At 38.0% G+C, this 72089-nt stretch overlaps 2 protein-coding genes and 1 long non-coding RNA gene across 7 annotated transcripts; 2 read left to right on the top strand and 1 right to left on the bottom strand.

Moving 5' to 3' along the window:
* Positions 1 to 13965: 13965 nt before the first annotated feature.
* On the top strand, positions 13966 to 25469 carry LOC309862471 (uncharacterized protein). Its single transcript, XM_082726339.1, has 4 exons — positions 13966 to 14155; positions 17160 to 17229; positions 19355 to 24229; positions 25285 to 25469. The coding sequence occupies exons 2-3, from the start codon at positions 17176 to 17178 to the stop codon at positions 24185 to 24187; spliced, it is 4887 nt and encodes a 1628-aa protein (XP_082582465.1). The 5' UTR covers positions 13966 to 14155; positions 17160 to 17175; the 3' UTR covers positions 24188 to 24229; positions 25285 to 25469.
* An 8131-nt stretch (positions 25470 to 33600) lies between these two features.
* LOC309862479 lies at positions 33601 to 39593 on the bottom strand. Its single transcript, XR_014310545.1, has 2 exons — positions 39404 to 39593; positions 33601 to 34583 (listed from the first exon to the last, which is right to left on the bottom strand). It is a non-coding gene; the product is annotated as an uncharacterized lncRNA (long non-coding RNA).
* On the top strand, positions 34956 to 56447 carry CABS1 (calcium binding protein, spermatid associated 1). Of its 5 annotated transcripts, none has more exons than XM_082726335.1 (4): positions 34956 to 35215; positions 36006 to 36081; positions 52110 to 52203; positions 54402 to 56447. In XM_082726335.1, exons 2-4 carry the CDS (start codon positions 36028 to 36030, stop codon positions 55541 to 55543), a joined length of 1290 nt encoding a protein of 429 aa, XP_082582461.1. In that variant the 5' UTR covers positions 34956 to 35215; positions 36006 to 36027; the 3' UTR covers positions 55544 to 56447. The 5 variants fall into 5 exon arrangements, with proteins under 5 accessions (XP_082582461.1, XP_082582460.1, XP_082582464.1 ...); XM_082726336.1 differs by having other exon boundaries at positions 35062 to 35215; positions 54174 to 56447; XM_082726337.1 differs by having other exon boundaries at positions 35069 to 35215; positions 54159 to 56447.
* The last annotated feature ends 15642 nt before the right edge of the window (positions 56448 to 72089 follow it).

The following is a 72089-nucleotide window of genomic DNA, read 5'->3' as shown; positions in this document are numbered from 1 at the left end:
GGAGATCACGTAAAATGTTTGAAAAGGGAAGCAGAATTCCCTTAGATGTGATTTAGGCCTGGGGTGAGAGCTGCTAAAGGCCTAGTGGAGAAGCTGAAGGAACAATTTCGAGAGATAATAAGTAATAAATACCTGTAGAACTTGGTAATTGGTATATTTGGTAAGATAGTGGTGAAGAAGTAACTTATCATTTTTTGGCTTGGATGCCTAGTTGGACGGTAACACCACACACCAAAACTGGAAGAGTCAGTCTGCAGGGAAAAACTTACTCTGAAATAGACTCTACACATATCTCCTTTCTTCTAACTCTTTGAGCTAGATTGTACACCTTTGGGTCCTCAAAACTGAGAGCATGGCATTATTTCAAGTACCCACAGGGCACAGATTTGGCCGCAGATATAACTTCCCCACATGTTAAAAACAGAGAAATCTTACAAGAGGAGATCTCTTGGTAGAACACAACAAAACCAAAAATTAATTTTAAGTCTAGCCAAAAATGTCCAATTACTCTTCCAAGGGACAAAACTGTAATTAAGCAATATTAATAAGGAATTAAAAACAAAAATGAGATGAAATAATCAAGCTAATGGGATGTAATCAAAGTTATATGAAGAGGTAAAATGATGTATTAATTATTATGATTCGAAGATCAGATTTATCAAAAAGGTATACTTGTTATTTAGCAAATGAATTCCAAATAGGGTAGGGGGAATGTAAAAAGATCTTTATTCCAGTTTTACTGGGGTATAATAGACAAACACGATTGTATATATTTAAAATTTATGATGCGTTAATTTGATACATTCCTACATTGTGGCATAATTACCACAATCAAGTTAATTAACACATCCATTACCTCAGATAGTTACTTTAAAGAAAAATTTTTAATAAGTTCAGCACTAATGGTGATGATGATCATATAGATTTTCATATTTTCCTCAAAGCTGACAGCACTCTTGAAAAAGAAATAATCGCTGCATCTCCAAATAGTGATAACCCAGTGATGATTATATTTTAATATAATACATGCAGTGGATAATGCTATAATCACAGCTTGTAAAAAGGTGTGCTCAAGAGTATATATCAAGAACCAAGCTAGAGACCCAAATATGTAGCACTGTAACAGTTAATAAATTTTCATTTTAAACCCTTTATTGATTTGCTGACACACAAAATAATTTACTGTAATCTTCTACTACTATACAGAGCAATACTTGAAACCCCATTAAAAAAAGATACGTGACAGATGCATCACTTGGGAGATAATTATGGAAGACTATATGGAAGCATATGCTGATTTATAATATCTCATAAAATCTACTTTGCTTTCCAACCTCATCTGCCAATATACTTTTCAATTTTGAGGGCCATTATTCCAAAGTTCTGTTGTTCTCCAAACCCCAATTAATAGAACATATGAACATACGCTGCTGCTGCATTACTACCATGTTACTACTACTACTACTAATAATAATAATAGCTAACACCTCCACAGTGCTTACTATGGGCTAGGCACTATAGTAAGTATTTCATATATATATATAATCTTTTTAAAGATTTATTTATATAGTTGACAGAGAAAGACACAGTGAGAGAGGGAACACAAGCAGGGGGAGTGAGAGAGAGAGAAGCAGGCTTCCCACTGCACAGGGAGCCCAATGTGGGGCTCAATTCCAGAACCTGGGATCATGACCTGAACCAAAGGCAGACGCTTAACAACTGAGTCACCCAGACATCCCAGTATTTCACATATATTTATTCATTTAATCCTTACAACAACCCTATGGAATAAGAATTATCACTATGCCCATTTTACAGAAAAAACTAAGACATGGAGAAGGAAGCTGTTTTTGCAAGTTCACACTGCTACTAAGCAGGGCAGCTAGGATGGAACTCAAGTATGTCTGGCTCCACAGCGTGCCTGTCCACCGACCAGAAGAGCCAGTCAACCTGAATGTCCAATTTAAAATATTCATTCCTGGTGTCAGTTAAGATGCTCAATACTCTTTTCATTTTATAATCTGTAAATATTTTTTTTTTTACTTGAGTGAAATTTTATCATGAACTATCTTACTTGGCAAATAATTAATTGAGTTTTCCATGATTCTTTATGAAGCTCAGAGAATGCTTCTGAGAACTATGACACTGAATAATTAAACACAGTAGCTAATTTTGCCCAAACCTCCCACGCCCTTCCCTTCTGGTGTCCATCAGTTGTTGATTGTACTTTTTGTTTATTCCTTTTTCTTTGGTAGATTCCACTTATGGAGTAGATTCATATGGTATTCATCTTTCTCATTTTGACTTAGTTCACTTAGCATAATACTCTCTAGGTTCATCCATGGTGTCTCAAAAGGCACTATCTCTTTTTTATGACTGCATAATATTCCATTTGTGTGTTTGTATGTACACACCACATTTTCCTTACCCATTCATTTTTTTTCATTTTTTTAGTTTAAATTCAATATATAATGTATTACTAGTTTCTGAGTTAGAGGTCAGTGATCCATCAGTCTTGTGTAATACCCAGTGCTCATTGCATCGCATGCCCTCCTTAATGTCCATCAGCAGTTACCCCAGTCCCCCACTTCCCTCCCCTCCAGCAACCCTCAGTTTTTTTCCTATGATCAAGAGTCTCTTATGGTTTTTCTCCCTTTCTGATTTCATCTTGTTCTATTATTTCCTCTCTTCCCCTACGATCCTGTTTTTTTCTCAAATTCCATACATAAGGAGATCATGTGATGATTATCTTTCTCTGTTTGACTGGTTTTGCTTAGCAAAATGCCCTCTAGTTATATCCAGGTCATTACAAATGGCAAGATTTCATTGTTTCTGTCCATCCTTCTAATGATAGACACTTAGGTTACTTCCATTTCTTGACAGTTATAAATAATGTTGCAATAAACATAGGGTGCATATATCTTTAAAAAAAATAAAAACAGTAGCTAATACTGGAAATATAATGAAAGATGTGATACTGCATTAGAAAAATCTATTATCATTAGAAATTTGCAGTTATTCAATAAAACTGTAAAATGTTGAGGTAATATTAAAACACTGTAGTTTGAGACAGAAGAAGATACAGTAGTGAGGACGAAAAGATATAAAAAGAAATGCATACTCTAAATTGTTTAGTTTTCCAGGAGTGGAAGTTAAAAAATCTGTATTAATGTCAGATTAAGAAATATTACTAGTATCTTCTAATTTATAGACATACTATAATAACACATGCATTTAAAGATCTTGTCATTTTTATCTAAGTATCTTAATATTATATAACAAGAGGGGAGAAACAAAATATCATAATCAATATTGGAATCTTTAAAGAACCTACATAAGTAATAGAAAAGCATAAAGAAATAGTTCTAAGTTTATTGAAGCATGATTTTTTTTCTATATTTTCTTCCAAGTTTTCTTCAAGTTCAACCTAGCATTTTAGGTATTGATAAACGTTCTCAGTGATTCAGCAGCACTGGTCTTCAATTTAAATGTGATATATTTTTAGGACCATAAGACTTTTCCCTGCATTTTGTCAGTGTACTTTCAAGTTTCTCAAGAGTACTCATTACCTTCAATAAAACTTTCTGAAAGCAAGTTAATCTTCGAGTGAAGAAATTTTATCTATTTTTTAAAGTATTTATTTATTTATTCATCAGAGAGAGAGAGCAAAAGCAGGGGGAGTGGAAGGCAGCAGAAGGCAGCTCCCAGCTGAAGCAAGAGCCTAATGTGGAACTTGATCCCAGAAATCTGGGATCATGACCTGAGCCAAAGGCCGATGCTTAACTGACAACCACCCAGGAATCCCAGAGTAAAGGAATTTTAAATAACTGGATTAAACTAAAATTAGTATTTTATGTCATTTATATTTTAATTTTAAATATTATTTGAAGAGAAGTCATTTATTTTGAAATTCTAGGAAATAGGAAAAAACAAATAAAACACAATTACCCTTCCTCCCAGAGGGAGGAAAAATGGTCTTCTAATCCAAACGTGTATATCTCACACTGCTATAAAATATGGTCTCTACATATAAGGACAAGTTCTGTGTCATTAAACAACATCATATATAAAAGGCTTTATATTATTAGTGCATCATAATTTATGTAGCCAATTTTATTTTTAGGTAGATATATTTTCTCTTTTTTCTTTTACAAACAGCTGTATGACACACATTGCTGGGATCCAAATTCATTTCTATGGGATATATTCCTAGACATGAAATGAATGAAAGCAACACAGCATTATATAAAGACATTTGTCATAGATATTTTACAAACATCTTATATTCTGATTTTGGAATGCTATAAACAACTAGTGGCAAATATAAGCAGTGAAATGGTTTGACCTAAAACTATCACATCCTTGCTATGAGAACTTGGTCTGGCACAGACCAGTTAGAAGACCATTAGTATAAACCAGATTCTCCAAGCCAATGATGGTGGCTTGGATGAGGAAGGCAAAAAGAAGAAAGATCCTAGATACTCTTTAAAGGAATTCCTGATTGACTAGATATGAGGTATGAGGTAAAGAGAGAGTCACAATGACCCAAATTTTTGGTCTGAAAAGCTGAAAAGATGGTGAAAGCTAAAAATATAGCAGGTGTTGATTATAAGGAAGATTAAGAGTTCCATTTTGAAAGCATCAGACTTAGAGATGTTTCTCAGTGATCTAAATAGCATTATCAAGGACAGAGTTGGATATTTAAGTGTGGCGTATAGGAGGGAAGTCAGGAAGAGCAAGATTATATATTTAGAAGTTGATGCCATAGAAATGGCATTTACAACTGTGAGACTAGATGAGATTAGCAAGGTAGTTATTATAGATAGAAAACGGAAGCATCAAAACAACAAGCCCTGGGACACTTCAATATTAAGGAGTTTCTAAATAAACTCTAAGTTATTATTTTACTTATTTTTATTAATAAGAAATTGAATATGTTATCTTTGATTAAATATCTGAAAGTGTTAACATTAAGGAAGAAATAATAAAATATTTAAACAAAGATAAACATATAATGTTAACAAGGGATTTTTTCCCACTGCAAATATTGTTAGCCAAGTGGACCCCAAGTTAAAGAAAGCATGCTACACAGAGGAACAGCTAAAGCAAAGATCAAGAACCTTTTCTAGAAAGTTATTAAACAAAACAACTTGTGTTTCTGATGTCTGACAATCTTTTCACCCAACAATCCTTTTGGCTATGTCACAATATCTGAATAACAAAACTATAATTATGAACTTCATAAAGGGATATATAGTGACTAGTGTTCTAAAGAAAATGGAAAACTAATAAGCAAAAAAAAGCAAATCACATTACGGGTCAAATCAGTGTAACACTCTTAAGCGTCTGTGACCTTTCTAGTTTGAACTGATGATGTCAAGTCTCATGAAGAGAGAGTATTATGTATTGTTCTGTTACTAACATGTTTACTACATTGTTAATTATCCTGCAGACTTTCAAATCAAGAGGCTTTCTGAAGCAAAGGTGAATTAGAAGACATGTTCCTCTAACAGCAGAGGAATTGCCCAGTTGAAATATGCTGGGTCTACCAAAAGTGATCCCTTTGAAAAAAAGGAGACTATTCTCTTCCACTTGATCTTTCATTAGTGCCATAATCATGGCTTTGATGTACTCTCAGTACCAGTCACAGCATAAAAGAAAAATTATTCACTATTTTTGAATGAATGAATGGGATTTATTATAAAAAATGCTTTAAGTATGAGATTTAAAGTTATAATCAATATTTTTACCTTCAAGTCAATTAAGGTGAACAGCTACTAATTCAATTCAATATGTAAATGGATAGGGTTGTTAACCAGATTTACAAACAACTTTACAATGTATTTTATTCATTACTAAACATCCTCATTTAAATCTAAGAACACTTTGTAATGTGAATTAGGAAAATATCATCCTTTTTTAACAGATGGAGTTAAATGATCTCCCTATCATCAAATTGCTAAGTGGCAGCAAGATTAAAATACAGAATTCCTCCTTCCAAGGACAGCTTCATTTACCATCCAAGAACTACAAGTTATTTCTTCAATGAATTTTCAGATATACCCATTAATTCTCACACCTGCATTTCCTCAGGCACAGAATTTTTTACCATCTGTCCTGGCTTATGATTTTATATTTACATGTGAAAAAATGGTAAATGAGAATAAAATAACAAATATCTAGGCAAAGTAAACTTCGTAAAATTAAAAATACTTTCAAAAAACTCTAAAGTAGTTACTAATAAAATAATTCTGATATGCTCATCTTATCATGTTGATGACAAAGATGTTCTCTATATTTTTCCAAATAAAATTATTTAAGAAAATATTCCAACACATTTTAAGCAACTGGAAGAATTTTGATTGTAGTTTTCTCCTTGAATACTTTCATACATTGATTATTCAGCTTTACTAAAAATATATGGGAGTAAAATATGCAAAATTAGTTGATTGAAGTACTAAAACTGTAGGAATATGTATTAATTACTATATAATTAATACTATGTTACTAAATGTTTTTCTTTGATAAATTTTTTTTTTTAAAAAGAATGACAGTCTAGAAATTACAAGATAATATTATCACATTCTATACTAAACAAATGCAAGGATTCGTATGGTCTTGAGAAAGAATATGCAAAGAAAAAAATTCTCCTTTTTGGGAATTGCCTCCTTATATGGTTGCTGTAGAATTCTCTTTCTTAGAAACCTATATAGGCTAACAGGAGAAAATGACAGCTTTAACACTGATTAGGTTCATTCTGGCCACTTGTTTCTCTGTAAAGATTCTGTACACTGGACGTGAATAAACTTAGTTACTACCTGTTTGGATTAGAAGCGGGTGGAGGGGGGGAAGAGGACAGTAAGCAGAGAATTCAAAGGAAAAGCAGGACAGAAAGCACAGAAGGATTTGGGAAATTCTCTTAAGCAGGTTAGGAGGTTAAAGCAGGTTAAGCAGGTTAAGCAGGTTAAATCTGTGAGATTAATAAGGCCTGCACTTCCCTTCCATTTCCTTATCTTCCATCCAGAACACATGTACGGACATAGTGTCCTTGAAAGACTAAGTCAGGAGAGGGATTATATCTCAGACGTGTTTGCTTTCAGTGAATTGCTCCTATGATTCTCTCTTAAAAACCAAGACCAATAAAGACCTTCTACTCACACATCAAGTACCCAGTTTCCCAAACAAGACTATTCAGAAACACAGATTATATAACAATATTATTATTTGCTTTTCTGAGACTGGGTCCCTTCATTTAAAGCACTATTTTTTCTTTAATATCTCTTGGAAGACTCATCAAATGCCTTTCTTATGCTTTTCCAGCTTAATTATCATTATTTACTAGTTTCATATCTTTTTTTTGGTAAAATGACATTGTTTTCACAATTCCTATAGATTTCTCTTTTGACAACATGTGTAAATCCATTCAAACAACTCTCCATTTTTCCAAGGTTCTTCTCTTCTTTTCCTTCATTTCTTATCAATTTTTCCACAATATTTTAGGCCTCACACAGGCTTTGATTCACGATAGAAATGAATTCACAGTTTTAGAGTAATCTTTTAAAGATTTTATTTATTTATTTATTTTTTATTTTTTTTTTTAAAGATTTCATTTATTTTTATTTATTTGACAGAGAGAAATCACAAGAACAAAGAGGCAGGCAGAGAGAGAGAGAGAGAGAGAGAGAGAGGGAAGCAGGCTCCCTGCTGAGCAGAGAGCCCGATGCGGGACTTGATCCCAGGACCCTGAGATCATGACCTGAGCTGAAGGTAGCAGCTTAACCCAGTGAGCCACCCAGGTGCCCTTATTTATTTATTTGAGAGAAAGAGAGAGAGACAGCACAAGTGGTGAGGAGGGGCAGAGAAAGAGGGAGCACCAGACTCCCCACTTCGCCGGGAGCCTGATGCGGGGCTGAATCCCAGGACCCTGGGATCATGACCTGAGCCAAAGGCAGATGATTAACTAACTGAACCACCAAGGATCCCCACATTTTTAGACTATCATCTTCCAATTCATGAATATGGTTAGATTGCTTCATTTTATTAGGTTATTTTTAATTCTGTTTAATAACTATGATAGGCAGAATAATGGCCCCAAAGATGACTATCCCTTACTCCCTAGAACTCATGAATTACCCTCCACAGCAAAAGGGACTCTGCATATATGATTAAGGACTTTAAAATGGTGAGATTATCACAGATTATCCAGGTGAGCCCAATTTAATCACATAAAACTACAAGTAGAAAAGAAAGAACAGTGGGTAAGAGATACATGACACCAGAAGGACTGCATCGCTTTGAGGACAGAGGGAGGGGGTCATGAGCCAAGAAATGTATCAGACCAGAAAAGCTAGCAATGGTGCTCAGACACAGCCAAAAGAAAATGGTCCCCTAATCCTATAATTTCAAGGAACTAAATTCTGTCACAAACCAAAATGAGCAGGAAATGGATTTTCCCCTAGAATTTCAAAAAGGAATGTAGCCTACCAACATTGTGGTTGTAGTCTAGTGATACCTGTACCAGATTTCTGATTTTAAGAACTGTTATGTAAGAAATTACTGTTTTGGGGGGGGGTCCCTTTGTGGCTCAGTCAGTTAAGTGTCCAACTCTTGATTTCGGGAGGTCATTATTTTGGGAGGCCAAGGTTGTGAGGTCGAGCCCTGCAGAGGGCTCTGTCAGCACAGAGCCTATTTAAGATTCTCTCTCTCACTTTCCCTTGGCCCCTCATCCCCACCCCCAAAAAGGAAAACTAATAAAATAAGATTTTATGATTTTCAGTGTAGAACTTGAACATATCATTAGATTTAATATTTATTTCATTTCTTACATTATTGTAAATGGCAATCATTTTTAAATTTTATATTCTCTTTGTTGAGGATGTATAGAAATGCAACAATGTTCAAGTCCAAGGCATGGTCAGGAAAATACGGTTGTGAACCAAGGATGTAACTTTTTCAAAGTTTTATTAAAATTTCAGAAAGCAAAATGTACTTCCAAGTACTATTTGGTCACACAGAGAGACCTTTAAAAGATTAAGCGTTTGGTCACACAGAGAGACCTTTAAAAGATTAAGCGTGTGACATATTGCTGTTTGCACAACATGGGTAGACTTAGAGGGTATTATGCTAAGTGAAATATATCAGACTAAGAAAGCCAAACATATATGATTTCAATCATATGTGGAATCTAAAAAACAAAACAAACGAAGAAACAAAAACAATCAGACGTACAAATAGAGAGAACAAAGTGATGGTTGCCAGAGGGAAGGGGTGTGGGGAATGGACAAAGTGGGTGAAAGCAAGTGAGAGAAACAGGCTTCTAGCTAGGGAATGAGTAAGTCACAGGAATGAAATGCACAGCCTAATGAATGGTCTTATAGTAGCATTGTATGGTGACAGATGGTAGCTACACTTGTGAGCCCAGCATAACATACAGAGAAGTTGAATCACTATGTTGGACACCTGAAACTAATATAACATTGTGCGTCAACCATACTTAAATTAAAAAAAAAAAAAAAAGATTAGGTGTATGCCTCACAGATCTAATCAAGCCATCAAGCCATAAAGCCTCTAGAAAGCTTAAGGGTATTGTTCTTCAGCAGTCTTAGCAGGAGATCAAACTAGGGTCAGGTTATCTTAAAGAGATTTGTGGAAGATTCTGTTATATAAAAGTGAATTGATAGATTGATGAGAGACTCCAAGTTTTTAAGAATCGTAGCAAAACACTGCTAGCTTGGACCGAAGTATAGAACAATAGCTCAACTGAAAATGGACAATGCAGAGCAACTACCTTAACTAACCATTACTGTCTGCAGTTTAATTTTAAGTTCATAGTCCCAGAGAGGCGGGTGGGCAAGAAAGCCAGTTCATTAATGCCTGAGATGGGATAGAGAGATATGCCTAAATAATTATGAAATTTTACTTGACCTAACCATCCTTCCTCTATACATTTACAAAGTAGCACCTCTAGAAAACATCACTCCTTACAAAATTATTCTTTATGAAATGTGCCTGGGCCTATTTTTAGAAAACATCAAAACCAAATGCCTAATTTGTTTGTGATGTCAATTAGATGTGTCTTCTAATTCAAATTCATCTAGATATCAAGTTCCTCCTACTTTAAAATCAGCCATGTTCTTTTGTCTGCCTGAGCTGTGGATTGGCTGATTATTGGATACTCGAAGGATTTCCTGTTTGGGTTCTCCAAACAAGTGTTAAGAGCAAGGGCTGGTTCCCCTCAGCAACAAAGGACCATGGTCTCTTTGGCTCTTGGTAAACTGCTATTTATTCAAGTAAAAGGAGGAAAACCATTATTCTGTGTGACATGGAATGGTACGCATATCAGAATGACCTGGAAATTGCAGGGCCCGTGCATGACTCCATGACTGTGCTGAATCTCCTCCCGGTACTTCCAGCTCCACTCTCCACTTCCTCCTCTCTGCCCCAGGAGGCTCACCTGTGTGGAGTGACTCACCGAGCTCCTGACCTGCGTACTTCTTGCTAGATTCAGCTGACTAGCAAGTACTAGCATGCAACAAAGGGAGAAAGACATCCTCTGAGTCTCAAGATGAAATAAGAATGGAAGAACAGATGAATATTTAGGTATGAAGGGCATGATAAGAAAAGAGTGTGGATTGGAAAAACATATTAATATAGAACCAAGGGCAGCTACACAATTCTTCTGTCAAGGGAAATATGATATTGTAACTGTAATTACAAATTACCATATTAACACAAAAAATGAACTCTAAATTTCTCTTAAAAGAAAATAGCATAAAGCCATTATACATTATAAGGTCATAGGGATTGGGGGCAAGATAATGGATTTTTCTTATTTTACAACAAGTGAATTTTACTTTACTGTAAGTAAATTTTCTTCAACACTGTTGAATTAAGAGCCCAAATAGTTCCAAAACTCTAACTGAATTATGGTGTTTCAAATATGATTTTTCAACAGAACAAGTACCATATCAAGTGTTAAAATATTAAATTCTGACTTATTTATTCCTTCAACAAACATTTACTTCCTTAAATTATAAACTATGGCGTGAAATCATGCTTGAGCAATCCTTGAAAAGGTCATGTTTTGAGGTTGTTCACGGTAATAATGCTGAGTTGAATGATGATGACTGTGAGCGAAGAATGATGAGCATTATCAGATCATTACAAACACAAAACATAAACATTTCACACTGAAATTAACTGAAATAAAAATTCTTTTGTAGACTATGTATATGCACATATATCAGAATAAAGATACCTCTACTTATTAGACTTTAGTTCCTCAAATAACACTATACCTGCAAATTTCACCTATTTCTCAATGGCTATCCACTATTTGTAATTAATCTGACTATCGCTTCTATTTATCCAATCACTTTTATCCTTTCTTCAAAAACATGTATGTTTATTTTCCTTTCAAATTTTCTAAAAGGTGGGGCGCCTGGGTGGCTCAGTGGGTTGGGCCACTGCCTTCAGCTCAGGTCATGATCTCAGGGTCCTGGGATCGAGTCCCGCATCAGGCTCTCTGCTCAGCGAGGAGGCTGCTTCCTCCTCTCTCTCTGCCTGCCTCTCTGCCTACTTGTGATCTCTCTCTGTCAAATAAATAAAAATAAAATCTAAAAAAAAAAACCAAAAAAATTTCTAAAAGGTTACATTGTCTTGATCTTTTTTAAACATTATATTTTAGATCAGATGGGCAAGTTGATCTGAAACTCCCTTCTCTAATGACTGAATATGAACCACATGTAATTATTCTCCTACTTTTTCAAGACAATCTGATAGGAAAATGTCTAAGATCATGCTAATACCAAAGAACCTCATAAGAATATTTGCAGATACTTTATATTTATTTAATCTTGATTGGTGTTTAAATGTAAAATAATTAATAATCTTTTTCTTCTGTATCAATAACACGTTAATAACTGTGCAATTTATCTTATTCATGACTGGAAGAAGCTTGGTCTACTTTTCTAAAACTTCTTGAATATCTTTGAGTTCACCCTGAAGAAGGCATGAATAATTTTAAATAAACACAGAGTTTATGTTATTTGTTGCGATTTCCATATAAGAGCTGTCCTTACAAAATTAAGTATAAACTCAAATTTAGGGAATAGGCAGACCAAAGTTCTTAGCTTCCAATGTCCTTTCTACCATATTCCAATATTCAATCAAAATAATAACCATAAATTGGAACACCTATAATACTGACGTCATAAAGGAGAGTATTATGTTTAATGTTCCAAAGTAATGACAAACATAAGAGAGAAGGAAGCCAACCTTATTACGAGTCAAATCAGTGTATCAGTATTAAGTATATATAATTTTATTAACTGTAAAGTGATTACCTCAATTCTCAGAAAAGACAATATTGTGCATTGTTATTGCACAGCCCTTATTATGATATCAATTACCACGCAGGTGCCCAACTATTCAAGAGCAGCCAAACCCTGACTTCTGACCTTCCTAAGATTCTTGAAGAAAAGGTACTGAAAGAAGAAAATTTGTCCAAAAGAAATGGCTAAGTGGAAGTGTGCCTTCTCTATTAATCAGATATCAATGGATCAAAGTCACTCTTTTTTGTTTGTGTTAACATTTCTTTCCAGTAAGTCCCTAGCCCCTCAGGGCAGAAACTAGGTCTCTCTTCTTCCTATTGAATCCACAATGCCTTCTATAGACGGATGTCCAGTAAGTATCTGTTGAATGAACAAGTAATTAAAAATTGCCATCTCAAATCCAGTAATGCAGAGATTAAAAGTTATATTAAATACATCTATAAATAATAAGTTATAAAAATTCTATATACAAATAAGTTAGATTACAATCAATTTTGTCATAGAGTGCTATAGAACTTACAAAGTAAATGAATATTCTAATTTAATTGTAATAGCAACACATGCAGGTAAATAGAACGGGATCGATTCTCATCTTATAGATGTGAAAATGGCCTTTGCAAATAAATTTACCAGAGTTCCACAGAAATAAAATGACAGAAGTAGGAGTTAAACCTAAATCTCGAGATTCCAGGTTCAGTGCTCTCTTCACCATTCTAGGATTGCCTTTAAAACTTTTTTTTTGCATTTTTTTTCTCAAATATACTGGTGATTTCTCACAGCTACACTTCTTCAGAGCTAGTAGATTTGCCATTTGTTCTGGCATGTGGTGTAATAGAAATGAATACATAAAAGTGGTAAATAAACCAGTATAAAATTAATAAATACAAAAATATATAATATAAAACTACATACAATTAATAAAAGCAAGTATGCCTAATGGAAATTATCTATATTTCCTCACTGCATGGTCACCTGCAATTAAAAAAGTATTTAGAGGGACACCTAGGGGGTTCAGTAGGTTAAGCATCTGCCTTCAGCTCAGGTAATGATCCCAGAGTCCTGGGATCAAGTCCTGCATCAGGCTCCTTACTTAATGGGGAGCCTACTTCTCCCTCTGCCTGCCACTCGCTCTATTTGTGGTCTCCTGTGATCTCTCTCTCTCTCTCTCTGACAAATAATTTTTTTTTTAAAGAAAGCAGAGTAAACATAGTTCACAAATTTCCCTAACATGGGCACTTTGAGTTTACATGTTAAGTGAAAGTGTTTTAACGCAGTGAAGGAAAGATTATTTATATTCTCTTATTACATTCTCTCAGACATTCGCCTCTTCAATTCTATTACACTTTGAAATATTGAAACAAACTACAAAAATAAAGTCATTCTAATGCCAAAAATTGGGGAACATTTGACGATATGTAAATTATTTTATAACTGCAAATAAGAACGATTTCTTAAAATGAACGATATCCATATAAGCTATAGTGTTAATTTATGCATTTTTGTTAACTCATCAGATTTTATCATCATCTCTTCAAAGTAAAAGATAGAATTCTCAATGTTCCCAAGCAGAAAATCCAAAGGGCAAATATTTGAAGATTAGATTGAAATAATTCCTTATACACATTTCTTCCCTAGCTCCTACTCCATACCACAACCAATAGTCAGAAAGTAGGAGGTGCAAAGGGAAGGCGTGGTTGCCTTATTAGATGGAAGAACCATTCAATTAGTTCTCTTTATCCCTGCAGGTATCAAGTCTTAGAGGCACTGCTGAGTCAAGACGAAGCAAGTTCTCACGAAGATCCAAAGGAGATACCCCTCCCAAGGTAATGGTGTGGATAACGACACTGCTTCTAGGGTGTTCTTACTCCAAAATCTTTTCTCTGTTAACATCTGGTTTCTTAACCAAGAAGAGGCTAGCAGACACCAACGAATCAATTTCAGACAGGCTGGGTTAAATGTATAATGGTACAACAAAATGGAGGCGTCCATGAAAGAGTTTGATATATGAATTTTGATCAATAAACTTAGAAGTCAGCATACAGATAGATGCTGTTTCCAAGTAGAGGCAGGAGATCACACAGAGACGCTGCTAAGGAGGGAGAGAAAAATAAGACTGATGCCTGAATCATAATGTGGGTGAGTAGGGAAAAGAAAAAACCCACAAACCTTAAAAACAAAGCAAAACTTCAGAGAGGTAGGAAGAATAAGGTGGTTTCACAAAAGCCAAAAGAAGGGATGCCTGGGTGGCTCAGGTGGTTAAGCAGCTGCCTTCAGCTCAGCTCATGATCCCAGGGTCCTGGGGATGGAGCCCCGAATCAGGCTCCTTGCTCAGCAGGAAGCCTGCTTCTCCCTCTGCCTACTGCTCCCCCTGTTTGTGCTTGCTCTGACAAATAAATAAATGAAATCTTTAAAAAAAAAAAAAAGCCAAGAGAAGAGGGAAGGACCTTCAAACACTGGAGAGAAGTTCATTCTGTCCGATCAGAATAGACTGACAATAAACACATCACTGGCTAACTTGGACTGGAGTTGTTCCAGCAGGTGGAATAAAAAGCCTTTTACATCGAATTGTATAACAGAATATGTAAGGACCTTTGAGAAAGAGAAGAGTCTCTCTCTCTCTCTCTGTCTCACACACGCGCACACACACACACACAATGTAGGTGACACCTAGAGATGTGACTGAAGATCCGTGAGAGGTGCGGCTGCAAAAGGCCTAGAGAGCCACTTGAAGAATGTTTTTTCAGTGTAGGGGAGGCTTGAGGGTAACAGCAATGGGAAACCAGGGAAAGGTTTTAATGAGGGAGCTAAAATAATCAGATTTATATTTTAGAAAAATCACAGCGACTATAGTTAATTAAAAACAAAGCTGTGCAAACTATGGAAAGAGCCCAGAATTCCACCGACAGATGAATGGATAAAGAAGATGTCATACACACACACACACACACACACACACAGAGCAGAATACTATGTAGCCATTAAAAAACGAAATCTTGCCATTTGCAACAGCATGGATGGAACTAAAGAGTATTATGCTAAGCCAAATAAGTCAGAGAAAGACAATTATCATATGATCTCACTGATATGAGGAATTCTAGAAACAAGACAGAGGATCATAGGGAAAGGGAGGGAAAAATGAAACAAGATGAAACTAGAGAGGGAGACAAACCCTCAGACTCTTAATCTCAGGAAACAAACTGAGGGCTGCTGGGGTGGAGGTGGGTGGGGGAGGTTCTGTGCTTAATAAGTCAGGATCACTGAACTGAACTCCTCTCTCTCTCCATATTCTATAACACTGCCTACTATTTAATAGGTAATAATATTTGCTAAGCTAAGGAGTGGCTCAAGTGAGATCTGATGCTAACTTAGCTAGGATGCTGTTGGTGAAGATGAGGAGAAAAAAACGGATTCAAAACCCTGTCTAGAAAGTAAAATATAGAGAGGCTTCAGTGATGGATGGACTCAGGAGAATGAGAGGAAGAATCGAGACTGACTTGGGATTCTAGCTGAAGCTAACACAAGTGAATGCTGTGCCATTCACTAAAATAGGGACCCAGGGAAGAGACGGTTTTGTGGAGGAAGACGATGACAGAAACGGACTCAGTTCAGACTCCCGTCACACGCTCACAATCCATGAGCTACTAGAGACCAGCTCATGTATACTGAGCTTCCTAAGGTGATTCCTAAGGCAGGTACAGGCTGCCTTTATTTTCCATTTTCCTTTCACAAAATTCTGGAATCACAAGTCTTTTTTCCTGTATACTCATCCTAATAATACAACATCATGGAAATATTGTACATTCTCCACCCATAAAACTGTCTTCTTTTAGGAAGAACAACATGGTTTTTTTTTTTTCTTTTCTTTTTTTTAAGATTCTATTTATTTATTTGACAGACAGAGATCACAAGGAGGCAGAGAGGCAGGCAGAGGGCGTGGGGGGAAGCAGGTTCCTGCTGAGCAGAGAGCCCGATGTGGAGCTCAATCCCAGGACCCTGGAATCATGACCTGAGCCGAAGGCAGAGGCTTTAACCCACTGAGCCACCCAGGCGCCCCAACATCATGGGGTTCTTAAAAACTAGACTAACACAGGCCAGAAATAGACTTGATATATTCAACAACTTAAATTGTGATGTGCACATCATCTAAAAATGAATTATCAATAGGCAAGTATACAATAAGAGTTTCTAAAACATTTTCAGGTAAAGGATTCTAGACTAAAAAAATAAAAATGAGGAAGGGGAGAGCAAAAGTAAGTAACATCCTAGAATCTCAGGATTCCATGGAATCTGTCCAAGCGATAAAACGATACATAGTGCACATAGGAGATGAGCTCCAAAACTTGGCCGCTCAACCCAGCACATCATGTACCTTCCTAGAACTCTCTTTATGTCACGACTGCTGTGATTTTCCTAAATGATGGGATTTGGGGGAAGAGAACAAGTAGGGTGTGTGTGTGTGTGTGTGTGTGTAAATACACATGCAGTAGTGGATAATGGATGGGTGAGGGATTTCTTATTATAACTCCTGATAGAAGATGATGGTCTCCTTTCAAGTGAGAATTTAAAGAAAAATCATCATCTTATTAGCATACCAAATGGCAAGACCTGATGTTTACTGGTTTCAAATATTGACAGTGTTTTCAAAACATACACAGACATCTATTCATTTCACATCCACATTTTGAGCTTAATTTTAGAGAAAAAAAAACCTTCCTTACTCTTAAACTTGCTACTAAAATTTTCGTTTTGTATCATTAGACAGTTTGGTAAAATCTATTTTTCCATTGTTAAGCACATAAATCTTTTCTCTTGTGTCTTCACTTCTAGGGGTTAAAAGGACAGGATGAAGACTTCAGTCCTGACAGGGCTCATCCTGGTCTTTGCCATTTGTTTCCAGGTAAGATTCCGTACATTCGAATACAAGAAGAACTACCTAAAATTGAGAGCTGACACAGAGGTGGGGTTCAGAGTGAGATTATGGCATTGCATTTTTTTTAATTAAATTTATTTATTTTCAGCATAACAGTATTCATTATTTTTGCACCACACCCAGTGCTCCATGCAATCCGTGCCCTCTGTAATACCCACCACCTGGTACCCCAACCTCCCACCCCCCCACCACTTCAAACCCCTCAGATTGTTTTTCAGAGTCCATAGTCTCTCGTGATTCACCTCCCCTTCCAATTTACCCCAACCCCCTTCTCCTCTCTAACTCCCCATGTCCTCCATGCTATTTGTTATGCTCCACAAATAAGTGAAGCCATATGATAATTGACTCTCTCTGCTTGACTGATTTCACTCAGCATTGTATTTTTTTTTAAATATTTTATTTATTTATTTGACAGACAGAGATCACAAGTAGGCAGAGAGGCAGGCAGAGAGAGAGAGAGAGAGAGAGAGAGGGAAGCAGGCTTCCTGCGGAGCAGGGAGCCCGATGCGGGGCTCGATCCCAGGACCCTGAGATCATGACCCGAGCCGAAGGCAGCAGCCCAAACCACTGAGCCACCCAGGCGCCCCTCAGCATTGTATTTTTAAAAACAGGACAGAGTCACATGAGACGGGTAGGAACAGGAACTGTCTTGTACTTTTAATACCATAAAGATCACCTGAAATTTGAGGAGAAGAAACAAAGCTAAGGGAGAGGCAAAAGGGAAATTAAGAGGGAGAGAAGAGGTAAAGAATGACTCTAACTGAGGAGGATAAGGGAGGAGAAAATCTCCAGATAAATCTGGAGTACTGGAAGTAAACTTGTGAAGAAATGACCAAGATTTCCACTTCTCTCACCACCTCATCGTAAGGAGATTCCCCTGTGAAGGTGAAAAAGAGGGTGAGTTCTCCCAAGTCTCAAGTTTGTTTTTCATTCAATTTCTGGGTCTATTATTATGTTCTCATGATCGAAAACTACAACATGTTCTTCCACACAAGACTTAAACACAATTAAAAGAAGGTAGTCTCTTCTATTGATATATGAACTAGAAATTATACACATTTGACTCATCTGAAACATGGCTTGTGCAAGTAGGTTTTTATGTACATCTTTGAACGATCTTTGGTCTTTTGAATTTTGTGGCCTTTTGCTTTACCCTTTTATCTCTCCTGCAGAGTTTTGTGTATCTTTATTTGTTTAAAAAAACAAAAACAAAAACAAATCAGGGTGCCTCAGTGGCTCCGTGGGTTGTGTCTGACCCTTGATCTCATCTCGGGTCTTGATCTCAGAGTCATGAGCTCAAGCCCCACATTGTACTCCATGCTTGTAGAGGCGCCTACTTTAAAAACAAAACAAAACTACCCTTTTCTGCTCCTCTGACTTAATTATATACCACTTACTTAGTTCCTTACATCTCTCTTTAATCAGAGCATAGTATCCACTATTTTTAGAATTACAGATGGTCTTTAAGTGTCTGTTCCGTGATATTTTAACAACCATGCTCTGTTCAAGGATCCTTTCCTTTTCGGCCGTTATTATTGTATCTTTGTCATATTCTTCTCAGAGATTTAATTCCTCAGATAAAGCTTTTGCAAGCAAGAGAAGGTCATTTTTTGTTGCAGTTTTTAATATCCAACTTTCTGAATTCAACACCAAATACTTCTGTGTAATTCTAAAGTAGCATTTAGCTACAGTACTTTCACTGAGATTCGTGTAACATGATTGCCTTATTACTTGATTCTTTTCTTAATTCCTAAAGGAGATGAGAATGATTCCATCCTGTAATTTTTAAGCAAAAAACAAGTTTTCATATTTAACGGGGTATTTTATTAAACCAATGATTTCCCCAAATTAGATTTCTGTATATTATTGGATTTCCTTAGTAAATACTAAAAGCACTAAAAGTTAACACCAAGATATTTTCTCTAATTATCCACATATAGTGCCTTGTTCTTTTAAATTTATAGTGCAGTTTATTCTAAATTTATATTTCACTTAAAACCAAAGCACATTTTAAACTAAAGAGCAGAACAGCTTCTCTAATAATTGAATGAATACTTCATTTGGTAATATCTTCTATTCTCTCCTCCTACAGTTCAGCGAGAGTCAGCCGTCACAGCGCCGGCCAAGAACAAAGACAATCAATAGTCGACCAGTACAAAGTTCGCCTGCCAGGACCTCACAAAATAGATCTCCATCCACGCAAGTCAGTAGGAAACCTCAACCCCGTTCTCGTGCCTCTGCCTCTCCTGCCCTGCCACAGAAAGCAGCCAGCCAATTACCTTTAAATCCTAGGACATCAAGCAAAAAGAAAAAACCTGTCCTGACATCAAAAAGGCAAAGTCTACAAGTCAGGCCTAAGAAAAGTACATTGACCTCTGCCAAGAAAGGCCTGACCCCCCTTCCATCTGGTTTAACAAGACGAAATACTCCACGGAGCACAAGTAAAATTTTAAAACAGCCGAAAAAAAATCAGAAGACAACTGCCAAAAAACAGTCAAGATGGACAGCAGCAGCACCCAAACCATCTCTATCTGTAAAGAAAAGTCAAAATGCATCTAAAAAAATCCTGCCCACCTCTGCCAAGAAGCAGCTGAATCTCCCAAAAGTGGCTAAGGAGGCATCAAAACAAACTTCAACTTCAAAGAAAAGTTCACAGAAGTCCAAGAAAATCCAGGCTAGGCCTGCTAAGAAACGGGTAAAACAACGCACAACTAAATCAACTCCCAAAAGAAAAGTAACTAAGAAGAAATCTCAAAATACTTCTAAACTAACCGTGTCTATATCCAAAACACAATCTAAGTCCACGACAATAAAAAGTTCCCCCAAAACTTCTTCAGCTCCAAAGAAAAGACCAACTAAATCTCGTAAGACTCCGCCATCACCTGCCAAGAAAAAACAGAGTCGGGCAAAAGCAGTTAAAGCAGCCCCCAAAAAAAGTTCAGCCAAAAAGAAAAGTCTAAAGAAACAAAAAAATAAACAGTTAACGCCAGTCAGAAAAGGGCCAGCCACAGCAACAGCAACGAGAGCAGTATTAAAAGTCAAAAAGAAAAATCTAACCACACCTAAAAAGACAGCATCTACATCTGCCAAGAAAAAGCTCAATCAGCCAAAAAAAGTTGCAACAAAAAAGAAAATATCTAAGGCCAAAAATAAAGTGTCAAAGAAACCCAAAAACTTTACTTCACCTGCCAAGAAACAAGTGAATCAACCTAAAGCACTGAAATCAGTACTAAAAACAAAACCAGCCTCCAAGAAAAGACCAAATAAAGTGAAAAGCTCCTCGTCTAAAACTGCCAAGAGGCAGTCAAAACAAACAAAAGGCGGCAAATCTCCAGCTCTCAGAAAAACTCTGGCCAAAAAGAAAAGCCTAAAAAAATCTAAACCAGCTGCTGGAAAACTACTCAATGGGTCTAAATCTGCTCCAGCCGGACCAAAAAGATCTCCAGCCAAGAAGAAAATTCAAAAGAAATCTACACAGAAAAAGCCCACAGCAGGTAAAAGGACTGGGAAAGCAGTTCTTGCAAAGAGTAAATCCATAAAACCATCTAAAAAAAGGCAGCCCACCTCTCTAACAGCAAAGAAGAGGCTAAGTAAAGCCAAAAAAAGACTGCCTAAACCTCCTAAGAAAGGTGTAAATCAAGTTAAACCCCTCAAAGGAAAAAAAAGACCACCTTCTGTAGCAGGCAAAACTGTAAAACAACCAAAAAAAAGGAAATCTATACCTGCCAAAAAAACCTTGAAATCATCTAAATGCAAAGGATCTAAGTCTGTTCAAAGTCCACAGAAAAAGCTCCCACATAACAAAGTCACAAAACCATTTCCATTACATGTACCACCTAAATTCCATCCCTGTCTACAACCAAATCGACCACATAAGTGTCCACTAACGGCTCATCAAATCTATCCAATTCCACCAAAACCACGGCCAAGTGTCCAACATCCCCATGCAAACCAGCAGCAGCATCACCGACCTCATTTGTCTCATAAGCCACCCTGTCGGAAACCAAAACGTCCCACAAGGCCAACAGGAACAGAAGACATTACAACTGGTGGCCCAACCAATGCAATTACCACAACACCTGTAGCTATTACTAATTTAGCCACCATCACTAGCACTACAGCCAATAGCAAAATGTCTACTTCCATTGCCCCAACTAGTACATCTGCCACTGCAACTAAGGGATCAGATGCAACCACCAGAACACCTGAAACTCTGGCTGCCACCACAGTCCAAGTGACATCAACTACTACTTCAGCAACAGATGCTGCCTCCACAACTGCCCCAGCACCCGATTTTACCACGGAAAGCTCAGAAGCTGAAGCAAACACAGCAGAAGACGCCACTCTCCCAGCAACAGATGGTTCCACCACTCAAGTTGTCACTACAACTTTAGCAAACACACCCCCTGCTACTGTTGCCACCACGACTGCAACCACAACCCCCACACATGTTGGTACCACAAGTGCAACACCCCCCATAACTCTAGGGATTGGTGCCACTAGCACTGGTGCCACCGCATCATCACCCAGTGCTACCACAACTCTTGCTTCTGCTACCACAGCAATACTCGGAACTTCTACCACTGCTTCTAGTTCTGTCACAATGACAGCTTCACCTGGTGCCACAAACACAGCTGCACCAAGTTCTGCAACCACAGTTGCACCAAGTTCTACAACCACCAGTGCACCTGGTACTGCCACCGTAGCTGCCTCAAGTTCTGCCACCCCACCAGTGGCTGAGACGACCACTGAACAAGCCGATGACATAACCACTGAAGCTACTTCCCCAGTGAGTGAGGAAGTCACTGAAACAGCTGATGACACAACCACTGAAGCTGCCACCACAACTTCACCGAGCGGGATAACAACTGGGGCAACGGACTCCACAACCCCAGAAACAAACTTTTCACTCACTGCTACTACAACTGCTGGATCCTCAAACCCAACATCTGGGGGAACAATCACCACCACAACTGCAGCAGCCTCTTCAACCCCAGGACTGGCTGTGACCACCAATGGTCCAATCACAACCTCAGCCACCAGTGTTACAACTGCTGCTGCTGGCACAACCATAGCAGGTGCTACTACTTCCACCCCTGTGACTTCAGCCTCCACTGCTGAACCAGCTGTGCTGACCAGTGTGGGTGAAACAACCACTCAGGCTTCTGGAGCAACAACCCCAGAGGATGAGGCTACCACTGGAGCTACAACCCCAGAGGATGAGGCTACCACTGAACCAACAGAAGACACAACCACTGAAGCTGCCACAACTGTACCTGCTGATGCCACAACCCCAACAGCTAACCCGACATCCTCACCAGCAGAGTCCACATCTCCAGCTGTGAGTACAACTGCTTCAGCTACAACCACAATAACTGGAGAAGCAACCAGCACAACCATAGCAGCCTCCACAACTCCAGGAGTTGATGCCACCACAAGTGCCACCACCTCACCTTCAGTCACTGGTACCACATCTCCTTCTGGTGCTACCACAACTGTACCAAGTGCTCCTTCTACTACTGAATCTGGTGCCCTGACTAACAGTGAAGCCACCACCCAGACGCCTGATGCTACAACACCAGGGGAAGAAGCTACCACTGAACCATCAGAAGACACAACCACTGAAGCTGCCACAACTGCACCTGCTGATGCCACAACCCCAACAGCTAACCCTACATCCTCACCAGCGGAGTCCACATCTCCAGCTGTGAGTACAACTGCTTCAGCTACAACCACAATAACTGGAGAAGCAACCAGCACAACCATAGCAACCTCCACAACTCCAGGAGTTGATGCCACCACAAGTGCTACCACCTCACCTTCAGTCACTGGTACCACATCTCCTTCTGGTGCCACCACAACTGTACCAAGTGCTCCCTCTACTACTGAATCTGGTGCCCTGACTAACAGTGAAGCCACCACCCAGACGCCTGATGCTACAACACCAGGGGAAGAAGCTACCACTGAACCATCAGAAGACACAACCACTGAAGCTGCCACAACTGCACCTGCTGATGCCACAACCCCAACAGCTAACCCGACATCATCACCAGCGGAGTCCACATCTCCAGCTGTGAGTACAACTGCTTCAGCTACAACCACAATAACTGGAGAAGCAACAAGCACAACCATAGCAGCCTCCACAACTCCAGGCGTTGATGCCACCACAAGTGCCACCACCTCACCTTCAGTCACTGGTACCACATCTCCTTCTGGTGCCACCACAACTGTACCAAGTGCTCCTTCTACTACTGACTCTGGTGCCCTGACCAACAGTGAAGCCACCACCCAGACTCCTGATGCTACAACTCTGGGGGATAAGACCACCACTGAGTCAGCAGATAGAACCACTACAGCTACCACCGCTCCAGCTGAAGGTGCCACAACTGGTTCAGGTGACTCCACAACCTTAGAAGCCAGCACTACATCTGTTGCTACTACTGCAACAGTTACATCATCTGCAACCACAACTCCTATAGCAGCTTCAGATGCCACAGATGCCACAACTACTGCTAGTATGAGTGTAGCAGCCACCACTACCCCTGCTGAACCTACTTCTTCAACCACTGAAGCTGCATCTCCAGGGGAGGAGGGCACTACTGAATCTTTAGAGACAGCTGCCACTACAACTCCATTGGGTTCCACTTCCACCACTGTATCTGAAGATTTAACCACTGTACTGGACCCTACCACCCCAGAACCTGCAACAACTGCCCCCACTGAGGAGGTCACTGATACCACAGCAGATGATACTACTGATGCTGCCACGACTCCTTCTGCACAATCCACACAACCCCCTGAGGCTTCCACATTTGCAGCCTCAGCTGGAACCACCTCTGCTGTTGACAGCAGCACACAGCCACCATCTGCTACTATAACTACAGCCAGTATACCTACAACCAGCCTTACCAATCCTTCCCCATAATGAAAGCAATGCCGTGGTACATCTCAAGCATCTTGATAACAGGTAAATCATTGCAGGCAAAAATTCAATAGTGCTCTATATATCTTTAAACACCTTACTTAATAACTAGTTACTCTTGATATGCATAAGTTTTGAATTTTTGCAATTCTATGAAAGAGAGCAGACAGTCTCTCATTTTGCATACAGGATACAGAAGTATGAACTGGTTCAAATGCAGAACACATGGTGGCAAAACCAGGAATAGAATCCACATATCTTAATACTTAAACCAATAGTCAGAAAGCTTAGAACTCTAGAATTAATCCCAACAGACAGTTTAGTAGGCAGCTGAATCACAGTCACTTTGTTTCTTTTTCAAACTAAAAATTACTCAGTTCTAACATTCTAGAACTATACATTTTTAAATAAAATTCTTGGGGAGTGAAAGGGAGCCTGATGAGGTTATAATGTAAAAAGACCCAAACAGTATTTCAGGAAGGAAAACTGACAAGTATATAAGCTCAAACACAAGAATGAGTATCACAATCAATTTACTGTAAATACATGAACTTCGGTGTCACCTCAGTTAAGTTCAGATGGAAATGAGGAAATACTGCTATGATTAATAAGAAAAATCCATGGAGAAGAAAAAAATTAGAAAAATTTATAAAATAAACTTTTATCAAAATATAACAGTGAAACAACTAGTCTAGATTAGATGATCTAAAACTCTAAAATACAAGGGGCCTATCTAAGACTATCTCAGAGAAAGAATTGCTGAAACACATAATATCAAATTTTTGTATAATGGTTTTTGATTGGGGGGGTGTTTACAATTTTTTTAAAGGTGGATGAAAGCATTCTAGGTTGTTATAATGATGAAATAAGCTTTAAACATAGCAACTAGCTATGCTTTAAACAGACTATCTGACTAGTTACATTTTATTTTACAACAGAATCATGAGCTGTCATGAAAACAAGAGTAGTACTGGGGCAGGGAAGGGTATATAGACTAAATATATTTCATGTAATTAATGGAAAACAGCAGTTTTAAGCCAACTAGATAATGTTTATAGGATTACAGAAATTAATTTTATATTTCTCAACATTTTTTCTAGGTCGTAATTTCCCTAAATATTAAACTTCTCATCTTAATTTTTACCAATATCGCCTCAAGAATGGACTGCAGTCACACTTCAGAAATGAGACCATTCTAGAAATTCTGCTTGTTTCACTCTCTCACTTCTTCTGTGTGTTCATGTCTACTTCTCAGCTTTTGTTCAATAAATCATTTTGAAAATCATCTGTTCCCTGCACATATTTGTATCACTCTCACATGTTTGGAAATGAATGAAAACATTAATATGCCTGTCCTTCTAAGAAAGATTCCAATAACGAGCAATGATAAAATATAAGGTTGATCAAGACCTTAATGTTCCCCTCAGCTTGACTAAATTTTAGACAGGCTTCTTCCTGACTCCAGGCCCCTGGAGTCGAACATCTCTTTAGAAACCATGCAATTGTAAATTCTTTCTCTTTCTCTTTAAGATGTAAATGTTTTTAAAAGCCTCTTTCCAACCTTACAACCCAGAAATACCTTTCTTTAGGACCTAGGAGCCAAGGAAGATACTGCCTCTATCTCCCAGTCTCTGTGGGAGGCTAGGATCCTATTTCAATAAGCACCAACTAGCACATACATAGTGGCTAAATCACAGTAAACATGTGCAAACTCAAGAATTACATAATTTGCTCTACACATTCCATTTATCAACATCCTTATAACATCCACTAGCTCATCCCAGCCCTAAAAAACCGCTCACCTTTTGTTTCTGCAGAGTTCAATATTTAAATAGTATTGAATGAAGACTTCCTTGCCTGTTTGACATTGTCCTGCAGTTTTTGCTTTGACAAGGTAAAAGTGTAGAATGCAGAAACTATAAACATAGTTTGGGTTAAAACTTCCATCATTCAAACTCCACAAGACATAAAAGGAGTGAAAAACAGGGTCAGGCCCACTAACATAATCTGAAATGTCTTTTCACATTATGCCTACTTTTAAGACCATCAAAAATATATATTAAATTTTAGAGACCGAGAAATTCTGAATTTGTAAGTATAATAAATATACTTTTAAATGTGTAGCTGATTTTGAAAGAAAGTAATAATAAGGGAAACCCTTACAATACAAAAATAAAATGAAAATAAAATCCAGGGAGGAGATGTGCACAGACTCTGAAGATGCCCTCAAGGATGTGGCTGGTCTTGGTAACCCAAGGGCTTGAATTTTGAAAACTAGATGAAGACAAAAGAATGGGCATTGAGCCCACTCCAGACCAATAGTTGGAAATAAGTCTCTCCATGTAAACCTGGCACTCTCAGAAAGCCATGTCCTTTAAATGGATTCAAAACATTTTGATCAGTGGTAGAGGGAATTGAAAATCCGCTGTATCCGCCTGAGTCTAAAAGATTAGAGAGAATTTAAAGGACAGTGGACATAGTCTGAAATTACCTATTTCCCTTCCAATAACATACTAAAGACAAAGGAACAGAGGCAATATTCAAAGACACAAGGACTGAGAACCAGTCAGATCATTTGCAGTTTTATCAAAATAACAAACACGTAGATATTTTAATAAAACAAAGAACATGCATAAATCTGGAGCTACTCTTCCCCTTGAGCACCATCTAGTACAGATTTTCCTTGACTTAGGACAGGGTTATGTTCTGATAAAACCATCTTAAGTTGAAAATATCATTAAGTTGAAAAATCGTTTAATACACCAAACCCACCAGACATCAGAGCTTAGCCTAGATGACCTGAAAGGTGTGCACAGCTCCGACAGTAGCCCACTGCTGGGCAAAATCATCTAAACAAAGCCTAGCTGATAATAAAGTTGAACAGCTCACGTAATTTATTGAAAAGGAAAGTGAAACACAGAATGGGTTTAAGTGCATCCGTTGTTTACCCTTGTGATTGGACAGCTGACTCTGCGGCCCCCTGCTGCTGCCCCCTGCCGCTGCCCAGCATCGAGAGAGTATCGTGCTACATATTGCTAAACCAGGGAAAGATCAAAATTTAAGTACAGATTCAACTGAATATGTGTCAGTTTTGTACCACCATGAAATTGAACAACCATAAGTAGAACATCACAAGTCAAAGACCATGTATGCTAATGACTCTAGTGAATCCATTAAATTAGGCCTGACCGGGGGACATCCTCTTCACAAATAGACCAACAGCCCAGCAATGGCCATCCCGGAGGCTTTAGTATTGCCCATCGTGCCTATGTATGTAAAGTACCCTTGAGGTTATCATTTACATTCCAAAACAGTAACAACAAAAGCTGACAATTACTGAGCAAAAATAGGTCCTAAGCATTTTACATATTCATCAAATGAATATTGGATATTGGATGTAAGTGATGAATCACTAAATTCTGCTCCTGAAACTAATATTACACTGTATGTTAACTAACTGGAATTTAAATAAAAACTTGAAAAAGAAAAAAAAAAAACCCTTTCTGGAATTTAAATAAAAACTTGAAAAAGAAAAAAAAAAAAACCTTTCAGCAGATCTTAGTAACAATTCTGTGAGGTTGGTTGGTTCTATTGTTACATATAAGAGAATTTTTTTATATATAAGAAAATTGAAGCTTGGGGAGTTTAAGTGCTTGCTCAAGATCAAACAGCTTAGAAGTGGTGGATCTAGCATTTATAAAATTACATCTAGATTTAACATAAAATAAATGAAGATTGGGGCACCTGGGCAGCTCAGCTGGTTAAGTGTCTGACTCGTGGTTTCTCTCACTCTCACTCTTGCTCTTGCTGTCTGTGTAAAATAAATAAATAAATCTTTAAAAAATAAATAAATGAAGATTAACACAAAACTAATTTAATTGCAGATAACATCTTTGGCTGGCTCAAAGCATATGAAGAAGTTGGATTTCCCCCCCCCCCAAAAGAAATAAGCATATCGGGGCACCTGAGTGGCTTAGTCCTTAAGCATCTGCCTTCAGCTCAGGTCATGATTCCAGGGCCCTGGGATAGAGCTCCACATCAGGCCCTCTGCTCAGCAGGAATCTGCTTTTCTCTCTCCCTGCTGCTCCCCCTGCTTGTACTCTCTCTCTCTCTCTTTCTCTCTTTCTCTCTCTCTCTCTCTCTCATTCCGTCAAATAAATAAAATCTTTTAAAAAATAAAGAAGCATGGAAACTAAGGTTACTTCTACCACATGATCCATGGCTAGATGGCTCAGAAGATTATACTGGATACTCAGTATTTTCATTCCAAAAAAGGACCAAAAAAGACAGGTTAATGTAAAAGAAAGTACTTCAGAAAAAGAAATGACATTAGGAAAATACGACTTGGAATTTCCACTTCCTGAAACTCTGACAACTCAGATGATTATCTTTGGAATATCAATACTCCGGGCACTGAGAGATGCCCATCTGACCTCAGAACCTATTCAGTAAAACAGAAAGAACTGTTGGTTTTAAGTTTCATTTAATACACTGAACACACCAAAAATCAGAGCTTAGCCTAGATGACCTTAAACATAAGGAGAACAATTAAATTAACTTGAAGGGCACCTGGGTGGCTTAGTCAATTAAGTGTCAGACTCTTGATTTCAGTCATGATCTCAGGGGTCATGAGATTAAGCCCTACATCAGGCTGCATACTGGGCATGAAGACTGCTTAAGATTCTTCTCTCCCTTTCCCTCTGCCTCTACCCCTCACCCCTTTCAAAAATAAATAATAAAAAAAAATTTAAACATAAATAAAATTAGATAAAATAAATACACTTGAGGGGCACCTGGGTGGCTCAGTGGGTTACGCCTCTGCCTTCGGCTCAGGTCATGATCTCAGGGTCCTGGGATTGAGCCTGTATCGGGCTCTCTGCTTGGCAGGGAGCCTGCTTCCTCCTCTCTCTCTCTCTGTCTGTCTCTCTGCCTACTTGTGATCTCTCTCTGTCAAATAAATAAATAAAACCTTAAAAAATTAAAAAAAAAAAATACACTTGAAGTATAAGGGCCTATTTAGCCAGAGCGGCTCCATCTCAGTTGAACAGCCATTTTGTTGTTTATGCAGTAAAACTTAAACTGACCCTGTCCCCCCCACCCCCAGGGGACTTATTTAAAAGCAAGTCTGGGAAACTAGTAAAATATGGTCGACCAGTCCCAGGTAACAGAGCCCAAATACAAGAGCGGGTCAGGCCAGGTGGAGACATCCAATCAGTGGAGCACGCATACTGTCTCCCTAGCTACCAAGGAGTATGGGCACCGTCTTTGGGGCAGCTTTTGGGTGCCAATTCTGACCAAGGTGATAGGCTAGTTCAAATAGCTACTATGGGGTGAATTGTAATTCAATTGGCCACCCATGTGTGACCTAGCATGACTGCAGCTTTCTCTGTGTGCTGCAATCTCATTGGCCACCTGTGTGCGACCAGGCTCAACCACATGGCCTTTGCTCTATCTATAAAAGTTAGTCTGTGAGGCTGGGGGTGGTCGCCCTATGTAAGAGGCAGCCCCAAACGGCCGGTTTGATTCTCGATGCTTGGCGCGAAATAAAGCTCTGCTTGACCTTCGCTTTGTATCAGTCTCCCTCCTTCTATCACGGACCTATCAGAAGTATGTTGCAACATCTACTTCTAAATTACAGAAATTCACATCTAGCCCTTGTTGCCAGGGACATTTATAAAGGGGAGAGGCACAATCACAAGTCACAGTCCAGCTAATGTTTCAAAGGGAGCACACCCAGCCACTACTCACATAAAGAAACAGAACATGACAGGCACACCAAACACTCTCATATGCCTCCTGCCAGTCATTCCTCTTGACAAACAGCAACTGTCCTTCTAGCATTCATCTTTTCATCCTATTTTTTTTTAATCTGAAGCATAATTAACATATAGTGTTACATTAGTTTCAGTATACAATATAATGATTCAACAGTTCTATACATTTCTCAGTGCTCATCAAATCCCCTTTATCATTTCACTCTTGAGCTCCAAATCCCCACTTCTGATTGCTTTATGAACTGAAAGTATTTGTCTAGATACCATGGAAGCATCTCAAATATGACATGTTGGAAAAGAATGTGTTGTGTTTGCCTCCCACAGCCTTCTGTCCTATGGTCTCCATCTCTACTGTTATCTTTCATCCACCAGTTGCCCAAGCTACAAATATCAGTAGTATCCTCAACCGCTCTTAATCCTCACTATATTCTATTGATTCTCTCCCAATTATTTTGTTCTTTTTTTATAAGTGATATTTTCTTTCCTTGCCCTTCACAGAGACTTACGACCTCTACTCTAGACTGGGATTAATAGTCTGCAAATTAGTCTTCCTGCTTTTAATTACTCTCATTCATCTTCCTCACTATTAAGGCAAGAATGACTGAAATATTCTAGGTACCACGCCAACATATCATGGCTGGACACAGTGAGTTACAGGGAAAGCAGAAAATGAGTTCTGAAAGGTAATGGGGGATAATATTCTGTAGGACCTTTAAGAGTTTAGCTTTATTTTTAGTAAGGTGAATTATATTACTAGAAGCTTTGAACAGAAGAGTAGCATGATCTGACTGATATTTAAAAGAAACACTATAGCTGCCTATAATGATAACAGAAAGTGGAATCAGAAAACTAGTTAAAATACAAAAGTAATCAAAAGTAATCAAAAGTAATTACTTTTAATTACTTAAAATTAAAAGTAATCAAAGTGAGAACTGACTGAAACTTGACCGGTGGCAGTGGTGTTCCTGCTAGAAGTCATGAGGTTCTAGATATATTTTGAAGGCAGATCCATTAATATTTGCCTAAGAACCAGATGTTGGGTATAAAACAGAATGAACAGTCAAGGACGACTCTGACCTGAACAGTGGAATTAATGAGTTACTCTATTAGTTTGCACAGGCTGCCATAACAAAATACTATAGAGTAGGGTAGCTTAAACAACAGATATTTATGTTTTCACATTTCTAGAAGCTAGAATTCAAATTGATCATTCTGATTACCAATAAGCATTAACAAGCATCTGAACATTGTGATCAAATATGCTTTTCTCTGGGCATAAGAACAAAGAGGATGGAGAGTTATGTTTACTCTGAACTGATGTCTTCCAAACAAGTATGATAAAACAAGAGCAGGACAAAGGAGTTAAAAGTATGTGAAAGGGAGAGACTTCAGTAATTGTTTATAAAATGTGAACTGGGTAAGGAGAAAAAGTAAAGACTCGGAGCAAGGAAGAGTTAAAATTTGGGATGATTCACTGACTGAAGGAATTTAAGAGATTAAATAACTGATAGAATCATAGTAGCAGAGAGAGGTAAGAAAGTCAATCATTTTTAACAGGGATTATTAGAAATGGTGTGTTTTAGTTATGGCCATGAGAATGAGTGGTTAAGACAAAATAAACAATAAGTATATAGGAAAAAACAGTCAAGGAACTGAGAGTTCATTGAAAGGACTGTCTATATAAACACTGAATTCACCAAGAGTTGAGAAAGCAGTGGTATTTAAAAAAAAAAAGTAAGAGTATAAAAAAGTTACAGTGAGCCAAGAGATAAACCTGTGATAGTTCATTTTTTGTGTTAACTTGATGGGGCTAAGGGTTGACCAGATTAAATATTATTTCTTATTGTGTCTGTGAGATTGTTTCTGAATGAGAGTAGCATTTGAATCAGTAAACTAGTAAGGCAGATCATCCTACCCAATGTATCGATCATCCAATCCTCTGAAGGCCTAAATAGAAGAAAAAAGGTGGAGCAGAAGGAATTTTCCCCTTTATGCTTCCTGCCGCTGACTAGAGTTGGGACATTGATGTTCTCCTGCCCTTGGATGAGGTTATATACCATTAACTGTCCTGGTTTTCAGGCCTTGGTCTTGGAACGGAATTACATCTCCGGCTTTCCTGAATCACTAGCATGGAGATGGCAGATCATGAGACTTCTCAGCCTCCATGATCATGTGAACCAATTCCTCATAGTAAATCTCCCTGTATACAGGGAGATTCATTATATATATATATATGTATATATATATATAGGTTCTCTTTCTCTAGGGAACCAAGATGAATACAAAATCTTACAGGAAGAGGGAAAGTGAGTTCAGTGTCACTATATGACTAATTGCATAACGTATGAGAGGCATATACTGATGTAAGAATCTAGGCTGGTGAAAGTTTGAAAAGAGACACAAAATGTTTGGAGCATCAATAAGGAGCAAGGGAGATTCCTAATTCACCTCTGAGTTCAAAGGTACGAGGGATATGAAAAAGCAAAGAAGCCACACTTAAAATAATAATAAGTAAATCCATGTCTTCAGGTTGGGGAAGCTATGTTGAATACCATAAAGGATGAAGGGCACAGTAAGATTAGTCTTCATGATCTCAAGCCAGATGTGTTGAGTTTCAGACTAGAAAGGGGCTAAAGGCTTACAGCTTGAATTCACTCCTATATATTCAAATTTTAAGGCCTAAAAAGGGCCAGTCTTATGACACTTAACCTTGAGCCCCATAAATGTAGTGACATGAGGAAGGGAAGATTTCCTTACTTCCGAGTTCCTAGGAATTCCTCTAGATCTCTGCTGATTCTATTCTTATCTCAGGCCATAGATGCCAAGGAGAAGTACGGAAACCAGATATTCTCTTTTCTTAACCCCAATCACTCCTGAGAATTCTCATTTCTATTGTTCATAATTTTTCGTACACCTAATAAGTACCCCCCAACCCAACTCTAGTCTCCAAACACCCACACTTTCAAGCAAAAAACTTTTCAAAAATTCATTTCTTCTCTACTAAAACCCCAAAATTATAGTGCTTTGATTATGTAACTCATAGGCCAGATTTTGCTTCCCATTATGTTACTCAGGGCCTGAAGCTAAAGTTAACAAGCACTCAATTAACACTTGAATGAACAAATAAATGGCACTAAATATGATTATGCTATACATTCTTTTCCTCCTAGAATAGATTATAATTTCTTTGAGAATCAGTGTTATATCTTCTACTTCTGTTTTTCCACCGGTGCCTTTCACACTCAGTAATACTAGCTGAATTGATACGCGTCCTCATCCATTAAAGACATGGTGCTGATAAGCTTGTGAGTCAGTAAAGTAAAACAAGTATTCTGTGAAAATTAATTAGAGCTATGCCTGTAAGCTTCACTTTTGCCATGTAAGAAACATAACTACATGTGGACACCAATAACCTGTTGTCTAATCTGTAGCTCCTCCTTCAATATAATTACTATAGCCTATGGAAAAGTGCTGGTGTTAGCTCACTTATGCATTACAGAGGACAACCTCCAGAAACAGTGAGTAGATCATAAACAGGAAGGTTAAGTGGAAAAATAAATGATCTACTCACCTCCATGAAGAGAACAAAGAATTAGAACTTCTTAGACCACAAAAAAAAAAAAAAAATTTCAAAGATGAAGTTTCTTAACAAAGACTTTATTTTATTGTCCCAGGTTCAACTCTGGAAACCATGAGGCAGAAGTCTTCGTTATCTCAGATATTATAAAGTTGAATTAGTGCCAGCCAGGAATTCTGAGTCTGAGTCCGGCAGCCTACTTGAAATGAAAAGATCTTCAAATATTATCTTTAGTTCAATGAACATTCCATCCTTAAGTATGTATTACTGCATCAGCTTTCCAACAATTACTTCAAGAGCCATGAAGAGCAATATTTAATGTCATGGGAATGGTGTTTCTAAGCTACTAAAGTGATAACATTATCATTGTTCAACTCATGACACACTGCTTTTTATCTGAAGGTAATTATCATGTACACAAGACATTTTATACATCAACACTCTGCTTGATTAAAAGAACAATCCAGTGACAGTCTGGGATATAACTTGGGGATTCAGTATTTGTTCCAATGCATAATAAAAGATTGTTAACTATAGAAAAGTATTAGGATGAGCCAGAGGATAGGGAAAACTGAAGAAGCCAAAACAGAAAAACAAGTACAAAACATCTGACTCTGTCTTTCTACTTAGTAACGCCCATATATCACAACCATTATTGAATTTTAGGGTTACATGATATGAAAGTGGTATGCAGGGTAAAAGAAAAATTGTAATTGTTAGTAAGTAAATCTTGAGATATCTTCAAATGAAAAGAAATAGCAAGCCAATTAAGTTCAAACTGAGTCTCCATATTTTGTCTGATAAAAGTACTATTATATGATGCCTTGCATAACATAAACTGAAAGTCAAAAACAACCTCAGTTCAGAATTTTAGGCAGGTTTTAGAATATATACCAATGAATCACTTCAGCAAGTCACACAAAAGGGATGATATACATTGGTGGATTCCATGTAAATGGATAGTTAGTCTCAGAAACTGAAGTTAACAGCTTATCAGCCAGTGCTGAGCTGACCAAGAAAGGAGAGGCCTGAGACATCAGCGTGGTTTCTAAACAAATGATGTAGAAAAGAAAAAACAAAAGATTATTGTAAGCATGTTACTTTTTTAAAATTTCTTCTCCTATATTATAAACACATTTTTCAGACACTCAACCAAACACAATTTTGTCCTTACAAAAACCACAGCCTCGAAGTTGAATCCCAATGTAAGCTAATTAATGGAAATACATGTTAAATGCTATTATACTGAACCAAATTTTGCTATGTAAGAAGAAACAAAGGTTAAAAAAAAAAAGCAGGAAAAAAGAAGGAAAGGGCACTAGAACCTAGAGAGTTAATTTTTAAAAGACTTCATTATAATTAAAATATGAGCCTTGCCCCTTTCAATTTGAAGATAAGCTAATAGGTTCACTTTGTTCCTGAGAAATTCATGCACAAAAGCCAATAGACATTTTCTCTCTTTTCTTTTGTTTTGGGATTAGCGCAGAAGCCAACCTTTATATGAGAAGCTTTCTCTCTTCCCCACTGAAATAAAGGAGGAGGAAGAACAAGCAGCTTGCGTTTCTTTCTAAGATTCAGACTTCGTCAGCATGGATTTCATCTTCGTGCCTTGCTGAACCAGGCTGATTTGGTCAAGAGTTAAAGCTAGAAGACAGCAGAAAGGAAAGATCCCCTTGCAAGGTAAATGCCTGAATAAATCAGGTTTGGAGCCATTCTTTCTTCAAATGCCTACCCTTTCTTATAACCCTTTTGTCTAAGGGATCTACTTGGATAAATTTTAACTCTGGCTGAATAAAGATTCAACGAATTAACTTTTGTCTAAAGAGTCCTGAAAAAATGCAACAAATCGATATCAATGTGAGAATAGGGGGGAATTTATACGATGAAGTCCATTGAAGCACTCTGTCCAAAGTGTACTTGCTAAATATTTACTCCTTGATTCTCTGTAAGTTATAAAGAATAGTCAAAATTCTTCCCATTCTCACTGATTGGTTAAATGGATCTTAACAAAACAGTATTCTATGCCTCATATTATCATTTTCTTTTCTTTTTTTTTTTAAGATTTTATTTATTTATTTGAGAGAGTGATCAAGAGAGATCAAGAGAGTGATCAAGCTCAAGAGAGAACACAAGTGGAGTGGGGGTGGGCAGAGGGAGCGCCTCTCCCAGCTGGGACCTTTGAGCAGGGAGCCTGCTGTGGGGCTCCATCCCAGGACCCTGGGATCATGATCTGAGCCAAAGGCAGCTACTTAACCAACTGAGCCACTCAGGCACCCCTGGCATATTTTCATTTCTAATAATGCATTAGAATTACTTGGGTACTTACTTACTTAATAGCAAGCCATCATTTTAGTTAATTTTTAGTTAATTAATAATATTAAAATATAATAGAAATTATTTCTGATGTTTTTTCAAATTGTCATTTAAATTGTCAGTGAGTTAATATAACATAGTACAATCTTGCATTTAGTTGCAGGGAACAGCAAGACAAGATGAAGATTCTAGTCTTCACTGCGACCATCCTGAGTTTTGTGGCTTGCTTCCCGGTAAGTTTCAGTATTTTGGATATAAGTATCTTTATGACACTAAAAATTAGATGGAGGAAAAATATGGATTTAGATCATTATGTTTAATGCAGAAAGAATATTTTGCTAAAAAAATCATTGTATTTTAATGATCTATTTTCTCTTTATAAATTTCCTCCCCTTAACATTAATCCTATACATAATGAAGTAAAGATAACAGAAGCTATCGTGTATGATGTACAGAATTTAAAGGGCTTCTCTATACTTCTTATACTGTAAGAAATTCCATACTGAAAGTTTGCTATGGGACACCTGGATTTGTATTTGCAGAGGCTACTTAATGCTAATATATTAACTGTTCCTTCTTACATTGATACTGTGTATTTCTGACTCGATTAACCTAACAACTACTGGATAAAAAAGAAAGCACAGATCTTCAGAACGTTGCTTTATTTGATCAAGATAGCACTGTGACTACTTATTTCAAGTTTTTAGTTAAATAGAATCACCAAAAGGAACCTCACAAAAATGTTGTACTTCTTTCCCTTTAGTATAATGGGAATCAGGAAACACACAATCAGACAAATTATTTGTCTGCCAATCCACCTTTGTCTGCATCAGAGAGCCACACAGCAAGTCAACTCTCATCCACCCTAAGAACAAAAAATAATTCTGCACCTACAGACGATTCAAATAGTTACTCTGAGTCTGCTGATACAGTGACAAGGCACTCTGGATCTCTTTCAAAGAGAAACCACTCAGAGACTCTTCGAGCTAGCATATATAACTTTTCCCCATTTGGGAATGATCTACCAAGAAACCCTTCAGCTACCCAGACTTCAGCTAGCTTTGCTTATGTTGAGGGTATAGAAGGCAACTATACTCAGGCAGAGTCTCCAATGAGCAATGTTTCACCTTCATCTGCTGCTATGCAGGATACTTCTGCTGTCAGTACCACAATTTCCAGATTTGTACCCGATTCTGCAGTAACACAGAGCAGGATGGCTGTTTCTGGGGAAAACAGCACCTCAGTACCTGCATCCGTAACCACCCACCAGTATAAATCTGATTCCATTGCTATTCCTCACTATCAGAGAAACTCCAAAGCAACCCAGAGTCTTGAACGCTTCTTCCCATCCACTGGAAGATCTAAACGATTCTTTGCCTCTAATCCTGCTGCATATAGACGAAACACTAAAAATGAGTTTAGTGCCTCTGCAGATGAAAGCAACACTGCCGTATCAAATACAAACAACCTCCTTGGAACTTATAGCTCTACTCGTGAGGAAGAAGCAAGACCAGAGAGTATCTCCTTTATTGGTACTACCACCCTTACAAAGGAAGACAATACAGCTACAGTTGATGCCTCAGACATTCTAGAAGATTACACAACTCTGTTTGATGTTCCTGACATGAAGGACGAAACCATAATTATAACTGATACTACTTACCTGGAAAGATATGGCAAAACTATGAGCAATGCTCCAGATGTTCCACAGAAAGACAATTCTATTGCAACTGATGCCATAGACAAGAAGAATCACCACAGAACTACAGTTCATGCTCAAACACCTAGCATTTTCTTTGCAAAAAATACCAATGACTTTGAACCTTTTCCTATTCTGAGTACTTACAACAAGGCTGACAGCAAATCTAGCACGACTGACACTGACACTGACACTGATGAAGCTACTTCCAGGATCAATCCCACTACAAATTCTTTTCTTAATTATAGAATGTATAAGAAAAGAAATAATGCTATTCTTAATTTTAATGATACCAAGACAATGTTAGATGTAGCTAAAAATACGAAGGATCCAGGGAACGTGATTATTTCCAAAATAAACGGGATCACTTCTACAAAGCATTATGCTAACCCTAAGGCCATAGCACCAACAACTGACACTAACTCTAAGATAACTTGGCCTTTAAAGGCAAACACAATAGTAGAAGGCAGACATCCTGTACAGACGGAAAACACCAAGACACATGACAATAACAATATTGCTGAAGCAACTGTACTTAAACTCAATGATTCAATAACTGAGCTCCATTCTAATATTCCTGCCAGTGTACATCTTCAACATGGTATGAATTATTTTAAGTATCTGAGCAATGATGAAATTGAGGAAGTCATTTCCGTGGTCCAACAAATTGCAAATATGGACCAAAATGATATAGTTATAGAAGAAGTCATCATTCTTCATCCAGACACTTCCACAACAGACAATAGAAGAAAAATTTACTCTCTTAACCCTGATGCAGATTATACCCAAACAGCTGAAAACAAAATCAACCTCCTTTCTGAAATCCCTGATATGTTCAATCCCCTACTCAAAAACAAAATAATGCCCTTTATAATAGACGGTACAAACCTCATTAAAAACAGAGGTGACCATAGAACCCCCAGCACAATTACTGCAAATGACGCCAAAGCCAAAATAAATGTTGAAAGAACCAATGTATTGAAAACAGACAGTCTCCAGAACAATATCACTCCGATCATCACTCACCCTGGAACTGCTGGGACTATCTATTTTTGGGAAGACAGTGTGGCTGACATGCCCCCACCTTCAAAGCTCAGGATGACTCCTTCAGATAAACCAACTGACTATGTGGATGAAACCATCAGCCTCTCTACTAATAGTAACTATGCCAGTAGTGGTACAGGTCCGAACCCTGAAAGAAGCTTTCCTTTGAACAAAGGATACACTCTTCTGTCAGTAGCTGAATCATCTACCCTAATGCCCAAAGCCCAAAATAATCAAGCTAAAAACTCCCTGCTAATTAAAGATGATTCCTTGACTGATGCTTGGATATCAGATCCTGTGGCTAAAAATCCTCTCATTAATGATGCCATTATACAAAAATGGAAAATTAATAAAGTATCAGTAGATCCTTCAAATATTCCATTGGAGTTTACTTTCCTTACACCTGATTTTGCCTCTCCCACTGATGAATACAGTACAGGTAAGGGGACTAGAAATATGATTGCCAACTCTGAACTGATGATTAATAAGGCCACCATACCAGAAGGAAGGCCCACTATAGCCCTCAACTCCTTGCCTGCAAAAACAGCTGATATTCTTGCACAAAAACAAAGACTTGGAAGTTTGATAGACAAAGAAAGGACTAATGAAGAAGAATCAACTCCCTATATGGAAGTAAAACCTGCAGTGGGAGAAGATGGTATTTTTCAGATAAAAGAAGACCTTCTACCTGCACAACTAAGCAGTGGCTTTGAAAGGAATGGATTTGCAGCTGTGGATAGCACAAAATCCCCTTCCAAATTAAGTAGTAATATACCTACTACTGAAGTAACAGTAAGCGACAGCGTCCTTACCATTGCTGGGGAAGAAAATGTTGATGTTCTATATGATGTCAGTAAACCTTCAAATGGCAAAATACATTTTAAGACTATAGTCACCAAAGCAACAGTTAATGATCTGGGCAAAAGTGCAGCTGTGAAACAGAATGTGGAAGCAGCAGATGGCACCGAATTCCTTCCAACTAGCAATTCTGTCCTCCGAAGTAGAAAGGATCACCCTATTCTCTCTAATTTATACTATCGTGTAATCACCGATGATCCACTTACTACCACCAGAGAGAATCCAAATGTTGCTCAGAACACTGTGCAACGGACACTCTTCGCAATGGACAACGCAGACCTCACTGATTACGGAGACGACTCTCAAACCCTTGCTGCCATCACATCAAGCAATGCTAAGAGACTGATCAATAAAGGCAAAATGGCTGGGACGGAAACAACAAACATCCCTCCTGGCAGTCTGGCTACAGTTAATGATATTTCCAATGAGGATAAAAATACTGACACTGTAACAGACTTGGCTTCAACAGCTTCCACCTCGCCAATGATGAAAGGCATTCTGACTAAGAATGAGGTTAATACTCTAAATAATAAACCTAACAAACTAAGAGATGACTTTACCATTTCCAGAGGAGATCCCAGTGTGTCTACAGAAAATGACATGCTACTAGTAGCGGGTTCCTCTGCTTTTATGCAGGCTCTTGACCCTTTCAATCATCCTCATGCAACAAACCCTGTAAAAAAGATATCCTTGGCAGGTATTATAATACCAAAAACTTCTCATAGTAAGTCTACCCCAACAGCTGTGACAGGAGCTGCCACGGCCACTTCTCAAGGAGATGCTGACACCATGCTTTACGGCACAGATCAGGAATCTAAGCGCCCTTTCAAGGAAGATGTAACAGTGAACTCTGAAGCATATCCTCAAAATGACATGGGCATTATGGCAAAGGAATATGGACTTAAAGTAGAAAATGTGATGGATAGTATTTATGTTACACCTACTGCAGGTGGTAATGTCCCTAAAGGCAACAACTCTACAGCTAACCATTATTTTCACTCTGATGTATATAATTCCACCAAAGGAACAACCAAAACCATAGCTGGCCAACTTGAATTTGAGAATCCTGCATCATCCTATATGACTGAAGTCTCAAAGCCTCTACTTAGAAAATTGACTCCAGAGTTACAAGGAAAAGTGATTGTGAGAAACAGTAATAGTGATGCTGAACATGACCCATTCTTTGGTGGTGATATTCTTTATCCAATGATGAAAGAAAATGTCCCAAAGGGTTCTACCTTTTCCCCTGAAAGAAGGTCCACCTTTATAACACCAGATTTTAGAATTCCAGTGAAAGATAATACAAACTCTGCTCCAGAAGGCACTGTTTTGTTAGGTAAAAGAACTTCCCACACAAATTATGCATCCTATACTGCTGAGCAAAGTGATCCAGGAACAGAAAAAGATCAAACTGATACAGAGAGCATAACAAATTCTCACACAGGCATTATACCTGTGACCTTATCCATTCCTATCCCCTCTGAAGACACAAATGTGAAAAATTATTACCATATATCTAGAACAGGTACTCCTCTATCATTAGGATATACAAATACATTAAGAGATGATTCCTATATTCTTAGGCCTGAGATGACTCTGGCAAAGGAAAATAATCTGGATGATATAGACCTCATCATCACTGAACCTGATAAAAGTGATTCTGAATATATTTCAAATAAGCATTCCTTTGAACTAGAGAAGGAAGAAACCAGCTCTATTAAAAAACCTATTCCATTTATACATGGACCAAATGGACTTGTATCTCATTCAACCTCCCCCAGAGGTGGGGCTTCAAAGAGTCTACTGTATAGAATAACTCACCCTGAGTTTGAAACTAAAGAAAAATATCAAGCTATTGTTCTCAAAGAAAAAAATCCTGACTCTGATATTGTTGCCACTTCTTTCAAAGATAATACCAAAAACTTTAATACTCAACATCTGAAAACCATGGCACCCTCCCTAATGGATGCTACAGAGACTTTTCCCTCTGAGTTTCTAGAAAGATCATCTGTGGGAGAGGAAACTCTAAGTGAAGATGATGCCATCATCATTCTTCCGGAAATTACTGATTTGGGAAGTAAAACAATCAAGTATCTATTTGTACCATACACAGAAACAATTGTTACCATGGAAGGGAACACATTCCACACTGTGCCCACTGATCATGCTGAGATCACTATCCCCATAGAGAGTCAAGGTCATCCCTATAGGAAAGGCATTTCATCCAACGTTGGTAACACAAATGCCCCAGAGTTGGCAGATACCATCAACGCAAAAAAATCAAAAGTCAATGAAAATAAATTGGACTTAGCTGAAGTGATGCCTTCACGGGATCACATGCACCTCTTGGCTCAGGATATTGCCTCCCAAGCTAAGAATATCTCCTCTGTTGGTGAAGTTACTAAAGGTATAATCAAAAATGCCTCACTAGCTTCTCTTAATCCTGTTAGTGCCACCAACATGCCAACCTATGTTACCACCATTTCACCTAATGCCCCTGCCTTTGACTCTAAGGAGAGCAATAAAAATGGTGACTCTGCCATGCCTGAGATAGATGATGCCTTATTTGTAAAATTAAAATCTCTATTAATTCCTAATCATAAAAAACTTAGAATTGCAGATGCTTTTAGTCAAAATGATGATTCTTTATCTAATAAATTGATGGCCTTAGAACCACAAGGTGAACACTCTACTATCACTGACCAAAACTGGGAAATCACCAAGGTGCAAAGTAACCCTCAGCCATTCTCTGTGGTCTCCTCTGTTCCTTTGGAAGATCCTACTATTTTTTCAGATAACCCTATAAATGTAGCCACTGACACACCTGAAAATGGGCGCATTTATGATAAAACTGGCACCATGGCCTTTGCACCTAATACAGTTTTTCAACCTGCAATCCACAGAAAAGAGCAAATAAGCAAAAGTTCTGACTACGCTATAAATCACCATGTAAATACAGGGGTTATCAGTCCACGGGCTAAAGAAATCACTACCATGGGAAGTGGAACAAATGCTTTCCTGGGTAAAGATAACACTATTGTAGAGGATGAACCCTATATTTCTGAAGCCAAAATTCCAGTAATCTTAAGAGAAGTAAATTCAATGAGCATTAATCCTTTCATTCTTAAGCCTTCTATTGCTTCTGTTGAACAGAAAGCACCTGGAACTTTAAAAGAAACATTATACCCTGATTCCACAATGAGCACTACAAAGCTGAGAAAGGCCAGTGCAGAGGGCTTTAATAACTTAAAGAGGTCTATCACAAACTCTGATAATAAATCATATTCATCAGTGAAATCAATTCTTCCTCCTACTGATTTTCTTGATGATTTCAACATCAATAATCCTGAATTTGACCCAGTGTTTGCCGTCATAGAGAAAAACGTAAAAATGAATGATGAGTCTCTTATAGCTAGAGATATCACTGTTCTACCTGACAGAGATATCATTTCACCTGAGAATATTATCTTTATTGATGACATAAGAAACATTATACATCGAAAAAGGCAAATGGATTCTACAGAAAATGATAATGCCGCTCAATATGAAGTAATTCCTTTCACAAAGGACTTTTCAGCAGAGTCGGATGTGGTTTTTCTGGCAGAGGAGAACAATCCAAATGATATGAATCTAATGACCACTGGGTTTGATGACAATACTTTTAAATATGCATCAGAGAAAAATATCTTTTATGTTGGAGAAAAAGGAAAGAGCCCCACAACAAAAACATATCCTACTGTGCAAGGGCTCCATAGAGATGGACCTCCTGCTCCCTTCCCCACTGCACAAGTCACTGAGAGTCTCCAAAATGAAAATCCTGTAGAACCCAAAACTAAACAAGAATACCAAATGTTGATCTCCAGAAAAGGACACCCTGATTCTGACAAAGATGGCACCTTTCTCAAAGATTATACTGCCAAGTTCAAAAGCAAGTCACTTAGAACCATGGCTTACTTACCCACAAATGGAAACAGAAAAGTCTCCCCCGAGTTTCCAGATGACTTTTCTCTGGAAAAGGACTCCCTAAGTGGTAATGACATCATCATCACTCTTCCAGAAGGCAAATGGATTGAGCATATCAATGCTCCAGACACAGAGTCAATGGAAACTATGGAAGAAAGCAGGATGTTCCCAGAAGAAATCACTGATCTCACCCTGAGCACAACTCCCATCACAAACAAAGGCCAGCTCTACAGGAAACACACATTCACTGCTCCTTACTACCAAAGGGAACCTGAGATGTCAACCAAATCAGAATATAATCAAGATAAACATCTCAAGGCAGAGAACTATCATTCATGGAATGCCACTGTTCCTTCAACTACATTCAATGTCAGCCTTGATAATAATGAACTTCCCTTTGTTGATGAAAACTCTGGAAATAAAAAATATAGGGCTTCAGTGTCTTCTTCACCAATGAGGACAACTCACACTGTTGCTGATACCACTGCTCTTTCCCTTCAGAACATTTATAAAGGAGGAGATTCTATGCAACTGGATGAAGATAATGTTATGTCTAACAAACTCCCATCTCTACTAACATCTGAAAGGTTCATTCGTATGCCTAAAGTTTTAATGAAGGATTTTGTTCCAATAAGTAATAACTCTTCGACTGACCCCTCAAAGTCAGTATCGGTAGCATCTGAGACAGGGATTAAATACCTTGACTTCATTCATGGAAATGATATTTCAGAAAATCAGGACATTAAAATTCAAAGAGATCTTCAGCTCCACCTCTTAGACTCAAATATTCCTTCTACTGATTCAGTAGCTCTTACCAGGAATTCCACAGAGGATGAGGCTGAATCTGTACCCACTGCAGAGAGAGACACTGTTAACATTTCTGAAATCAACACAGATGCTCAACCTCTGGGTACTATGATGAAAGTGCTTTTGCCCTTAGAAATAAGCCCCTTCCCTTCTGAAATTAAAAAAATGGCTGAACTCTCTGCTGAAGAACACAAAGCTGCTAAATTTGATCTAAATCACATTACAAATGCAACAGTTCTCATTCCGGTTTTGGAAAACACACTTCCCTCAATCCCTGAGCTCAATGCTCTCTCCAAGACCAGTAACAAGGAGAAGAAACACATTATTTCCAAAGCAGGCAATTTTGTTTCAGGAGATTCAAGGACGTTGAAAGATAATCCTTTCCTTGGTAAATTTAATATTTCTGCTAGACCTCAAGCTCCTCCCAATTTAAAAAGAATCCTTTCAGCTGATTCTACTGTCTCTCTGGAAAAGACTTTAAAGCCTAAATATAAAAACTCTGGTCCTCCTGAAGAAGATGCAGGCACAGAAGGTTTGCTTTCTAATGCTCCCACTGGATCTGACATGTTACTACAGAAATCAGTTCTTTCTCCTGACTTCACAATGCCTGTGAGTTCATCTAACTATTCTGAACTTGACCCAGTTGTCAAAATGAAGAAAGATACCACAACAAACACTTTTAATAATATTCCATTTGAGGAAAGAAATACTCCATCACACAAAACCATCATTTCACCTAGTAACAATACTTCAACAAAAGGCATGGTGAACACTATTTTTAATAAAAGATTTGCTCACAGAAATTCTCTTAGGAAAGATATAATCACTGAATATGAAATAGTTCCAATTACAGAAAACACTTCAGACGTTATGTTAGATGCTGAAAATATTTCATATATTGAGGATGTAATAAGCACTGTGTCTGACAACAGAGCTCTTGAGTATGCCACAAATGAGTATGTCCTAGAACCACAAGAAGAAAAAGACAATACTATTATTAACAAAACTACTCTCATTTATGACCCCAAAATAGTTGGGTCTCATCAATTCTACTCCAGCGCTGATACCTCTGAACATTTATCTCGAAGAGGCCCAACTGAGATTAAAACTGAAGAAATACTGCAAAATTTGGTACCTAAAAAGGAGCATGCCAATTCTGACCTTGATGCTACTATTCTCAGAAGTTCCACTGACAATTCCAATTCTCGGGCTCCCAGACCTGTGACTCATCCCCTAACTCAAAGAAGTGAGAGTATTCACAAGTTCCTAGGTAAAGAAACCTTGAAAGGGGATAATTTACAAGGAGATGACACCATCAATATTTCCCCTGATGACAAAATTATGGAATACACCCTTGTTCCAGACCCAGAAATAACAATACCTACAGCAGACGGAAGGATTTCCCCAGATGAGCCCACGCGTCCTGTTGTTACCACCTCCCCATTAAAAAATAAGAATCAATTCTTCAAAGAAGTCATTTCATCTGGAATATATAACAGTGATGCCCAAGGTAAAGCAGAAAATATTTTATTATCCCAAGCAGACAATATTAAAGGTAAAACTAATATTGCAGAGATGCAACATTCACAGGAAAGCATTAATCCTTTGGCTGAGTTCACTGTCATTCCTATGGACAAACTTTCTTTCATCAGTGAAGATACTGAAATTTTAAACAAAAGGGCTTCAATCTCTTCCTTACCTATGAATTCAGTCGACTCTCAGGATGAAACTACCACTCCCTCCACTGAGAGTAGTTATGAAAGAGATGATTCTATGCTTCCAGAAGACAGTATTAGGTCCAAGGAATTTCTACTTCTACAAATCCCAAAAAAGGCCATTTTCATTCCTAATGTCTCAGCTGAAAATCTTGAAATCTCTGACCTAGTGACAAATAGCTCCTTGGTTAATTCTTCAACTGCTTTGTCGAACACGTTTAAGACAATGATAGAATATCCTAATTCTATTAATGATACTGATAGCCCCGTTAAAAATAAAACGTACCTCAAGCCTTACTCCTTGATCTCAACAAAACTTCCCATTGTTTCTACTACTTTTTCAGACAATCCCACAAATAATGAGTTTGAGTCACTGTCCTCAGCAAATAGAGAAACTACTGATGGCTCTAAAACGGAGACAGGTAAAATATATTCTAAACATCAGAGAAAAATCATGAAAGCCTTTTTTCCTATAAAGGTCTCTCGACAGAGGGTCCCTGAGACAGAAAGAAAAATAGCTAACTTTTCTGATCAAGAAGATCCAGCTGCTAAATCTGATTTAAGTCACACTACAAATGCAACCATTCTCAGAAATGCACACATTCTCAATCCAGCTACAAAGAAAATCCTTCCCTCAATAACTGAGCTTAATACTCTGTACAAGACTGACAACAGTGTGGAAGGGGAAGTACACATTTCTAAAGCAGACCATTTTTTCCTAAAAGATGCAAGAGCATTGAAAGATAATTCTTTCACTGTTAAATTTGATGCTGCTTCTACTAAACCTCAAGTGCTCCCCAATTTAAAAGGAGTCTTCTCAGTTGGTCCTACTTTAACACTTCCAGAAGCATCTAGGGATAATGATCAAAGCTCTTCTGTTTTTGCTGCTGGGGAAAGGATTATCACAAACACTCCCACTGAGACATATGGCCTGCCACCATCGAAATCCACTCTTCCCCCTTCTGAGTCCACAACATTCATGAGTTCATCCAAGTATTCTGAACTTGATCCTGGTATCAAAAAGAAAAAAGACACCACAACAAAGACTAATAATAATAATCTACCTGGAGAAAGGAATACTCCATCTGACAATACCATTATTTCACCTACTATCATTCTTTCAAAAAAAGGCATGAAAAACCCTCTTAATACTACTACTACTAATCAATTTGGAGATGAAACTTTTATAGGAAAAGATATATCCACTGAAATAGTTCCTTTTACAGAAGACATTTCAGAAGAGGCACATGACACCCTTTTGGCAGGGGAAAATATTCCAAACGATGAGAATATAGTAACTATTATACCTGATAACAGTGCCCTTGACTATGTTGCAGATAACTATGTTTTTGAACTAGTGAGGGAAAGAAATGGTGCCCTGAGGAGAAAGAGCACACTCAGCAATGACTCTAAAGTATTTAAGTCTCGTTCACTCCATTCCAGCACTGCAGTGTCTGAATATGCATCCCCAGGATCTCCAACTGATACCAAAACAACCAAAAAACACCAGAGCTTTTTTCCCAAAGACAAAAATCTTGATCCTGATGATGATGATACTGTTCTCAAAAGTTCTTCTGTCAATTTTAATACTAAGGTTCCCAGATCCATGGTTTATTCTCTAACTGATTCAAGTTGGATTTATTTACCTGAATTTCTAGACGAAACAACTGTAGAAAATAGCTCTCCAGTTGGTGATAAGACCATCATTATACTCCCTGAAGGCCAAAGAATGGAGTCGCTGTTTGTTCCAGACCCAGAACTAATGATGAGAATGGGAGAGAGCAATATATTCACAACTGAGTCCATCGATTCTGCTGTGACCACATACCCTATAGAATATAAAGACCAATTCAACAGGAAGGGTGTCTCATTTGCTTTATATAATCATGATGCCCCAAATGAATCAAAAACTACCATCTCAGCCAAATTCAATCCAAATAAACATAAACCAAACTTGACAGATAGGCCCCATTCACAGAACAACATTATTCCTTTGTCTGAGTTCAATGTCGTTCCTGATGATGATCTTCCCTTCATTGGTAAAAACACTGGGAAAACAAACAGAGTTCCAATCTTTTCTTCATCTATGAATAAGGCAGCCAGCACTGTGGCTGATTCCATTGTTCTTTCCACTGATGGTAGTTATGAAGGAGGTGATTCAATGTTACCTAGAGAAGATGTTAAATCTAGGAGATTCTCATCTCTATTAACATCTGCCACACTTATTCCTAATTCCTTGCCTGAAAATCCTGAAACCTCTGACCTAATAATAGATAAATCCTTACCTGAATCTGTAAAAAGTAAATCAGAAATGTTAGAAAGAACAACTGAATATGCTGATGCCAGTAATGGAGGTGATGTTTCAGAGAGATGGGTCACAATAAGTCAAGCTGACATCACCTCCTATCCATTGGCCCCAAATATTTCTCCAACTGGATTGACCCCTTTTTCAGATAGAACCACACATGGTGAAGTTGACTCATTTTTCTCTCTGAATAGAGATACCCCTGAGAATTATAAAACTAAGACTGACAAAATATATTTCAATTCTCAAAGAACAATGATGAAAGACTTATCCCTTAGAGAAGACTCTCAAGAGAGTGTCTATGAAAGAAGGAAAATAGCTAATCTTTTTGATCAAGAAGATCCAGCTGCTCAATTGGAATTACATAATTTTACAAATACAACAGTTTTCATCCCAGCTATGAGGAAAATCCTTCCATCAGGAACTCCCTTCTCTAAGGGAGGCAGCAATATGGAAAATTCTTTCACTGTTAACCTTAATGCTACTTCTTACAAACCTCAAATACCTCCCAATTTAAAAGGAATCTTTTTAGCTGATTCCACATTAACTCTTGCAGAAGATGTTAGGCCTACCTCTCATGATAAAGTCACTACTAACACAGGAGGATCCATCCCAAATACTCCAACTAGACTACACAGTCTACAATGGAGGTCAACGCTTTCTCCTTCTGATTTCACAACATCCACAGGGACTTCCAAATATTCTGAACTTGTTCCAGTTACTAGTATGGGAAAATATGTGACCAAAGAGATTGATTATAACATTCTACATGAGAAAATAATTATTCCATCTGATAAAGCTATCATTTCACCTATTACTACATCTGAAAAAGATATGACCAGTACTTTACAAGGGAAAGGCCTTATGAAGAGTGGGACAGCAGGTGAATATAGAATCACTAATTTTATAGAAGACATTTCAGGAAGGGTGGATGACATTTCTTCTGCAGGCAAAATCACTCCAGCGTATTTGGACCATACAACCATGACCTCTGATGACAGTGGTTCTGAATATGTCTCAGATATGCATGCCTTTGAACTAGAAGATAGAGCAAATAATTCCCCAATAAAAATTGGTACACTCATATATGCCCCTAAGACACATGTGTCTCATGTACCATATACCACAGTTGCTGCTTCTGACAGTCTATCTAAAACAGTATCTCCAGTGTTCAAAGCTAAAGAAAATTACCACCCTATGATTCCTAGACAGGAAAACAGCACTAACACTGAAGTGACTGCTCTCAAGAATTCCAATCCCAATGTGAATACCAAAGCTCACAGACCAATAATTGTTCTAATTAATGCAAGTAAAAATTTTCCTTCTAGTTTTTCTGACAAAAAATCTGCAGGAAAAAGCACCATAAATGGTGATCATGACACCATAATTCCTTCTGACTTTGACTTAGAAAATAAAGTAACTGAGTATTCTCTTTCTCCAGACATAAAACCTGTAGTTGACAGCAAGACATTCACAACTGATACTGCTAGCCATGCTTTTAAAAATAGTGATAATTTTCTCAGGAGAAACACTTCACCTACCATTTATAAGACATTTACACTCAGGAGACCAGATGCTACCACATCCAGTATATCTGATGTTACTGAAGATCAAACAGGTATAGCTACAGTATCTGCTTCAAGGTTTAGTAGTTTTCCTTTAGCTCAGCTTTCCAGTGAAGACATCTCCAATGGGAAAGAAAACACGGACGATGCAATGAACACAGATCTTACTTTCTTTCATCCTTTGAAAAAGATGTCTACCAACATGCCATATGCTCCTGCTATTACTACTAACAACAAAAATAGCATTGGTCATTACAGTCTTCCATCGTCAGATAGTGTCAGGTCTCTAAGATTTGCATCTGTGGAACTACCTGAAATTCTCATCCTAACCTCTAAAGATCCTACTAAAGAAACTGCAGCCCCCAAACTTATAAAAGGCACAAACATATATTACCCAATAGTTTTACTATCAGCAGCATCAGAACCTGTGTCTATACAGTCATCTTACTTCAATAAAGGCATTGCCTTAGAAGGACAAAACACTAGAAGTCAAAGAGTCCCAAAGGCTTTCCCTTTGGTTTATACTGCTCTCCAAGCCCATTCCACGGGTTCTTCAGATAATATGGCTGGTATCAATGTGAACCCAACCACTACTACTGTCACCAAGAGCAAAATTTTTGATATTGATGTCTTTGATGATCAAAATTCAGAACCCAAGAAAACCACCACCAAGTTTTCTACTGTTTTTCCTAATGAATACAGTAAACCAAATTTCTATTACACAAGGGAAATAACTAAAGCTTCTGCAGTGAAAGACACAGCTGAAGCAAATCACCTTACAGATGTAAATAGAGTAATAGGAAATGATGCAGTTATTCAGGTGGAAATGAACTCTCTAAAAGATGCTGACCTAAAACCTTATCTTATGAATAAAAATGTCATTGCTGATAATAAATCGGGGAATAAGGATGATGACATTGTCCCTGTAGCAGCTTACTCAAGCTTTCACAAGCTAAAGAACTCCCTCCCAGATGGGTATGTTCCTCAGGAAACTTACTTCACTACCAGGAACTCAAACTTGCTCACAGAAGTTATTGACATTATTCCCACTGATGAAAAGTCTTTATCTTACACCGAGATCATTTCCATGGTAGAGGAAAATTCTTAATTGGAATTTAATTAGCCAATATCAGAGCAACAAATACTGAAATTCAAACTTCAGAAAGCACAAATGATACACAAGAATCCACTGTCAAGATATAAAAAAATATATATTATCTAGGTCTCAAGAAATTTTCTGTTGTGCCACAAGCTAAAAAGAAACACTTTCTATTGTGCCACCAACTAACAGGAAACACTTTCTGTTGTACCACAAGCTAAGGGAAACACTTCCTTAGGGCTGATATTCTTCAGTCACATATAGAAACAATTATTCTAAAGGATATCCCTGAGAAGACTACAAACCACAAAGCAAACATGAGTGTCATAAATGAGCCTGCTATATGCCATCTTCCTTGGAAACAAAAAAGTAGTGACACTACAGGCCAATGCATCTTTCAATTACAATTTCCTTACCGTAGACCCAACATTCCAATCACTGGTGAGGAAGAGGACAAAAATTTGGATGTTGCTATAATCAGATCTCAAGATGTACCTGCTCTCTCACCTCCCTCCCTAAAGATGTACCTCTCCCTCTCACCTCCCTGAAGCTGGGAATTCTCTCATGAATGAAGATATTGAACCTGAAACTTCCTTAGTGACTACATTCCAATAGTGATTATAATCACTGCATCTAGGATTAATAACTCTATTTTCTCCAGTAAATAAATAAATATAATTTGAAGATATATAGAGTCTAAAGGAGGAATTCTCGTGTCCATAGGAGACACCACTTATCTTAATTGATTCTTTTAAAATTGCACATGACATTTCATCTGATAAATTTCAAGATACTCTCCAAACACAGTCTTAAGGGTGGGCATCATTATGACATCAGCATTTTCAAAGCCTGTATCTGAGGACTCTTCTAGTCAAGTATCCCTGAAAATAATAAGTCATCAAATCACATTCTGAGGCCTTATTGAGAAGTCTCCTTTTGTAAATAGCTTCCCCTTTTTCACTTAAAAAAAAAAACAAAAATACTTTTTTTTCATCATGGACCTGAAGAAATTGCTACTTAAACATGAACTTGATGCCTGAGAAAAAACAGTTTCCATTAGTGTAACAGAAACTACAACAATAAAATAAAGAACTATTTACATAAAATGAAACTCACCTATAGAAGCTGATCCTGTCCTTAAGTCAGCTAATATCTCAGGTGGTAATGATCTGTTGGTCAAGTAAGACTCTCCTATGTTCTCTACAGCAAACGACTCATTTCATCCTCAAAATTCCAGCAGTCCCCCTAGGATTTTCACCATATTTTTCCTGTTCTTTGATGGATAATATACACTCTCAAGGTGAGGTGTTCTTTTTAAGGTCAATGGTTTTAAGAAAAAAAAAAAAAAATAATGGTAATATTCTCCTCTATAGGAAAGAAAAGACTTAACTATGCTATAATCAATGTGATCCCACCTCAAAGCTATCTTAGTAGAAACAGGGTTTGGTGCGAGCACAACAGTAATCCTTGAAATTAAAGACTATTTGACAAATTATTATCTATGAAGATGGTATCGTATCACCTAACATTTCTTTTTTTTTTAAATTTTTTTTATTCAGTATTTTTTATTTATTCATTTGAGAAAGACAGAGAGAGAGGGGAGCATGAGCTGGACAGGGACAGAGGGAGAGGGAGAAGCAGGCTCCCTGCTGAGCAGGGAGCCCAATGTGGGCTTCGATCTCAGGGTCCTGGGATCACGACCTGGGCCAAGGGCAGACAGCTAACTGACTGAGCTACCCAGGCACCCCTCACCTGACATTTCTAACCAGGAGTTAAATGTACATAAAAATGAATATTTTGCTCCTTATTATAATTCTATTCAATATAACATACACCAAGTACTCCAAGCTGACTTCTAGCAATTAATATAGCTAACACTTCCAAATTTTTTTCCCTTTTTGTACACAAAAAGAATTCCCCCCACCAAATGACACCAAGTCTGAATTTAAGGCTCACAAACTCTAGATAATGAGAAAAAAAGCAGAGGTTAAAAAACCTCCTCTTGAGTTAGGGAACCCAGAGAATGGCTTTACCTTGTGATTTCCTTTATTGCCACTGGAATTCATTTATTATGAATAATGTAATTATTCATAATAATTATGAATAATATAATTATATTCATATTTGTCACTAATTTAAGGCTTTCCTCCCTGTCCCTGATAACTGACAGCATTTCCATGTCAATAATGACTTTGGGACCCACATAATGACATTTCCTTGAAGCAAAAACATTTCTGGAGAAGCTGTCTGTATCTTTAAAATAAAAAATGCCCATCTTAAGCCTATCATAATTCTACAGAGAATGGTGATTTAGCTATACCAGGTCAATCAGTTAAGAAAAGACACTAAACTTGGAGGTTGAGTCCATATCCAATGAAGAAAAGCATTTGCCCTTGGGATGGAAACTACTGCTCTGGCTGATTCTTCTGCCCATTGTCAGATATAGTTGGGTCTAAGTATGAAAATTCTCTTCCTTCTATTGACACTGGGCAAACATTAACACCAGGTTATAATCTCCTTTCATCTAAGTAGCTAAACATTAAGGATGATAACAAAATTATGATGGCTGGTATAACTAATATCATTACAGAAAACAAAACCTCTGAAACTGAGGATACAATTCTTATGGCTAATACAGTTATTCCATACTTCAATTTTGTTTCTGGGTGAATTCTGACATACAATGCCAACTCCCTGGCATTAGGTTAAACTAACATTCTCTACAGAAAAATATTCCTAAAGAAATTAAATCTACAAAACCTGACACTCTCATTGTTAAGCATGTTAACTCAAGAAAAAGTAAGAATTGCAATGAAGAGGAAAACTACAAAAACCCTAAATGGCCAGTAACTTATTTATTATCCTTACTGAAAAAGTGAGAATTCACTCTCTGAAGAAGAGAACTAACTGAAATCCCTGCTACCTAATTACCTTCTGCAGCTACCTTCACTGCCCAAGCTGCCATTGTTTTTTAGCCATTTAAATCCCATAAATCTCAAGAGAACACACTTCACCTCAAAAAGACGTTGTTAATTTGAAAGACAGACAGGTTGAAGCTAATGCTGATAATGCTGGAGTTTTCCCCACTGACCCTAAACCCACGAAGTACCTGGCTGACTCTGCTATGTCTATTTCAAATGACACAAGCCCCATAAGGGAAGGTAGCTCCGTTATAAAGAAAAATATGATAAATCCAGCTGTGAGTGTTGATTTCATAATCAGAGGGGATTCTATTCTCTTTTCATCTAATATCAGTACTCTTGAAACTAGATGCCCAATCAGAGCACAGAAACAACCTCCAAGGAGAGCCACTGCCATTGGCCCTATGGTTGATGCAACAATCACCATGATGACCAATGCTTCAATCACTATAATGAACATCACTCTCCTGCCTAGGGATACCACTGGGCCCAGGGAAAGACCTGTGAGTGTGCATGGTGCCATTTTGCCCCATGGCTGAAGATGGTTTGCCAAAAATTTATTCTCATCCACCAACAGAAAGCAGTAAAACAACAACTGAAGCAACCATTTTCTTTGGGGCTGACAACACTATTCCTAAATCAGAAACAACTATTACTTCAGAAGGAGACCACATCACTTCAGTAAATGACTATACACTAGAAAGTGATCTTTCAACAACAGACAACAAGCTTACGTCTCCAAAGGAAAAAGCAAAATCAGAAGATGATGTTGAGTCCCATATTATTAAGTCATCAGCCGATCTCGAGAAAGAAATTACTACTATGACAGGCACGACAAACTCCATAGCTAATGACTCGATAACTGAAAATTTAATCCTAGTGAAAACTGGTAATCTTTCACCACCAGGTGCTACTGTTTCTTTAATAGATTTTTCCACCAACACAGCAAAAGAAGATATTCTCTTGGATACCACTGACCCAGGGAATGAAGATGTCTCAATAACTTCTGAAGTCTCTGGCACATTAAAGGAAGGTACCACCAGCACTGCAGACACTCCTACCCTTCTAGTTAAGAAAGATGAACCTGATGTTAACAATTATAATTCCTCGGTTAAATACAATGTCACTTCTGATGAGGCCATCCAGATCACCAACTCATCTATCCCTGAGGTTGAACTCTCTCCTGTTACTGAAAAAAACTTCACTATTCCAGACATAATTGCCCTTACAGAAGAGAAAATAACTGAAATTGACTTAAGTCTTCCGGTGGATGACCCCAGTGCTGTGCCCAAACTAACAGACTCCGATGAGGAGAAGTTCATCACTGTGTTTGAACTCACTACCACTGTGGAAAGAGACAAAGATAACCCAGAAGATATTCTGCTGACCGATGAAGAGTCTATGGATGAAGTCAATGTTTGGATGGAGAAAGATAGCACAAATGAAGCAGACAACCATCAGGTTTTGCTCACTGCTGTTGAATCCAGATATGACTTTGTAGTCCCGACATCTGTAGCTACACACCTCAGAGAAAATCCATCTACTATGCCAAAAGATCTGTCTGAAAATAATACAATGGAATCTGTAACTAAGGACAGTGAGCCACTTTCAGAAACTACCCCTGATTCAGATACCCGAAACAATGAGGAAGATGCTTTTACAAATGAAAAGGGTGTCTTTAAGCTACTGAAAGAAGAACCAGATGAGTTCCTGATTTGAACGCAGCAAAACAGATGCCACATAGAATTGAGCAACAGCCTAGAAAGCTAGTCTTAACATCTAAGAAGTTTGTCCAGCAAGCAAAAATCTTAATAAAGAATGTGAGAATTTAAGGCAAGTATTAGACTAAGAAAAATATAGAAGCTTAACAACAGAGGTCATGCAGTAGAATGTATTTACAGAAACTTGAAAACTCAGTATACAAGAGTTCCTCTAGTATCAAAAAGTTTAATTCAATTATAATCCAATTATTTACCTTAATATAAAATCTTTAATCCCAGCTTTCAGGGATATGTAGAGAGAGAGAGCAATAAAGAAATCTCACTTTCTGCTACATTTAATGATGTATGTCATTTTAATTAACCCTCAATAGCACATTTTAGTGTGAGTTGAAGAGATGAGAATTGAATTAACATGTTATCTCAAAAAAGAACTGTAGTATTAAAAGTTCTAAAATCCTAATTCTAAACAGATTTTTTTCAGGCAACCAATAGTTCTCTTCTATTAAAAACTGTATTTGTAATCCTCTTTCTATTTGCAATAGAATTAAGGCTATTCAGTTCAGTAATTGTTTAGCACCCACATGTAAAAAAATGTAAGAAATATTATAGACTTCCTGGCTCATGTTGGAGGCAAACTAAGGCAAAGTGATATTTTATCTGTAAATCTTTCAAAAACAATATTGTGTACAAACATATGAGTCAATTTTTTTTTTCTGTAAAATGTCTTTCCTGAATTTTTGTCAATTTTTTTCAGGTCTTAAACACTGATAATCGCACTCTTCTTATGCTTTTGGTTAGCAATTCAAGGACATGTATCTTCAATCTTTTCTGACACAGACTTTAAAATGGGTCTGTTTTCATTTTGCTGATTTTTCTTCAATAAATCTTTTGACAGCAACTGATTTACTGTGTGTAAATGTGTTTGATATTCTAGTATAGAATTCTTAAATTAGACAAAATGTAAGTACAGTTGACCCTTGAACAACATAGGGATAAGAAGCAATGATCCCCTACCAGTCAAAAATCCACCTGTAACTTTTGAGTCCCCCAGAACTAAGCCATTAATAACCTACTATTGACTGGAATCCTTATCAGTAATATAAATAGTCAATTAACACATACTTTATAAATTTGTCATATGCTGTAGTCATATAATAAAGAGAAAAGAAAATTATTTAAAAAATCATAAGTAAAAGAAAATACATTTACAGTACTGTACCATAAAAAATCCACATATAAATGGACCTGTGAAATTCAAACTTGTCAATTGTAAAATTAAAATCCATTGTTTAATAAATAACTTAGCTTTGGGCACCAAGAATAGAATTATTCTAGAGACTTGTAATTTTATCACATTAAAAAGAAAAAGAAAAACAAAGCCAAACCATTGGGTAAAATAGTAAATGGTACATTTGGGGTGGGTGGAGGGGAGGGATGTATACCGTTAGATAGACTACAGACTAGAATAATTACAGTAGCACGTTAAAACACAGAAGCACGTTTTATCATACAAATTTAGTATATGGTAAAGTGAACCTCAAAACCATGAGACATGATGGGTATTTGAGGAAAAATTAAGCTACAGTATTAAGACCAAACTCTAAAATTCTACATGGATTAGAGACTTAAATTTAAAACCAAACAAAAGCACAAAAGGAAACACATGTATATTTATCCAAGTGCAGTTAAGAAATCTAAGCACATAAGAAATGACAAAAAGGAGATTCACAGATATGACACCATGAATAGGTAGGTAAAATTCTGTACAAAAGAAAATTAACATAAAATTAAAAAGCAAACCATAACTTGGGAAAAATAATTGCCGTATATGTGGCAGTGAAAGGATTACTATCTCAGTCTATGAAGAGCTCCTAAAGAGAAACTATTTTTTTAAGAGAAAAAATTTTAAATGGGTAGAAGAAATAAAAAGATAATTCATAAAATACAAACTGCCAATAAACACATAAAAAGTCAACGATCATAAGATTCAAAGAAAATGAAATTATTAGATATTTCTTTTTTAACCATTTGACAATTAAAATGATCATTTTAAATATTCACTGTTAGCTAATGCAAATGTCTCTACCTTTCCTTGGAGGCAATGTGGAAAAACATGCAATAAGCATTAAAAATATTTGAAGTTTTTAGCCTATTTTGCAACCAAGAATTTTCTAAAGAATTAGAGATCATGGGACGCCTGGGTGGCTCAGTGGGTTAAGCCACTGTCTTCGGCTCAGGTCATGATCCCAGGGTCCTGGGATCGAGCCCCAAATCAGGCTCTCTGCTCAGCAGGGAGCCTGCTTCTTCCTCTCTCTCTGCCTGCCTCTCTGCCTGCTTGTCATCTCTCTCTGTCAAATAAATAAATAAAATCTTAAAAAAAAAAAAAAAGAATTAGAGATCATGAAAGTAGCTAACAATTATTACAGTTCTTCTTGTGTTCACATTTAGAATAACATTTGTTTTTCATGACAGTCCTATAAGGAAGAACAATATTATACCCATTTTACAGATAAAGAAACCAAGTCAGGAAATCTACATTAACATGCCCAAACCTCATAGTAACTATGTAGCAAAGGCAGCTTCAAACCAGGCAGTCTTCCTGCAGAGCTCAAGCTCTCCTAATCACTATGCTTTACTGGCTCTAACAGTTTTACAGAAGGAAAAAAAGGTATTACCAATGGCATTCATGTGTTTTTTTTTACGTTTATAAAAGAGCAATACTAAAAGTAACCTATAATTCTAATGACATCGAATTGGTTATATTTCTGTATATCCATACAAAGTAACAGTATGCATTTTTTAAAATGGTCTATAAAAGAGAATTCATTCATCCATTCATCCATTCATGTCCACACCCAATGTAGGACTTCAACTCACAACCCTGAAATCAAGAGTCACGTGCTCTACACGAGCCAGCCGGGTTCCCCAAAGAGAACTTAATGACATAGGGGAAAATGGGGAAAATCACACTAAACTTCTAAGTGAAATTTACACAGTGATATTGGAAGGGCCTATTTAGCCAGAGCAGCTCCATCCTGACCCTGCCCCTCCCCCTTCAAGGAACTTACTTAAAAACAAGTCCAGGAAACCAGTCCCAGGTAACAAAGCCCAAATACAAGGGTGGGTCAGTTCAGGTAGAGATAACAGAGCCCGGATGCAGGGATGAGTCGGGCCAGGTGGAGACAGCCAATCAGTAAAGCGTGCATACTTGTCTCCCTAGCTACCAAGGAGTATGGGCCCTGCCTTTTGGGTGCCAATTCTGACCAAGGTGCTAGGCTAGTTCAAATGGCTACTATGGGGTGAATTGTAATTCAATTGGCCACCCATGTGTGACCTAGCATGACTGTGCAGCTTTCTCTGTGTGTTACAATCTCACTGGCCACCTGTGTGTGTGGCCAGGCCCAACCACAAGGCCTTTGCTCTATAAAAGTTAGTCTGTGAGGTAGGGAGGGGTCTTTGCCCTCTCTGTAAGGCGCATCCCAACCAGGCGATTTGATGGTTTGATTCTCGATGCTTGGCGTGAAATAAAGCTTTGCTTGACCTTCTCTTGGTATCAGTCTCACTCCTTTGATCATGGACCCATTGTTGGGGGACCCAAAAATATGTATGACATACACATAAATAGATAGATACATATAACAACACCTTAGCAGTGATTATCTCTAAGAAGGAAATGCAGGTGATTTTCATTCTCTCTGCTTTCATTCGTCTATAAATGCATAAAATCCAGGATATAAAGTGTAAACCAAGGGGCTAAATGATTGTCAACATTAACAAGGAGAAAACTGAAGAGCCAACCTATATCTTCCTACATCTAATAAAAATATTAGCTAGTATTTATTATTTCCTTTGTGTCAGACACTAAGTATTTTATTCAGCTTTCAGTTTTAAAATATTTATTATGTACCTATCAGTTTCCAAGCTGTTCAGAAGCCTCGTGAGGACACCACTATAGTGAGAACCAAATGATGGAGCCCCTGCCATCACGGAAATTAATCCACTGGGAAAGATAAATATTAAACAAATTCAAATAATCACACACAAAACAATGCCAACTACAGATTGTGATGTGTCTTACAAACAAAAATAATAAGAGATTATAGCTGCAGTTTTCACATAAATTTAAATCCAGGGAAGTTGTCTCTGAGAAAGTGAGATTTAAGCTGAAGATTTAAAAATGTGAAGAGATTAGGACACAATATGCCCAAAACTCTGAGACTAGAAATGGCCCAAGTTTCTCAAGGGAATGAACAGACTATTGTTGTGCCCGAGTTTTCGTGTCAGAGAGACCAAGGAGCCATGCACCAATGCAATCACAAGAGGGTTTATGTGACAAGCTTAAGCTTGGGCCCAAGGCAGCTGAGTAGGGACTTGGACCCTGAGCTTAGTTAAGGCAGGGGTATTTATGGGGTATTTATGGTATATACTAAAGCAGGGTGGGGATTCCTGGAAACAAAGCAGGGTGGGGGTTACTAAAGCAGGGTGGGGAAAAGTTCAGCCCTTGGGCACAGGGGTCTGAGATGGCTGCCAGAGCTAAGATGGCTGTACTTATGCTAAGGCTAAACCTAAGGGGGGATGGCCTTGATTTTCTCAGCCTCCACATTTCCCCCTGAACAATTTTGACCCTTAAATCTTTAAGGTTGTTGAAGGTGGAAGGTCTCACCTTCTGTAACTTCTTCCTGCTGAGTAGGGGCGTAGAGTTGTCCCTACCTACTCAGGTCAACATTGATCAGTTGGGGAATGTATAGACAGAGGCAGCTGAGCCCAGGGGTTTAAATCAATCATTAAAGGAGAGAGGGACTGTTTAAAGTGCTAACCTGAGTAGGTCAGAACCCAAGAAATAGTTTGTGATAATCTGGAACATCAAGATGGCTGCATGTATGTCAGGGCTAGACTCGAGATGGGTACAGCCTTGTTTTTCTTGGCCTCCACACTATGTGATGGAGCCTGTCATTGGTTGAAAAATAACTCAGGTTGAAACTGAAAAAGTAGGCAAGAAAAAGAATCATGTGGCGCTTGTTGAAAGTTTTTAAAAGGTTTTAAAAATTTTGCCCTCAAAACAACCTTAGTACTGAGATAGGTAGCAGGCTGAATAGCATTATCATTTTATAAGCTGCTACCACAGTTTCTTTCAGGGACTTTTGTTTAGAAAATAGTGTGATCCTCCCCTTTGACTGAGAGATAGGAAGCACTGAAGCATAAACTAGACTAAAACAATGAAAGCAATTAAAAAGATAATGTGCTTGGGGCCCCTGAGTGGCTCAGTCCATTAAGCACCGCCTTTGGCTCAAGTCAGGATTGGGGGCGGGGGGTGCTGGAATAGAGCGCACATCCAGCTCCCTGTTCAGTGGGGAGTCTGCTTCTCCCTCTCCCTCTGCCTCTCCCCGTCTTGTGCTCTCTCTCTTGCTTGCTTTCTCTCTCTCAAGTAAATAAAATTTAAAATATATATATGTATATACATATATATGTATATACATATATATAATGTGCTCTATTAACATAAGCTAAAGGGTAATTTACAGATAACTCTAGACAAAGATAGGAGAAACACAGCTCGTTGACAACTGGCTAGAGTCCAGAAAGAAGAGTCCGCAGTATTGTATGTTAACTATACTTCAATTAAAAAACAAAATAAAATAAAATAAACGTGACTAGTGAGATTATTGGTGGCCAGTGGACATCAGACTTTTCAAAGAATGGATGCCTAATAATTTTAAATTGTGCAACATCATAATAAAGTTTCTCCTTTATTTCATTAAACTCTGAAATTTCATTAAACATATGAAAGAAACAAGGTCTTTAATATGAGATTCCTGAGGAAAGAAACTGGTGGACCTGAGGAGAAACAGCTAAGACACTGGATTAAGAAATGGATGTGAAACAGTCTATTCCCAAATATACGAAATAGTGTTGACCCTAGAAAGGAGTGTGGGGCATACAGCTGGGTAACATTTGGGCTAGCCTTATTTTACTGACGATCAAAGTAAAAACTGAGAAAAGCCACTGGACCAAGATAACCAAGCCAGTAAGTGGCAAAGCTTAGCTCTCCAGATCTGCATGGCTCTAAAACCCAAGTTCAGAGTCACACAGCTTTGTGTGAATTGTTCAACAATGAATCATTCTCAGTTTCTCACCTTCCTTCTTTATTTCCACTGCCGTTCCCTTCTTTAAGTCTACCTGCAAGCTGGAACGTGCAATCCACCTCTGGTCTTCTTTCCCACTGACAAATTATGCAGAAATGTCCTCATCTTTCTTCTCCAGCCCTTTACTGGCTCCTTAATGTCTTTAAGATAAAGTCCAAACTCTTCTGCAAGGCATACAAGCATCTCCACGCTTTTCCTCTGCCCACCTTTTCCTCAACCCACCTTCACTTCTGCCCTCCCTTCACACACGACACTCTATGTACACAAGGTACTAAATGTATACTCCCTGAGAGCTGGGACCCAGGACTACTGAATTAAAGGAGTATCTAGTAGATAGGAAAAGCTCAGTAAACGTTTATAAATGAAGAAATGAGAGGAATTAAAGTTTCATTAATGTGATGACATCTGTTTTTTACCTAGCTTCTAAGCTCTGCCTGTCATAAAAGTTTCTTTGTAATACAAGCTGATTTTCTTTGTTTTGCAACTCTTTCCCTTTCACACATGTTTGAGATAGACCACACCCCCAAATCCAGGAACAAGCTAGTTACTCCGTGTCCAATACACCTTGCCACAGACATTCACGGATAAGCACATAAACCAAACAGAGCAAAGAGGACATTTTGTGGAAAATCAGCTTTTAGAAGAAACATGGGTCTGGAAACATTTAGTGCAAGGAGCTTCTGGAGCCATCTAGGGATCACAAGGAGGCACACTGCTAAAAATAAAACCAACACAGAAATACAAGGCAAGAAATATAAAGAACAAAGTTCTAGTCACATGATATATCAAGCCTTCAGAACAAGCCTGGTCTGCTTATGTACCTAAGACAATACATTTTCCATTCTCATTAAATGAGTTTGGGTTGAGATTTCTGTTGGTTAAAACTGAAGTATCCTCATAACTAAGAACCCAAACAGTCTCAAACCCCTGCATCTTTCTTCATCATACTCTCTGTCCCTAGAATTCTCTGCAGTATCACATGCACTTTTTAGCCATCCTTCAAGACTCACCTCAACTGTTACCTTCTCTAACCACCCCTAGGTATGATAACTGGTTGTGTACCCCACTCACCATACATAACCTTTAGTAATATCACTTATAATACTTCACTATATTTGATAAAAGATACTCCTGAGCCACAAGATAATCCTATCCATAGTTTCCTCTGATATAAAATACTTCTGTCCAAAGTTCCTCTCTGCCTTAATGTAACACCCGTTCATAATCCATACTGTAACTCTTAACCACAGCTATCCCTACCCTGTGACATAAACTTCTCTTCCATGTTTTAAGGAATTCTTGATCCAGTATGAGAGGGAAAGAACCAATTATAAAATAAAAGGACCCCTGACCACAAGGAATGACCATTTTCCTAAAGAGATACTGTACATAAGGATGCATTAAAGAACATTTGTAACTTAAACGTACCAAGAAGACTGGGGAATTGGGCCAGTATGTGTGTAATAATGTGTGCATTGCCCAATTCTTCTTGTTGCATATTAGAAACAAATAAATGATACATGAATTAAATCTTGAGTCTGCAGTCTATTTCCATAACACTATTGGTATGTTCTTTTGCATTCTTCACATACACTTCAAAGATAACAGAAATCTGAATTAAATTTGGCATTCCCCTTCCCTCAAATTTCTCTTTTAATATTCCCTATCTTAAGCAAAAGACACCATCTGCACATCTGTCCAAGCCAGAAACAGGGACTCTTCTTTCACGCCCCTCTCTCATTCCCCACATGCAACAAAAACAAAGTTTTCACCTCTGGGCCCTCAGGAATTCACTTGCCTCCATTCTTACCACTCTACTTTATCCCATGTTTTATCAAGCAAAACTAACATTTAATAGCACAAATTGATTATGTCACTTCCATACCCAAAATGCTCCAGTGACTTTCCACCAACAATAGTCCAAAATAGTCTAAAATCACTTTGATAATTGTCAGGTTCTCCACAACCAAGACATTGTTAATCTATGCAGCCTTATGATACGCTACTTTCAACTTCTGCTCTTAAATCTTGGTTTCTTTAGAGCATCAAACTAAGTCTTGCAATCTTTAGATAAGCTATCTAGCTGATCTCCGGCTAGCTGAAGTAGTCTCAGCCTGCTACTTCTCCGCCATCTTGACTCCTCCCCTCTTGATTATAATAATACTGAAATAAGTTTTCAGGATCACTGAAAACACTATACTCTTCCTGAGACATTCTCAAAATCCCTTAAATGTTATTTTTTCCAAGTGTGTAAGCTTCTATATTCTCCCATCATGTTGCCTCATGGTACATAATATCTTGCTTTACGTAGCACACATAGTTTTTCAAGTGGCTTGTTGTGTTGAGTTCCTAGGAAAGCTGTAACATATCAGCACAAACTACATGGCTTAAAAAAAATTTATTCTCTCACAGTTCTGAAGGTTAGAAGTCTGAAATCAAGGTGTCAGAAAGGCCATTGCTCTCTGAAAGTTCAAGGAGAGGATCTTTTCTTGCTTCTTTTAGCTTCTGGTGGTTGCTAGCAATCCCTGACTCTTTGGTTTAAGACACATCACTACAATTTCTACCTCCCTTATCACATGATATTCTCTTGTATGTCTCCATGTTCAAATTTCTCCCCACTTATAAGGATACCCTTATAATCCCAGTCATGGGATTAAGAAACTTAATCCAAATATGACTGTCTCTTAACTTGGTTACATTTGCAAAGACTCCATGTCTAAATAAGGTCATGTTCTTAGGTTCTGGGAGTTAGGAGCCCAACATATTTGGGGGCAGGGAAAAGACACAATTCAATCTACAGTACCTGTTTAAAGTTTCTCTTCCTTATTGTATGTTTGATAAATAAGAAGATCACATAATTTATCATCAAAACCAAAATACTTTTGAGGCAGAAAGAACGCAGTATTAATAATGACGCCACAACAGACATAAACTATAGTGTCTTGAGGAAACAGAGCTCATCACCCCATCCTAATTAAATGAAAGAGTGAAAGGTGATTTCACTTATTAGGCTATGAATGCTCTCAGATGAAAGATAGTATGACTTGGATACTTAGAGATAAATATGAGTTTACCAGGACAAGAGGGAACACTGGCTTTCAAACTGAGGGAAGGAGGGGCAAGGACAAAAATCCAGAAGCATAAAAATAGAGTTGGCCCTTGAACAACATGGGTTTTAACTGCATAGGTTCACTTACATTTTTTTTTTTTTGTAAATAAAGCACAGTACTGTAAATGTAATTTCTCTTCCTTATGATTTCCTTAACATTTTCTTTGCTCTAGCTTACTTTAAGAATATGCTATATAATATATATAACATAAAAAATAAGGGTTAATTGACTGTTTTTTTAAAAATTTTTTAATGATTTTATTTATTTATTTATTAGAGAGAGAGAGAGAGAGAGAGCATGAGAGGAGAGAGATCAGCGGGAGAAGCAGACTCCCTGCTGAGCAGGAAGTCTGATGTGGGACTCAATCCCATGATTCCAGGATCATGACCTGAGCCGAAGGCAGTCGCTTAACCAACTGAGCCACACAGGTGCCCCTAATTGCCTGTTTATCAGTAAGACTTCACCAGCAGGCTATTAGCAGTTAAGTTTTGGGGGGATCAAAAGTTCTACATGGATTTCTGTGTGGGGTGCGGGCATCCCAACCCCCACATTGTTCAAGGGTCAACCGTACTTGGTGTGCCCAATAATACTGAAATAAGTTTACAGCAAAGAGAATCTGAGAGAGAATGGTTAACAGATACACCAAATTGTGACTGATATTACAGCCTCACAAAAGCAAAAATAATCAAGGGGGGAAGAGTCAAGATGGCAGAGAAGTAGCAGGCTGAGACTACTTCAGCTAGCTGGAGATCAGCTAGATAGCTTATCTAAAGATTGCAAACACCTGAAAATCCATCGGCAGATCGAAGAGAAGAACAGCAATTCTGGAAACAGAAAAACAACCACTTTCTGAAAGGTAGGACTGGCGGAGAAGTGAATCCAAAGCAACGGGAAGATAGACCCGGGGGGGGGGGGGGGGGGGCTCCCGGCAAGCGGCAGAGCAACCACACACAATATCAGGACTTTTAAAAGTCTGTTCCGCTGAGGGACATCGCTCCAGAGGCTAAACCGGGGCGAAGCCCACACGGGGTCAGCGTGGCCTCAGGTCCCGCAGGGTCACAGAAGGATTGGGGGTGTCTGAGTGTCTCAGAGCTTGCAGGTATTGGAAGGGGAAAGCCGGCTACAGAGACAGGGCTGACAGTGAGCTCGCAGCTCGAACCGGTCGCAGGCTCGGTGAGCTCGGAGGGCGGCCGGAGGTCAGGCAGACGGGAGTAACTGGGCGCTGTTCTCTGAGGGCGCACTGAGGAGTGGGGCCCTGGGCTCTCGGCTCCTCTGGGCCGGAGACCAGGAGGCCACCATTTGTATTCCCGTCCTCCGGAACATTACGGAAAGCGCTCAGGAAACAAAAGCTCCTGAAAGCAAACCCGAACGGATTACTCACCCCGGCCCCTGGTAAGGGGGGTGCAATTCCGCCTGGGGCAAAGACACTTGAGAATTACTACAACAGGCCCCTCCCCCAGAAGATCAACAAGAAATCCAGCCAAGACCAAGTTCACCTACCAAGGAGTGCGGTTTCAATACCAAGGAGAGCAGCAAAATTCCAGAGGAGGAGAAAGCAAAGCACGGAACTCATGGCTTTTTCCCTGTGATTTTTTTTAGTCTTGCAGTTAATTTGATTTTTTTCTTTTTCATTTGTTGTTTTTTTTTCTTGCCTTCTGGTAAATTTTTTTTTAACTTTTACCTTATTCTTTTTTAACGTTTTTTAACTAGTTTATCTAATATATATATTTTTTCTTTTTTATATTTTTCTTTGTTTTCGTTTTTTTAATTATTTTCTTTTCCTTTTTTTTTTCTTTTTCCTTTTTTTTTCGTTCTTCCTTTTTGAACCTCTTTTTATCCCCTCTCTCCCCCCTCACGATTTGGGATCTCCTCTAATTTGGTTAAAGCATATTTTCCTGGGGTTGTTGCCATCCTTTTAGTATTTTACTTGCTCCTTCATACACTCTTATCTGGACAAAATGACAAGACGGAAAAATTCAACACACAAAAAAGAACAAGAGGCACTACCGAAGGCAAGGGACCTAATCAATACAGACATTGGTAATATGTCAGATCTAGAGTTCAGAATGACAATTCTCAAGGTTCTAGCCGGGCTCGAAAAAGGAATGGAAGATATTAGAGAAACCCTCTCGAGAGATATAAAAACCCTTTCTGGAGAAATAAAAGAACTAAAATCTAACCAAGTTGAAATCAAAAAAGCTATTAATGAGGTGCAATCAAAAATGGAGGCCCTCACTGCTAGGATAAATGAGGCAGAAGAAAGAATTAGTGATATAGAAGACCAAATGACAGAAAATAAAGAAGCTGAGCAAAAGAGGGACAAACAGCTACTGGACCACGAGGGGAGAATTCGAGAGATAAGTAACACCATAAGACGAAACAACATTAGAATAATTGGGATTCCAGAAGAAGAAGAAAGAGAGAGGGGAGCAGAAGGTATAATGGAGAGAATTATTGGGGAGAATTTCCCCAATATGGCAAAGGGAACGAGCATCAAAATTCAGGAGGTTCAGAGAACGCCCCTCAAAATCAATAAGAATAGGCCCACACCCCATCACCTAATAGTAAAATTTACAAGTTTCAGTGACAAAGAGAAAATCCTGAAAGCAGCCCGGGAAAAGAAGTCTGTAACATACAATGGTAAAAATATTAGATTGGCAGCTGACTTATCCACAGAGACCTGGCAGGCCAAAAAGAGCTGGCATGATATTTTCAGAGCACTAAACAAGAAAAACATGCAGCCCAGATTACTATATCCAGCTAGGCTATCATTGAAAATAGAAGGAGAGATTAAAAGCTTCCAGGACAAACAAAAACTGAAAGAATTTGCAAACACCAAACCAGCTCTACAGGAAATCTTGAAAGGGGTCCTCTAAGCAAAGAGAGAGCCTACAAGTGATCGATCAGAAAGGAACAGAGACCATATACAGTAACAGCCACCTTACAGGCAATACAATGGCCCTAAATTCATATCTCTCAATAGTTACCCTGAATGTGAATGGGCTAAATGCCCCTGTCAAAAGACACAGGGTATCAGAATGGATAAAAAAACAAAACCCATCTATATGTTGCCTCCAAGAAACACATTTTAAGCCGGAAGACACCTCCAGATTTAAAGTGAGGGGGTGGAAAAGAATTTACCATGCTAATGGACATCAGAAGAAAGCAGGAGTGGCAATCCTTATATCAGATCAATTAGATTTTAAGACTATAATAAGAGATGAGGAAGGACACTATATCATACTCAAAGGGTCTGTCCAACAAGAAGATTTAACAATTTTAAATATCTATGCCCCCACCGAGGGAGCAGCCAACTATATAAATCAATTAATAACAAAATCAAAGAAACACATAAACAATAATACAATAATAGTAGGGGACTTTAACACTCCCCTAACTGAAATGGACAGATCATCCAAGCAAAAAATCAGCAAGGAAATAAAGGCCTTGAACGACACACTGGACCAGATGGACATCACAGATATATACAGAACATTTCATCCCAAAGCAACAGAATACACATTCTTCTCTAGTGCACATGGAATATTATACAGAGTAGATCACATCCTTGGTCCTAAATCAGGACTCAACCGGTATCAAAAGATTGGGATCATTCCCTGAATATTTTCAGACCACAATGCTCTAAAGCTAGAACTCAACCACAAAAGGAAGTTTGAAAAGAACCCAAATACATGGAGACTAAACAGCATCCTTCTAAAGAATGAATGGGCCAACCGGGAAATTAAAGAAGAATTGAAAAAAATCATGGAAACAAATGATAATGAAAATGCAACGGTTCAAAATCTGTGGGACACAACAAAGGCAGTCCTGAGAGGAAAATATATAGCGGTACAAGCCTTTCTCAAGAAACGAGAAAGGTCTCAGGTACACAACCTAACCCTACACCTAAAGGAGCTAGAGAAAGAACAAGAAAGAAACCCTAAGCCCAGCAGGAGAAGAGAAATCATAAAGATCAGAGCAGAAATCAATGAAATAGAAACCAAAAAAACAATAGAACAAATCAACGAAACTAGGAGCTGGTTCTTTGAAAGAATTAATAAAATTGATAAATCCCTGGCCTGACTTATCAAAAAGAAAAGAGAAAGGATCCAAATAAATAAAATCATGAATGAAAGAGGAGAGATCACAACTAACACCAAAGAAATACAAACTATTATAAGAACACACTATGAGCAACTCTACGTCAATAAATTTGACAATCTGGAAGAAATGGATGCATTCCTAGATACATATGAACTACCACAACTGAACCAGGAAGAAATAGAAAGCCTGAACAGACCCATAACCAGTAAGGAGATTGAAACAGTCATTAAAAATCTCCAAACAAACAAAAGCCCAGGGCCAGACGGCTTCCCGGGGGGATTCTACCAAACATTTAAAGAAGAACTAATTCCTATTCTCCTGAAACTGTTCCAAAAAATAGAAATGGAAGGAAAACTTCCAAACTCATTTTATGAGGCCAACATCATCTTGATCTCAAAACCAGACAAGGATCCCATCAAAAAAGAGAGCTATAGACCAATATCCTTGATGAACACACAGGCGAAAATACTCAACAAAATACTAGCCAATAGGATTCAACAGTACATTAAAAGGATTATTCACCATGACCAAGTGGGATTTATTCCAGGGCTGCAAGGTTGGTTCAACATCCGCAAATCAGTCAATGTTATACAACACATCAATAAAAGAAAGAACAAGAACCATATGATACTCTCAATAGATGCCGAAAAAGCATTTGACAAAGTACAGCATCCCTTCCTGATCAAAACTCTTCAAAGTGTAGGGATAGAGGGCACATACCTCAATATCATCAAAGCCATCTATGAAAAACCCACCGCAAATATCATTCTCAATGGAGAAAAACTGAAAGCTAAGGTCAGGAACATGGCAGGGATGTCCATTATCACCACTGCTATTCAACATAGTACTAGAGGTCCTAGCCTCAGCAATCAGACAAGAAAAGGAAATTAAAGGCATCCAAATCGGCAAAGAAGAAGTCAAATTATCACTCTTCGCAGATGATATGATACTATATGTGGAAAACCCAAAGGACTCCACTCCATAACTGCTAGAACTTATACAGGAATTCAGTAAAGTGTCAGGATATAAAATCAATGTACAGAAATCAGTTGCATTCCTCTACACCAACAGCAAGATAGAAGAAAGAGAAATTAAGGAGTCAATCCCATTTATAATTGCACCCAAAACCATAAGATACCTAGGAATAAACCTAACCAAAGAGGCACAGAATCTATACTCAGAAAACTATAAAGTACTCATGAAAGAAATTGAGGAAGACACAAAAAAATGGAAAAATGTTCCATGCTCCTGGATTGGAAGAATAAATATTGTGAAAATGTCTATGCTACCTAAAGCAATCTACACATTTAATGCAATTCCTATCAAAGTACCATCATCTTTTTCAAAGAAATGGAACAAATAATTCTAAAATTTATATGGAACCAGAAAAGACCTCAAAATAGCCAAAGGGATATTGAAAAAGAAAGCCAACGTTGGTGGCATCACAATTCCGGACTTCAAGCTCTATTAGAAAGCTGTCATCTGGCACGGTACTGGCACAAAAACAGACACAAAGATCAAAGGAACAGAATAGAGAGCCCAGAAATAGACCCTCAACTCTATGGTCAACTAATCTTCGACAAAGCAGGAAAGAATGTCCAATGGAAAAAAGACAGCCTCTTCAATAAATGGTGCTGGGAAAACTGGACAGCCACATGCAGAAAAATGAAATTGGATCATTTCCTTACACCACACACAAAAATAGACTCAAAATGGATGAAGGACCTCAATGTGCGAAAGGAATCCATCAAAATCCTTGAGGAGAATACAGGCAGCAACTTCTTCGACCTCAGCCGCAGCAACATCTTCCTAGGAACAATGCCAAAGGCAAGGGAAGCAAGGGCAAAAATGAACTATTGGGATTTCATCAAGATCAAAAGCTTTTGCACAGCAAAGGAAACAGTTAACAAAATCAAAAGACAACTGACAGAATGGGAGAAGATATTTGCAAACGACATATCAGATAAAGGACTAGTGTCCAGAATCTATAAAGAACTTAGCAAACTCAACACCCAAAGAACAAGTAATCCAATCAAGAAATGGGCAGACGACATGAACAGACATTTCTGCAAAGAAGACATCCAGATGGCCAAGAGACACATGAAAAAGTGCTCCATATCGCTCGGCATCAGGGAAATACAAATCAAAACCACAATGAGATATCACCTCACATCAGTCAGAATGGCTAAAATTAGCAAGTCAGGAAATGACAGATGCTGGCGAGGATGCGGAGAAAGGGGAACCCTCCTACACTGTTGGTGGGAATGCAAGCTGGTGCAGCCACTCTGGAGAACAGCATGGAGGTTCCTCAAAATGTTGAAAATAGAACTGCCCTATGACCCAGCAATTGCACTATTGGGTATTTACCCTAAAGATACAAACGTAGTGATCCAAAGGGGCACGTGCACCCAAATGTTTATAGCAGCAATGTCCACAATAGCCAAACTATGGAAAGAACCTAGATGTCCATCCACAGAGGAATGGATCAAGAAGATGTGGTATATATACACAATGGAATACTATGCAGCCATCAAAAGAAATGAAATCTTGCCATTTGCGACAACATGGATGGAACTAGAGCGTATCATGCTTAGCGAAATAAGTCAAGCAGAGAAAGACAACTATCATATGATCTCCCTGATATGAGGAAGTGGTGATGCAACATGGGGGCTTAGGTGGGTAGGAGAAGAATAAATGAAACAAGATGGGATTGGGAGGGAGACAAACCATAAGTGACTCTTAATCTCACAAAACAAACTGAGGGTTGCTGGGGGAAGGGGGTTTGGGAGAAGGGGGTGGGATTATGGACATTGGGGAGGGTATGTGCTTTGGTGAGTGCTGTGAAGTGTGTAAATCTGGTGATTCACAGACCTGTACCCCTGGGGATAAAAATATATGTTTATAAAAAATAAAAAATTAAAGCTAAAAAAAAAAAGCAAAAATAATCAAAAAGTGTCAGACTATTATGTATCAGTCAGGATTCCCCGGAGAAACAGAACCAGTGATGGATGGATGGATGGATGGATGGAAGGATGTAGATAGATAGATAACATTTTAAGAAATTGGCTCATTAATTGTGTATACTGGCAAATTCAAAACCCAAAGCACAGATTAGTAGGTTAGAAATTCAGGTTAAGAGCTGATGTTGCAATCTTGAGTTCAAAATCCTTAAGGCAAGACTTCAGGC

Source organism: Mustela nivalis, assembly GCF_964662115.1.
Source record: "Mustela nivalis genome assembly, chromosome: 4".
NCBI classification, from domain to species: Eukaryota; Metazoa; Chordata; class Mammalia; order Carnivora; family Mustelidae; genus Mustela; species Mustela nivalis.
Note: the sequence above shows the minus strand (reverse complement) of the source record. Positions and strands in the feature narration are given on the sequence as shown.

Bases quoted from the DNA above. Each gene is read 5' to 3' on its own strand.
- CABS1 (XM_082726334.1), top strand. From the start codon at position 36,028: ATGAAGATTCTAGTCTTCACTGCGACCATCCTGAGTTTTGTGGCTTGC. The intron at 36,082-36,611 runs GTAAGTTTCAGT...CTTTCCCTTTAG, and splicing joins GTTTTGTGGCTTGCTTCCCG to TATAATGGGAATCAGGAAAC.
- LOC309862471 (XM_082726339.1), top strand. From the start codon at position 17,176: ATGAAGACTTCAGTCCTGACAGGGCTCATCCTGGTCTTTGCCATTTGT. The intron at 17,230-19,354 runs GTAAGATTCCGT...CTCCTCCTACAG, and splicing joins TCTTTGCCATTTGTTTCCAG to TTCAGCGAGAGTCAGCCGTC.